At 39.7% G+C, this 72,089-nt stretch overlaps 2 protein-coding genes across 2 annotated transcripts; both read right to left on the bottom strand.

The window, feature by feature from the left end:
• Positions 1 to 19,940: 19,940 nt before the first annotated feature.
• On the bottom strand, positions 19,941 to 40,980 carry LOC122048463 (ethylene-responsive transcription factor ERF112-like). Its single transcript, XM_042610028.1, has 5 exons — positions 40,382 to 40,980; positions 39,897 to 40,038; positions 20,979 to 21,267; positions 20,768 to 20,886; positions 19,941 to 20,622 (listed from the first exon to the last, which is right to left on the bottom strand). Exon 5 carries the CDS (start codon positions 20,568 to 20,570, stop codon positions 19,941 to 19,943), a length of 630 nt encoding a protein of 209 aa, XP_042465962.1. The 5' UTR covers positions 20,571 to 20,622; positions 20,768 to 20,886; positions 20,979 to 21,267; positions 39,897 to 40,038; positions 40,382 to 40,980.
• Positions 40,981 to 44,110: 3,130 nt separating this feature from the next.
• On the bottom strand, positions 44,111 to 45,445 carry LOC122048462 (ethylene-responsive transcription factor ERF112-like). The gene is made up of 2 exons (XM_042610027.1): positions 45,430 to 45,445; positions 44,111 to 44,706 (listed from the first exon to the last, which is right to left on the bottom strand). The coding sequence occupies exons 1-2, from the start codon at positions 45,443 to 45,445 to the stop codon at positions 44,111 to 44,113; spliced, it is 612 nt and encodes a 203-aa protein (XP_042465961.1).
• Positions 45,446 to 72,089: the final 26,644 nt, after the last annotated feature.

The raw sequence follows: 72,089 nt of genomic DNA, 5'->3' as shown, positions 1-72,089 counted from the left end.
GAGAGCATGCTCACTTATAACCTGGTTGAATGACTCAGAAGTCTGGGATATATAGGCCTTAGAGCAACGCTCGCTTATAACCTAGCTGAATAACTCATGATTCTGGGGCATGAGGCAAGACCATGCTCGCTTATAACTCGGCTGAATGGCTTGAGAGTCTAGGACATGGCTCAAGAGCATGCTCGCTTATAACTTGGCGGAACGGCTTGGGAGTTTTAGATATATAGGTGCGAGCGCAACACAGGCATGAGAGCAACGCTCGCTTATAATCTAGCTGAATGGCTCAGGAGTCTGGGACATAGAGCAAGAGCATGCTCACTTATAACCCGACCAACAGATTGGGAGTTTGGTATATATAGGCGCGAGAACAACCCTCACTTATAACTCGGCCAAACGACTTAGGAGCCTGGGACATGGCTCGAGAGCATTCTCGCTTATAATCATGTTGAATAGCTCGGGAGTCTAGGACATAGCGCGAGAGCATACTCTCTTATAACCGGTTGAACAACTTAGAAGTCTGGGACATAGCGCGAGAGCATGTTCGCTTATAATCCGACCGAATGACTCGAGAGTTTGGGACATAGACTTTCTGAGATAAAATCTCATGTATCTTCATTCTTTCAAGTCTTATAACGCTACAGATGATTGACACTCCATGACCGCTCTAAATTCTTTCTATCTATATCTTAGAGGTAATAGGAGTCTACGAGAGCTTTTGCATTAGTTTGTATGTTCTGCCCCACTATGGCTCCAACTTGTTGACATCCTCGACTGACTTAATCTGCTTTAGACCAATTCGCCTATTTGAAAATCTTGAAATAACCCTTCTATTATAGTTTTGCATCATCCTTTGGTAATATGTCATCAACCGAGTTGCTCATTGACAAGGAAGATTCTACTGACTAGATATTTCTGGTCGACCCTCCAGGAGGATGCCGCTTGAACAGTGGCTACCTGTCTGTCTTGCCAGAAATATTATAGCCTCTCGCACCGACTGACCGAGGGGATGAAGGCGTCCATAGTCTCTTGCCTGTTCGACTAATGGGGCATGGATATTGTGGGGTTATTCCCCATGGCGATGGGTCAGCGGAAGTTCTTGCTCGTCACAGTAGATTACTTCTCTAAATGGGTCGAAGCTGAGCCGCTAGCAAGAATAATGGAACATATGGTCATGAAGTTCGTCTGGTAGCATATCATCTGTCAGTTCGGCATCCCGTGCCAGCTCGTCTCCGATAACGGAAGGCAATTTGCCGATTAGAAACTCAAAGAATGGTGCAGAGGATATGGCATCCAGCAAGCCTTCACTTCAGTGGCCTACCCTCAGAGCAACGGGCAAGCGGAGGTCGCCAACCGCGAAATTCTTCTGATCCTGTGCGCTTGGCTCGACCACGTTGGAGGAAGTTGGGTGGATGAACTCCCCAACGTGCTGTGGGCGATCTGCACAACTCCCAAAGAAGGGACCGGGGCAACTCCTTTCCATCTGGTGTATGGTGGTGAAGCAGTCATCTCCGTCGAAGTCGAAGTTGAGTCTGATCGGATATAGCAATACAGCGAAGATAACGTCAAGCGGAGACTTCTAGAGCTTGACTTGGTAGATGAATCACACGCTAAAGTCATCGTTCGGCTGATGGTCTACCGCTAGAGGATGAAGCAGAACTACAATCGGAGGGTGATCCCAAGGTCGTTCCAGGTCGACAACCTAGTATGGAAGAAAGTGAAGTCAGTCGGCGACGTCACCAAGTTGGAAGTCCCGTGGGCCAAACCCTTCAAGGTCGTGGAGAAACTCTGCTTGGGCGCCTACTACATAGAGGACGAAGGCGGACGGTGACTAGAGCGGCCGTGGAGCGCAAACCATCTCCAGCCTTACCGAGCCGAGTGAGAGGTGCGCCGATGTAATAATCAATGTATCTTTATATCCATGCACTCCTTGAATGCAAAATAGAAATAAAAGACATGATTTTCCAATCTCTGTGCCGAGCGGCACAACAAATCGTCGAGCGGCGACGTTAAACTCAAGTCTCCACCGACGGTTGAGTGGCGATCTTAAACCCAAGTCTTCATCAAATCGTTGAGCGGTGACGTTAAACCCAAGTCTCCACCAACTGTCGAGCGGCGACCTTAAACCCAAGTCTTCGCCAAATCGTCGAGCGGAGACGTTAAACCCAAGTCTCCATTGACGATCGAGCGACGACCTTAAACCCAAGTCTTCGTCAAATCGTCGAGCGGCGACGTTAAACCCAAGTCTTCGTCAAATCATCGAGCGGCTACGTTAAACCCAAGTCTTCGTCAAATCATCGAGCGACGACGTTAAACCCAAGTCTCCATCGACGGTCGAGCGATGACCTTAAACCCAAGTCTTCGCTAAATCATCGAGTGGCGATGTTAAACCCAAGTCTCCATCGACAGTCGAGCGGTGACATTAAACCCAAGTCTTCGTCAAATTGTCAAGCGATAACGTTAAACTCGAGTCTTCCTCGATGGTCGCATGGCGACCTTAAACCCAGGAGAAGGTATAAACCTTGTTAAATTCGTCAATCGTCGTGCAGCGACGTTAAACCCAAGTCTCCATTGACGGTCGAGCGGCGACCTTAAACCCAAGTCTTCGTCAAATTGTCGAGCGGCGACATTTAATGCGAGTCTTTCTCGACGGTCGAGCGACAACCTTAAACCCAGGAGAAGGTATAAACCGTAAAGACAGACGATGATTATAGCCAAATGGAAGGATCGGGGCCAGACATGCAAACAAGCAAGAAAAATCATAAAGAGAAAGCCTGGCCGAGCGGGCGAACAATTCATTGCTCAAAAGGAAGTACTGCCGATCATGGGGCATACATTCAGACTTCAAAAATTTTTATAAGATGGACGCTCAGCCTCACTCTATATAATCGAAAACATCATCAGGCAGCGAGTCGTTCAACTTGCTACGGTTGATGACGTTGTTCGTCAGCATGGAGGGAAGGTGGCCATCCGTCTTGAGTTGCTAAAGTATCCCATCAATGACTAGCTCGAAGACTCAGATGATCCGTTGGACAACCTTATCAATGAACTGGTCCGAGTGAAGGTAAGCTTGTTTCAGTACTTCGAACCTGACCGGCTCGGTTTCTTGATAGGTCACTAGAGCCAAGCGGGAGGCTTCTAAGTCCTCCTCAGCATCTTTGAGCTTCCCCTTAAGAGAGGCCTCTCCGACCGAGCGACAGTCTCACTCGGTAATCAGGTAGTCCTCAGCTTCCTTAAGCTTCTGGGTGAGTTGCCGAGCCTCCTGGTTTTTCAGTTCCAGATCGGCGATGCTTCGTTTCTTCCTCGTTGTGGCCGGCTCGATCTTCTTGTCATAAGTCTTCACTTGCGTCTCGATCTAACCTAGCCTGACTCCTTGGTTAGCGGACTTCTTCCGCTCGGCCTCAAGGAGCGCATTGGTCTTCTCTAGGTCGGCCTTCAACTTGGCGACCGACGACCCTTAGGAGGAAGATGCGCCACCCGAGATCTTGAGCTTCTTTAGCTCATCCTCCACGAAAGTGATCCGTTGACACATGGCTACACTATCCACCCAGTACTTCAGGCGAACGAAAAAATGTTAGCACCGATCGGAGGTAAATTGTGAATCTGTATGTGAAATACGTACCCCGGTGGATATTTGCAGGTGGTTGTTGGTGAGTGCCCCCAGGGGCATCATCGTCGCTTGTGCCCTTGATTCCTCCCAAACGTCGGTGAGTGGCCCGCGGATCAGAATATTATGCTCGGAGGTCCGCGGTTGGGCGCTCTGCTCGAGATAATCCTCCATTGGCAAATTGAGGAGCGCAGTCACGAATCGTCGACAGCTCGGGGCCGACTGGGAAGAGGGCACCAGACCGGAAGCTTGGGTTGTGGATGCAGGGAGGATACAAGATCGCAAAACCCTCCGTCGGGTCGGGTCGGGGGCAGAAAGGCGACTGGTTGCGTAGCTATCGTCTCTAAAGGCAGCTCAACCAAAGAAAGTGTCTGATCAAATGATGTGGTCTCCGCCGTTTCAAGAGGGGCCACGGGAGATGAAGTGTCGACCTGCTCGGCGGCCCCCACAGCCAAGGTGGCAGAGCGGGATGGTTTGTCCGTTCGACGCCTCTTGCACCTAGAAAGGGGCATGCCATCACTGGAAGACTCGGAGCCTTCGGTCCGAGCGGCGGGTTGTGCCTCGGGGGTTGGGAGCGGGTCACCAGCTACTTCAATGTTGGTCGTCTGTGTTAGTTAGAGCCCTAGAGCCAATCATTTGATGATTGTATGGACTCATGTATATCATATTCATGTATATATATTAAGGCATTTGGTTTTTGGTTATTATGTTTATTTGTATTAGTGCCAGATAAAATAAGTATAGTAACGTCCTAGAGTAGAAAGGTTCTTACCTATATCAATCGATTGGTTGAATCGATAGTGAGATGATATAGGGAACACTACTCTAAATCATTCCTAGTCGAGTATTAACATTCAGGGACAATGTTAATACAATAAGACTAGCATGTAGGTCAGCTCGATGACTTGATCTCACAAGTCATGGATATAGAGATATCAAGCTGACACATGGGTATGCATTAGAGAATGTATACTGAATGACCCGCCATGAGAAAGTATCATGGATCGTTATATGAGTGTCATATACTTTCTCATGTGGCTATTAGTATGACTATTGGTCCTTTGACCTGAAGTCATCATGGATCCCTACATAAGGAGTTATGTACTTTGGTTTCGTCAAACGTCACCCGTAACAGGGTGGACTATAAAGGCGATTACTGGGTATGTAATAAATTATGCAGAGGGATGTGAGTGATGTAGATGGGATCTATCCCTCCCATATGACAGGAGCGACATCAATATTCTTGATAGAGTTAGACCACGAAGTGCATGGCCATGCCTAAATGAGTCAACATGAGATGTTGAGCTCATTTGATCGAGTGAGTCTACTTGGAGTTCAAGATTTAGATTGATTAGAGGATGACACGGTCTATGCCTCACATTGATCAATCTAGATGTCAAGGATAGAAGGACATTTGACATATTTTGTGAGGAGTCACAATTGGTAGTCACAAGGTGACGTCGGATCTCGACATTCTTGTAACTTGGGTAGTAATGATGTGTTGCTAGATATCGCTCATTACTTATGCTCCTAAATGGGTTTAGGGCATTGCCAACGTTACAAGAACCTATAGGGTCACACACTAAGGACAATTAGATGGAGATTTGGTTCATATGATGAACCAAGAGGATTAGATTCATTTGATGAATCATATTGGATTAAGAGTAATCCAAATTGGGCTAATTGAGTTGGACTCAAGTTGATTCATGTATTCAATGAGTCTAATTTAGATTATGACTCATTAAATCAACTTAATTTAATGAATTAGATTCATTATATTAAGTTGGCTTGAATCATATGGTTGGATTAGATCAACCATGAGAGATTTGATCAAATTTGACTTGATTTGAGAGGAAGAGAAAAAGTCATGTTTGACTTGACTTTTTGCCACATCACTAGTGAGTTGGCAAGATGTGGACCAATAGGATTGCTCCACATCATCAATGTGTGCCACCTCATGGAGGTTACAAGCCTCCATAGCATTTAATGTGGTCGGCCCACATTAAATGAGGAGGTTACACTTGTTGCCATGTCATTTAGTGAGGTGGCAAGATGTGGACCAATAGTGTTGATCCACATCATCCTAGAGTGCCACCTCATGGGGGTTACAACTCTTAATGGTCTCCACATTAATTGGAATTAATGTGGGGGTTACACCTCCTAAAGTGGCCGGCCACTTGATGGCTAAGGGGTTTTTTGAATTTCCTCTCATTGATTCATTCACTCTTCTTCTCCCTTGGGTGCTCTCTCTTCTCCTTCTCCCATTCCTTGGCCGAACACTCCATTGGTGCTAGCACACCTTGTGTTTTGGTCATCTCCTTCTAATTGTGTCCGTGTGGATACATATAGAGGTTGTCTACTTTGACAACTAGGGATCCGGCGACATCTTGGACAAGCGGGAACGCGAAGGGCTCGCTACAAGGGTAATGATCTTAACTTTAGTGTAGATCTAAAGTTTTTACAAACTCGTACAAGAAAAGGTTTTTCGATAATTTTGTTTACGAATCTTTGCACGAGATCCATTGCTTTGGGTGACTCGGGGTTTCCGCGAGGCGAAAAAGCGGTTTTCGCGGCCCGAAGAACCCAACAGTCTGGTCGACGGTGCCTTCGCCCACAGTGGGTGTCTCCCCGCTCTCGGCAAGCGTGCCCTCGTGGGAGCTGACCGGTGCTAGGCCGCAGCTCGCCAATTCCTTTGCAACAGCTGCCTCGACCTTGGCATCAGTAAGCTTGTTATAGCTGGTCACACATGATTGCATCATGACTTCGGTTGCAAAAGAAAAAGAGAAATCAGTTAGACTCAAAGGAAAGAATCCAAGAAGTTCCTTACCTAAGCCATGCAGGAGTCAGGTTCGGATCAGACTCAGGCCGAAGATGTACATGACACCTTCCAGCAGCAGCTTATGGATGTCATATTTCTAACCAGCCATCATGGTCGCTGCGTGAAGATAGTCCGGTCGGCTCTTATACTTCTTCAAATCGGGTTGTGGTGGCAAGCCGACCTGCCAGCGCGTTCGGAAGCTAGAATGTTCGGGGAGACACATGAAGAAGAAATATTCCTTCCAATGCTTGTTGGAAGTTGGCATCTTGTCAAAAAATACTAACCTGACCCGTGATTGAAAAAGAAAAGCTCCTAGCTCAGACTACTTGGGATAGTAGAAGTATGGAAGGCACGAGGGGTCAAAGGAATGTCGTGCGACTGAAACAGCATGATGACGCCGCACAACAAACGGAAAGAATTTGGTACGAGTTGCGGAAGGGGAACATGGAAATAGTTACAAACTTTGATGATGAAGGGGTGGATCGGGAATCGCAGACCGACCACAAACTGGTCACGGAACAAACATATGGTGTCGATCGGTGGGTCATTTGCCCGATCGGACGGGGAGGCCAGAATGATCTCGTGATCAGAAGAAATATCGAAGGTGTTCCTAAGGCTCTCAGCGTCACCCGTGTCGAACCTGGTCTTCATGGTAGTATACCAGAGGCCAGGGGCGGGGCCTGATGGTTGTGAAGAACTGGCCATTGCCGGAAAATGAAAAAAACAAGGAGTTCGATGAAGAGGAGTGAGCAGAAAACACATAGCGAGCACTGGGAAAGTGTGGGTAGCGAAAAGAACCGCAAAAGATCGAAATCGAGAAGGACCGGGAGAGCTTACAGAAGGAGAGAGTGGCCGCCGAGAAGAGCAAAAGGTCGTCGGAGCACTGATCACATAGGAATCGCTGGCAGCACTCAAGCAAAATGTGAAGGTGAGGGTGAAGGGGGCTCTGCGAGGTTATAAACCTTCGGCTCGGCCAAGCAAGGCCGTCGGATCTAGGGCGTAAAACCTGAGACGCAGATCCAGCTGTGGAATTCAAACCGTCAGATGTCACGTCAGAGCCTGTCACTTCGGGCATGCGGCGACTGTGGCGGCGACATGTGGCATTCCCTCACTGGTTCACATTTAATGGGCACCATTATTAGGCGTGGGCGCGTGCTCAGCCTTAATGAGGGCGATTTATACGAATTCCGAAGAGATTCTGGTGACCTCAGCGTTGACCGCACACGTCTGAGGACACTGAAGGAGAAAGCCCAAGTACAAATACTTGAAGCGCCGATCGGCTACAAGGATCAGTCTTAGGACCGATAGACACTCTTTGGCAGACCGATTGGAGTCTAACCAATATGATGGTCGATCGGCCAACCGATCTCCATACTTCTTTTTGTCCAATTAGTCGGACTTGCAGCTTCCTTCGACTAGACTCGAGGGGGAGGCATGTGATCCAGTGATAAGGAGGGGCCCACCCCGCAAAGCGTCACTGCTACGGTGGAGGTCAAAGTCAAGGCAGTCAACGTCCCTATATCATCGTCCGGTCGGGCAACCCACTTATCCGACCGGGATGAAGGAGAGCCAAGCCGATATGAATCCGACGTTATCACAGCTTAGTCACGTACCAAGCTTTCAACGCTCAGAGAACCATGTACAGGCGAAGCATGCTCCGAGCGGCCGGCCCGCTCGGACTTACATCGGACCTCAGAACTGGCAAAGCGGGATCATGACCGAGCAAACTACATTCGGACACAGCTCCTCCGCGCAGCACACCAGTGGAGCTCGGACAGTGGAATGTTGGCCGAGCGACCACTCCGCTCGACCCAAGGACAAGATCGTCCGGGTGGTTGATGGTTGGCCGAGCGGGCGAGGCTCGGCCTTATAATGGACAAAAGGAGGATCAGGCGATATCCATCTAGGAACTCGTGCCACCGACAGACGATATGTTTGCCGGCATGGTCAGGCAAAGGATCGTACGACGGAAGCTTCCACTGTCACATCAGAGATATGCTTGGGTTGTTAAGGTATGGTGTCAGGGACACTTTCCTGACATGTCTTTTCAGGAAAAACTTTGAGAAGTGTGCACACCTCGAGAAGTGTGCATACACGCTCCTAGAGCCCTATATAAGGAATCCTAAGCTTCAACGGAGGTATGCTAAGATTACTGTTGCTACTGTTACTTTGCTTCTTTTGCTCCGCTCCTTTGCCTCCCTGCTTCCACATCACTGGTGACTGACTTAAGCGTTGGAGGACCATCGTCGGGGAACCCCTCCCTGGCTCGGCACTGCGCTGATATGGTTACAGGTTCGCCTTATTCGGAGTCCACGCACGGTCAACAGGAGCGCCACTGTTGGTGCAACCTTAGGTCAAGGTTGACCTGGTTGACCCGACTCGAGGTGACTTGACTCGAGTTGTATTTTGATGTTTGACTTGGGAAGATTGTCGGTGCAACCTTAGGTCAAGGTTGACCTAGTTGAGTTGCATGTTGATGTTTGACACTCGTGATAGAGTTCTATTCTTGATGTGAGACAAGAATAGATGGTTGGGAGATTATTGGTGCAACCCTAGGTCAAGGTTGACCTGGTTGACCTGAAAAGTCCAAGTATGGAGACTTGGCATTGGAAAAGTCCAAGCAGGGAGCTTGGCACGCGAAAAGTCCAAGTATGGAGACTTGGCACTGGAAAAGTCCAAGCAGGGAGCTTGGCACGGGAAAAGTCCAAGCAGGGAGCTTGGCACGAGGGAAAGTCCTAACTGGGATGTTAGGCAGTTGGAAAGTCCTGGTGAGTGAAGCCAGGCAGTGGGAAAGTCCTAACTGGGATGTTAGGCAGTGTAAAAACCCTAGTGAGTGAAGCTAGGTGAAAGTCCTGGTGAGTGAAGCCGGGCAAGGGAAAATCCAGATGGATCAAGGGTAATCGGACATCTGGTGATGGGAAGTCCAAGTAGGTCATAGGAGTGACCGGATACTTGGCACGAAGAGGAAAGTCCAAGTGGGTCAAAGGGATTGACCGGACACTTGGTGGGGAGTCTTAGCAGGTCAAGGGAGTGACCGGATGCTAAGCATGATGTACCAATAGGTCAAGGTTGACCGGATATTGGTTTGGAAGGTTTGGGACTTGGTTTGGGCAAAAAGCTCGATCGTCCGCAGATCGATCCAGCCGATACGTTAGGTATCCGATCGATCCGTGACCGATCGATGACAAATGTAAGGTGATCATGGTTCAGGCTTACCGATCGGCCCGGGACCGATCAGATGCAGGATCGGTCCGGGGACCGATCAGATTCCACGCAGTAGCAACTCTGTGTGAAAGCTGATCGGTGCGGGGACCGATCAGCACAGGCCTGATCGGTCCCCACGACCAATCAGAGGTTCCCGATCGGTCCATGGACGATCGGGGACCAATGTAAGCGAGCTTTTTCCCGATCGGTCCACGCATCGATCAGGTTCTAGCCGCTGACGCAACGCCAGTTTCTTCACCGCCTTCTTCGCAGTATAAGGGGTCGAGGCTGCCGCTACACGTGACTTCTTCTCTTTCCTTGAACTGCTCTTCCGCTAAAGCTTCGCTCAACGAGCTTTGATTGAGCTTGCCTCAAGCTTCAGCGTGAGCTTCCGATCGTCGACCACCGCTGCTTGGGTTGTGAAGTTGTCGCTTCACCTCCAATGACAAGAAAGCAAGCAATTGGTAGAGTGCTATTGTATTCATATTGTATTGCTTTTCTTACTGTTCTTGTACTCTTTGTTTGCTGTTGCAAACGTTTGTGGCGAGGTTTCTCCACCCACAAGGAGTATATTGTATTAGCCGGTTCTCCGGGGACTCATCCACCGACGGATTGACTGGACTCGTCCACCCTACGGACACGCCGAGGAGTAGGAGCCCTAATCTCCGAACCTCGTTACATCCTTGTGTTAAGGTTTGGTTTTCTTCTCTTTCGTTTCTTTGTATTTTCCGCTGCGCTAACACGTTTTGTAGAAAGAAACGACGATTTGGGGTCGGCTATTCACACCCCCCCTCTCTAGCCGAGTACGAACGATCCTAACAAGTGATATCAGAGCGAGGTCGTTCTTCATCGGATCAACACCCGTGGGAGCAAAGCTAGAGAATGGATCTCTATGGAGAAGACATCACCATTCCACCCTTCTACGAATGCGGCGACTTCGCGTATTGGAAGGTAAGGATGAAGTACTTTCTTATGACTAACATAATGAATTGGTTTTGTGTACAAGAAGGTTTTACTCCTCCGGTGGATAAGGAAGGAAAACCACTTGAGAAGGAGTGGACAAGAGAACAAATTCACAAATCCGAAATCAACGAAGAGGTAACGAGAATAATTGAATTTTCATTGCCTACTAACATCTTGTGTAAGATAGGTTACAACAATGCCAAGGAATTATGGGATAACTTGGCCAAGTTCCATGAGGGAAGCTCAAATTCAAGCCATGAAGAGGTGCTAAGTGAGCCAAGTAGCTCACATCATGGAGGAGAAGATTTAGAAGTTGAGGGCCACTCAACATCTAAAGAAGAAGAGGAGGAGAGTTCCTCTTCAAGGTCGGAGCAAGAAGAAGAAGCTTCTACCTCCGGAAGGGATGAAGATGAGAGCGTTCATCCATCCTCAACCCTAGGTAACTCAAGCATTTTAATTTCTAGCAAATTACACATAATGTGCTTCGAGTGTAGGGAGTTTGGGCACTACAAGAGCAAATGTCCAAAGAGGGTTAGAAAGACTCCACCGGCACCAAAGGTCAAGGAAGCCGGCGTCCCAACACGCAAAGGCAAGAAGCACGAGGTGTGCTTTCAATGCAAGCAACGGGGACACTATAGGAGCCAATGTCCGAAGGGGAGGAAACCTCACAAGGACAAGGGATGCACATCGATAGGGGGAGCTAAGGCAAACCCTAAGGTATCTTTTAAGGCTCATTCGTGCAATTCTAGTAGGATACATGCTAGTAATTTTATTGCATTAGTCAATAACGATAAGCATGTTAACACTAGAAATCAATACATGTGCTTAGGTGCTAAACATGTCAACCTAGATAGGGATACTACTAGGAATGCTAACCCTAGGATTAACACTTCTAAGGTTAAGGAAAACCTAGGTAGAAACCCTAAATCAACTAGACACATGCCTAGGAACACCTCAAGAAAGAATGACAAATCAAAACTTGAGGTAATAGAAAAGGAGAATCAAGTCTTGAGGTCAAGGCTTGATACCCTAGAAAATGCCCTTAAAAATTTAGAGAAGTCAACTCTAGGGCCTAAGGGTCAAAAGTCCCAGGACAAGAAAGGTTTGGGTCACAAATCTAAATCCCAAGTGGTCAAGTCCACTTACCACAATGTTCCATTCGATTATGGAACAAAACCTAGGGCTAGGAAGACCACCACCAAGGTCACAAGGGGAGTCACCCCTAGAGTTGATCTTGATGAGTCCCAAATGACCAAGGCTTCAAAGCCTAAGAGGGTCATTAGGAGGGTTGCTAGGGAAGTTATCCCTAGTGAATATTTAATGAACCCAATGAGCTCAAATAGGTATTGGGTTCCTAGGAGCATCTTCTCTACCCCATAGATGGGTTAGAGAGTGTCAACTCCGATTAGAAGGGTAGTTAACCCAACTTTGAGGAAATTGACACTCAAGGAGCATTTTCAAGGTTTTGAGAACTTTTGAAAATGAAATGGAATTATCATTTACTCCTTTGAAGAGTTAAATGTGCCTAAAGATTGGAAATTTCATTTTTAATCTCAATTGGCACAATTTGGGAAAATCTAGAGAACTCTCGAGGAAAAATGAAACATGCCAAGTTTTGAGGATAAATTTGATCTTTAAGTGGCATGAATTAATCTAGAGTTCAAGAAGTGTCAAAATTAGGATTTTGGCATTTTAGGGCAATCAAGGGTTAAATTTTAGGTTAGCAAAGTGGTTAAGGATACTTAGATAGGTAATCTAGGTATATTTATTTATGCTAAATCTTGCCATGATTGTTTGCCCTCACATGTCATGACATCATGTTTAGTTTTATTATCATTTGAAATGTCATGATAATGCTTAGGCTAGTTTATATGTCATGCTTTATTTAAGTTTTCAAACTTTATGCCCATGACATCATGACATTGGCACATGTTTTTACTTATGATATCATTATATGCCATGTCATCATCTCTTGCATTATAATCAATGAAATTGATTTAAGGACAAACATATAATTTGATATTGAGATCAAATTGGTGTTTAGAAAATGCATGAGAACTTAGCCTAAGTTGACCTTAATCCATATCTCACATCAAATTGACTTGAATGTGTTTGATACACTTTAGATGTGTGTGAGATATTAGGATCATGAGTTAGGATCAAGGTGCATAGTTCTTGTACCTAGATGAGCCTAATTCAAGAAATGGAGGATTATAGGGAAAACTTGTGTACAAGTCATGTACATATAGTCCTAAGATTATGATCCTAAATTAAAGGGTTTAAAATCATTTTTGATTTGAAAAACCTTGATGAAGCTTTCCTAGTGATTGCATTCATCATTGAACATTGTGATACAAAGTTGAGTTAAACTTGAACTATTTCAAAGTTTTTGAACTTTGTATCAAGATTGAAAAATGGAAGTTATTTTCATAGAAAACTATTTTTCCATGATAGTGTATGATATGAGGAATGTATTCTCAAAGTTTCGTAATTTTTGGAATTTTCTTGAATTTATTAGGAGTTTCTGATTTTCCGGAAGGAGAAATCAGAAGTTCTGATTTCAGTGGCTGGATCGGTCCGGGGACCGATCCAGGGAAGATCTGATCGGTCTGCGGACCGATCCAGAGTATTGTGGATCGGTCTGCAGACCGATCCAGTGAGTTCTAGTAGCACGAGTGCGATCTGGTGAAGGGCTGATCGGTCTGGGGACCGATCAGGGCGTGTCGAATTTCTAATTTTTCAGCTGTTGTCTGAAATTTCAGTTATGGAAATGGTGTTTGTGGATTTCTAAAGGTTTGGAACTCACAAAGACATTGTTGGTGCAATGGTCAAGGGGAAGTTGACCTTTAGGGGGAGTTTTACCTAATTGTCAAGGGGGAGTTGACTTTTAGGGGGAGTTTTTACTCCTTAAGATTTTTGAGGATTAGTGATATGGGATTATCACTAAGTTGATTGTTGAGTTTAGTATCAAGGGGGAAATTAAGAGTTTCAATGAAAAGTATGGGACTTTCATTAGGAAGAAACTCTTGACCTTGATACCCTTCTTTTTCTTTTTGATGTATGTCAAAAAGGGGGGAGTGTTCATTGGAGAATTATTGGAGAACCCAAGTTAGGTTATCGGGTTAACCTAAACTAGGGGAAGAATGTCAAGGAATGTTCGAGGAAGAACATTGGAATTCTTTTTGATGTGTGTCAAAAAGGGGGAGAATTATTGGAAAACGCAAGTTAGGTTATCGGGTTAACCTAAGGGGAGAATGTCCAGAGAATGTTCAAGGAAAGAACATTGGACATTAGAAGATGGTTGGAAAACCTAAGTTAGGTTATCGGGTTAACCTAACTTGATTATGGGTTTTGTCAAACATCAAAAAGGGGGAGATTGTTGGTGCAACCTTAGGTCAAAGTTGACCTGGTTGACCCGACTCGAGGTGACTTGACTCGAGTTGTATTTTAATGTTTGACTTGGGAAGATTGTCGGTGCAACCTTAGGTCAAGGTTGACCTAGTTGAGTTGCATGTTGATGTTTGACACTCGTGAGAGAGTTCTATTCTTGATGTGAGACAAGAATAGATGGTTGGGAGATTATTGGTGCAACCCTAGGTCAAGGTTGACCTGGTTGACCTGAAAAGTCCAAGTATGGAGACTTGGCACTGGAAAAGTCCAAGCAGGGAGCTTGGCAAGCGAAAAGTCCAAGTATGGAGACTTGGCACTGGAAAAGTCCAAGCAGGGAGCTTGGCACGGGAAAAGTCCTAACTGGGATGTTAGGCAGTTGGAAAGTCCTGGTGAGTGAAGCCAGGCAGTGGGAAAGTCCTAACTGGGATGTTAGGCAGTTGGAAAGTCCTGGTGAGTGAAGCCAGGCAGTGGGAAAGTCCTAACTGGGATGTTAGGCAGTGTGAAAACCCTAGTGAGTGAAGCTAGGTGAAAGTCCTGGTGAGTGAAGCCGGGCAAGGGAAAATCCAGATGGATCAAGGGTAATCGGACATCTGGTGATGGGAAGTCCAAGTAGGTCATAGGAGTGACCGGATACTTGGCACGAAGAGGAAAGTCCAAGTGGGTCAAAGGGATTGACCGGACACTTGGTGGGGAGTCTTAGCAGGTCAAGGGAGTGACCGGATGCTAAGCATGATGTACCAATAGGTCAAGGTTGACCGGATATTGGTTTGGAAGGTTTGGGACTTGGTTTGGGCAAAAAAGCTCGATCGGTCTGGCATCGATCCAGTGATCGTTGTGTATCGATCGATCCGTGACCGATCGGATGACAAACAAGGTGATCATGGTTACGTGGGCTTACCGATCGGTCCGGGACCGATCGTTGAGCTCGATCGGTCCCCGGACCGATCAGACGCGTGGGATCGGTCCGGACCGATCAGATTGCCACGCAGAGTTGGGCAACTCTCGAAAGCTTCGATCGGCGGGGACCGATCAGGCCCGATCGGTCCCCACGATCGATCAGAGCTCGATCGGTCCATGGCCGATCAGGAGAAAGCGTCTTCCTGATCGGTCCACAAACCGATCAGGGTTCTAGCCGTTGCGACGCAACGGCTAGTTTCTTCGCTGTCTTCTTCGCAGGTATAAAGGGGTCGAGGGCTGCTGCTGCACAGGGACTTCTTCTCTTTTCCTTGAACTTCTGTTCTTCTGCTGCTAAAGCTTCTGCTTCAACTGAGCTTTGATTGAGCTCGCCTCCGAAGCTTCGCGTGAGCTTCTAGTCGTCGACCAGCTGCTGCGTTTAGGTTGTGAAGTTGCTGCTTCACCTCCAGTCGACAAGAAAGCAAGCAATTGGTAGAGTGCTATTGTATTCATATTGTATTGCTTTTCTTACTGTTCTTGTACTCTTTGTTTGCTGTTGCAAACGTTTGTGGCGAGGTTTCTCCACCCACAAGGAGTATATTGTATTAGCCGGTTCTCCGGGGACTCATCCACCGACAGATTGACTGGACTCGTCCACCCTACGGACACGCCGAGGAGTAGGAGCCCTAATCTCCGAACCTCGTTACATCCTTGTGTTAAGGTTTGGTTTTCTTCTCTTTCGTTTCTTTGTATTTTCCGCTGCGCTAACACGTTTTGTAGAAAGAAACGACGATTTGGGGTCGGCTATTCACACCCCCCCTCTCTAGCCGAGTACGAACGATCCTAACAGCCACGTCCCCAGCATCCATCGTCTCGACTTTCGGACATGATCACCTAGTGTGTAGGAATTGATGGGTCTAGAGGACCTGACACCAGGCTGAAGCCCAGTTAGGTCTCATAACCTGATAATTAACACAAAGTCCAGATAGGTCAAGGAGTGACCTGATATCTGGCAGGAAGTCCAGCTGGGTTTGAGAGATCTAACAATCGGCTGAAGTCCAGTTGGGTCTGCAGACCTAACAGCTAGCAGGAAGTCCTAGTAGGTCAAGGGACCTAACATTAAGGAAGTCTGCAATTGGTAAGTGAAGGTAAGCAACTAGAGGAGAGATCTAGTGAAGGTGCGTTCTTTATTGAGGGAATATTAGGCGTCGATCCGACCTAGAGTTTCAACGAAACTCAAAGTTAGGATTGGACAGTTCGGAGACTGTCAAATGCATTATTACTATTTTTTCATATTATTGCTTGTCGGCCTAACCTTATAATGTAGAAAAGCAAAAGAATGAAAAAGGGGTTCCAAGCGCCTGGACAGGTGGATAAGGCACTCGAGCGACGGGCTGAGGTGGCACTCACTAGTTGGCCATCACACATCACGTCTAGGTGTCTGGACCAGTCTGGGCGCTCAGAGGTGGATAAAGTTTACGGGATAAACTTTCGATGAGGTGCAGCCGCATCAACACACTCTAGGTGTCCGGGGGTGGTTCTAGGCGCCTAGAGATGTCTTACAAAAAGGCCTTCTAGCAGCAGCTTTAGAATATCAATTCAAACAACTTTCGCTCTTGCGTGCTGATCCAAGAAAACTTCTACGACAGCAAAAGGCTACTTCGAAAATCAGCAACCAAGCGTCTTCTCATTTGTTGTCAGTATTCTTTTATTATTTCTGCATTATACTTAACTGTTTGTAATCTTTTTGATATTATAGTGATTGCCCAATAAAAGCATTCAACGAGTACGGACCTTGGAGTAGAAGTCATCGAAGACTCCAAACCAAGTAAAACTACTTGTGCTAGCATTTTTTTTTGTTTCTCTTTTCTGCTGTGTATTCTCGTGATTTTTGAAAAAGCAACGAACTCTATTCACCCCCTCCCTCTAGCGTCTTTTCGATCCTATAACATATTGACAGAGTAATACATAAGTAGAGTACCCAATATGGTAGGGTCGTCTAGCCTATTAGCCGAGCGGCTATGTATTGTGTAATGTTGGAGCTTTGATATTGAAGCAATATGGAGCTAAGTCTCATAGGTCCGGTCGGTTCTTTGACCGACCGGTCATATACTAGAATACTTGCCTCTGAGGAATGGGGAATTAAATTCCAAAATATTCGATTGGCACTTTTAGTCGATCGTCGTCTATATGTTGGGAGGCTCATCCCTGAGATGATAACCTGAGATCTTGAAGCCCGATCGAGTCTATAATTGAATTGCCTTGTACATTTATCTTATGTGCATATAAGAGACGGGCGTACCGAGCTACATAAACCTACCGGTGTTGTTACCGACCGACTTCTTAGTGGGTCAATCATCCATTAAACTCGATCGTCTATTGGTTGATTAGATATATAATAGATGTCTTAGCATAGAAATGGAGCATTAGGTCCCTTAGATTTGATCGGCCTTTGAATCGGTCGTCCTCGTACTAAAGGCTTTAGCGCTAGACGAGGAGTAAAGTCCTGTTGAGAGTTCCCCGCTGGCTACTACCTCTCCTTGACTTTGACTGCACCTCACTTTAACTTGACTGCCACGTCATATGTGAGTCCTCTCATAATGTCCCGTATCAATAATTTATTTATAATTTTAAAAATTTAAAATAAATTTATATACATATTAATGAAATAATTAAATTTGGGTCAATTAATTAATTAATTAATTAAGAGTTTCAATTAAAACCTAAAGTTCATTGTGTAGTTGCTCTCCTCTCACCTGTGCACTTGTCGTTGCTACTCTCCTCACCTGTCATTGCTAGCCATTGGTCTTCTTCTCTTTCCTATTGCAAGATGTCGGAGGCTGTTCTTGTCGTGAGAAGCTAGCGATGCTCAAGTTTGTATGTTCTCCTCTACAAGCTACTAGTACCGTCTTCTTGTGCATGCTCACACGTCCCCTTTGCTTTCTTTGTTTGCCGAGGAGGATCCTCTCTACTATCGTTGTCCGCTGATGAGGATGTTGTTCGTGGTTCTGGCATGTATAGAATCGTTTGTAACGTAAAGTTTGATCTTACAAAGCGTGTACGATTCTAACAATTTTTTTCTAATTTCATTATATTGCAAAATCTGATCTCAATCGATCCCGATCGATTTACTGCCTTAGAATTGTAGGATCTCATGATCTTACAATTCATATATATCGATTTTGCAAACCATAATTATATCCTTATAATACAAAAGGCAAGATTTTTAATAATGAATAAAAAATTTATTTATAGATTAATATATAATTTAAAATAGTCTTGCAAAGTAAAGTAAGAGGGTGTGCCATAGATTTTTCTCCAACCTCGTATTGACGAGAGCTTGGCCTTTAACATATTAACTCTTCGTTCATTAATTATTAATTTGATAATACAAAATTAACTTAGTAATTTCTCATCTGCGAGACAATGATAGGAGTGGTTTCACACAGGAGCATGCAGTGCTTGTTCATAATTATTGTAAGTTATAAGGGCAAGAGGCCAACTTAGGATCCCTGCGAACATTTGTGCCTTGTTGATTCTTACCAGTTGCTAGTGTCTAGTGATCGAGTTGTATCATGCAACATTGTTCTGACTTTTGAGTTGGCAATGTGACAGTGAGCTTGGCGCACGTAGATTCTCTCTTTTTAATTATTTGCATTTAAGTTATTGTCCTTACTTACACTGCATTTATGTCCATTAATGGCTTGATGAACTGCCAATGATTTATCTTCTTTCCATATTTAGCTCAGTTTTTTTAGCTCGATGCAAAATCTCTTTCCATATTTTTAATAGAGTCAAAGGATCTTGACCAATTTATTCTGGACAGCTACAATATTTTTATAGAGAGGGAAGTTAAACTTATTCATCACCTCATTACCTCTGCATTTTTAGGGTTTAGCTTTTAAACCTTATCATGTTATTATATATTACCTAGCTATCTCTTGAAAAGCTTCTAAGATCATGGGACCTAGTTTAGGAGATAACAAGTATTTATCCTACTTTGAATTCTCTTATGTTATTGGATTCGATCTATATTATTATTTATATTTAAATAATTTTACCTTCTAAGTCTGATTTGTCATTTGTCTAGATAGACGTGACCCGTTGCACCCAAGGCTGCCAAGTAGGAAGATTGGGTAGGCAAGGAAGGTTGAGCTGCCGAACTGGCCAAATTGATGAGTGGCCCGAGTTGCCAAACTATTTAGCAAATTGAATTACCGGATTGTCCAGTTGGTAGAACTGTCGAGCAAGTCGTTACTGAGCTGACTGAGTTGTCGAGCAGGTTGAGTTGTCGTGTAGGTCTAGTTGTCGAGGTATGTGTTATAGTTAGATACAGTTTGTTTAAAATAGATTAGTCTCCTCTCTAACTGTGCTTAGAGGTTTGGTAAGATGTATATTTTGCAAGATACAATGATTCGACCACGTTTGCAAGTAAGCAGTGATGGAACATGATGAACTGAATAATACCTGAATATTATCACTAGGAAGAGTAGAGATTAAGGAGATTAGCAAGTGCGGAGTTGTTTGCTAAATGATTGATCGATTATTCAATATCTACTGCCTAAGGAAGAAATCTTCCTTTATATGTGCGCCAATCAAGCTCATATACAGGTCTAGTACAATTTGGATCTTGAATTTACACCCCTACGGAGTGAGTAAAATCTCAACTTTGGTGAGATTCGATCATTAAGATGTTCTCAGTCAAGTTCGAGTAATTGGTGACTAGGTCTAGTTGATTGAACGCCAAAGTCAACTAAGGAGTCATCTTAAGGTGATTAGTTAACAAATAAAATTTATCTATTGCGAGATTTGTATGCGTGGACAATTGTAGAATCTGAACTTAGGTGAGACTCAGTTTTTAGGATGATCATATTCGGATTCCAATGGCATAAAGTCACTCAATTGATGGTGCCTTCTGGCGGATACGAAGTCATCTCAATACGAAGTATAAGAAGAAGTCATAAAATACTAAAATAAACAAGGCCAAAAACAGAGCAGATGATGCCTTCTGGCGGTAGAGAGCGGAGAAGAACGAAGCGACAAACAACACCGTCGAACGGCGTCCATTTATTGCCCACTCGAGGAAGACGGCGGAGGAAACTCTATTGAGTTCGTCCAACTCTCCGAAGACTCCTCTGCCTCTCCTCCTCCTCCCCAGTTTATTATCTGCAGCTCAGCTGCTTCGCTCCGAGAGTAGAAAGGAGTACGAGTGGAAGACGAAACAGAGGAGACAGGAAACGAGCGCAAAGGCATGGAACTGCCGCCGGCCTGGATCGCCGGAGACGCGCGGGCGTCGTAGGCGCCAAGCTGATCTAGAAGGCCCTCCGGTGCGCCCAGCAGCAGCCGCGAGTAGGCCAAGTAGTCGCTCGCTGCGGCCGCACCCGGCATCGGGGGATCGGCTGCGGCGGCAGCGGAAGCGGAGGAGGAAGAAGGCGGACGGAGGCGGACGTCCTCGGGGAAGTTGAGCTTGGCCCTGCTGCCGCGGAAGGGGAGCGCGGCCTTGTCGTACGCGCGCGCCGCGTCCTCCGCCGTCGCGAAGGTGCCGAGCCACACGCGGGCCGCCTTGTGCGGGTCACGGATCTCCGCCACCCATTTGCCCCACGGCCGCCGCCTCACGCCCCGGTACTTCATCCGCGGCGCCGCCCGTTCTCCTTCTTCTACGGCGGCCGCGGAGGGAGCGGAGGAGGTACCTTCCATGGCAGCCAGAGCAAGCGATGGTATCACTATCGGCGGTGGTCAGAACCAGAATCTATCGTCAGATAGAAGTAGCAATCACCATGCAGATTGAAGTAATTAAATATATATATAATTAATTATTTATTTCTATATTACAAAATTTTAGATCAATAAAGACAAAGTTGAAATAATCCAAGTTTGTTTTGATGAAATCATACTGATCGTCTTCTCACAGATTCAATAGCATAATTTGTTTGTATCTTGATTTTTTTCCCCCCAATCAGTTTGTATTAGGTCATCAGCAATTACTCCCCCAAACAAGAATCTCGGCGTCACACTGAACAAGAAGACAAAGAACGCGAATAAGAATCCAACAAATTAATTAATTGCAAAAAAAAAAACAAATCTAAAGTTGAACAGAGGATCTACCTGAATAATTTTGATGACATTTAGTTGCGTAAGTTACTAGAAGAGCATGAGCGGATGTCGTGAGTCAACGTCGGCACCATTTCCGTAAACGCCTCCCAGCCGTTGTGTGAGCGAGTCCCTTTTTTTGGTGTCCTAGGACTCCGTGCACGAGCCCGGATCCTCTGGACCGCATGCAGCTTCGCCTGCGTGAAGTGAAGCCGTGCAGAAGCTTCTTGTTTGTTGGATCGTCTTCTATCTTTAATCCAGTCAAATGGCGTCTCCTTTCCAACTTAGCAAGGTCCATGCATCACTATTAATGATATTAATTAGTTAATTAATTATTTTGTTTGACTAGTTTAACAATTATTAATATGCAATTTAGGAGACGTCATACCTAACTTAGTAATTAAATGATGCATCATATTTTAATCTTTAATTAACCGTACACTTAGATGGATACTCATTTGACTAATTTGCTTTAATTACTCCATTACTGCCCAACTAACGTAACATTTGAGTGAACCTTGTAAAAAGTTTTGACCAAAAGAACAAAAGGCAACGTAAACAAACATGAATAAGAAAAAATAATTAATGATGTAAAAGTCTAATTTTTTTATCTATAAATAAAGCATTTAATTAAATTATTCCTTTAGAGGTGTATAATATATTAATATGTGTACATGATATCGTTTTCGAAAATATTTTCTAAATCACTTTCATTGTTTTTTAATTAGAGTTCGGCCAAGTATTTTTTTCACACAAAACTCTCGTGTTGAGACTTGAAAGTGATGAACTAGTTTGGCCGATTTCAGTATTTCACTTTTCCACTTCGAGTTAGGCGCCTCAATAAGTACCTTATAATCTCAATTTAAATTATAGGAAAATGACTGCCGAATTGAATTGACTAATATGTTTAGCCCATTCAAATTAATCGCGTCATTTGGATCGATCAGCTCATTTGGATTGATTGGCTAGCCCGAGCAAACTTGGTCATCCGAACAAATTAGATTGCTCAAATTGAATGGCTGAAACGAGTGACGAGACCGTTTACCCTACCAACTTCATCAACTTAACGACCTAATCCAATTAATATGATCAATCAACCCAACTAAATCGACTGAATTGACAAACCTGATGCCAAATCAATGACCCAAATAGAGGAGTTGCCCCTAGCTTAACCCAATCTAACCGACCCAATGTCCCCTGATTTGATCAAATTACTTTGCTACCCAACTTGAGAGATTGACTCGATCAAATCACATATAGCCCAATCAACCAACCCTATATCCAGCTTGGTCAGTCGACCTGGCCCATCCAACTCACTTGGATTGGCTCCCTAGACTGCTTGCAGCGTTTGTTCGCCGAGTTGGCCTAATGACTTGGCCTTCTCATTGTATTTGGGCAGGGCACCATTCTCAAAAGGATGAGTTTGCATTAAAAAGGGTAAAAACTTGAAGAAAAAAGAGCATTTAATTTCCTAAGCTAGCAATTAAAATGACTTACCTGTTGGCAATTTATACTAATGGTTTTATTTAATTTTTTATAAATGATAAGTTTATTAAAGTTATAGTCTAATTGCTTTATCAAATGTGTAAGAGTTGATAGATCTGGAGGACCTGACACCAGGTTAAACCTGATAGCGGATGTAAAGTCCAGATAGGTCAAAGAATGACCCAATATTAGGCGGGAAGTCCGGTTGGGTCCGAAGGACCTGACAACTAGTCAAAGTCCAACTGAGTCTGCGGACCTGATAACTGTCGAAAAGACCTAGTGGGTCAAAGGTAAAAGGTAAGTAATTGGGAGAAAGATCTAGTGAGAACACATTCCCCGGTTGAGAGAATAATAAAGGTCGGTCCAGCTTAGGTTTCCAGACACTCGAGTGGTCCGAACGTCCGAAGTTGGTTTAAAAGCCCGACCAAAAAATTTATCCAAAAACTGAGTTGGAGCATGTTGACTGACCAAACCAGAAAATTTTATCCAGAAAATTTAAACGCCTGAGCGCCCAAAGTTGGTCTAAATGCTCGTGGCTTTCACTTTTCATATTTGAAACGATCGAGTAAGATACAGCGGAACTTTAAATAAAATACAGAAGGACGTCAAGATTTACTTGGTTCGGAGCCTAGAACGACTCCTACTCTAAGGCTCACGCTCGTTGAGCGTTTATTTTGAGCAACTATAATCGCGAAATAGTACAAGAGATTATTACAAATTAGATGCACAAAAACTTATACCAACAACAAGAATTCGAAATTCGTAGCTCCGAGTCATCGGGATTGCGTTATGGCTCAGTTGGTCGAGACTGCCTTATAAAGGCTGTTGAGGGCGCCTTCAACCTCCCTGAGGGCACCTCCAATCCCCGAGTCAACTGCGCGTGAATAAGGCTGACTTCTTCGCCGCTTATCCTCTTGAAGGCGCCTCCATACACCTTAAGGGTACCTTCACGGCTGTCCAAGGCGCCTCAACACTCCTTGAGGGCACCTCCAGCTCCTCTGCGCACGCTTCTTCTGCCTTGCACCCGAGGCGCCTCCAAGCTCCATAGAGGACGCCTCGGGTACTGTTCATCCGAGGCAACACTTGTTCTTTCGTCCCTACAAGATACGTTAGCCCACAAAATAACAATATATCCTGCAAAACAAAATTAGCACATAATAATAACATACAAATAAATGTGTGACAGTCAATGGACTGTCTGGTTCTGACTTCGAATTTTCGACCGAAAACCCTAGGTCGAACCGACGCCTACTGTTCCCTCAGCGGGGAACACGTCCTCACCTACTCCACTCAGGAGAAGTTACCTTTTGTCAGTTCAGTCCTCCAGACCGACTGGACTTTTGCTCGGCGCTCGAGTCATCCGGTCTTCATGCTGGACCCCCGCTTCACGGCCTGTCCAGACTTCCACATGGTTCGCGACATCAGGATTCCCACCTAAGGTTACTGCCCCTAGGACTTTTGCCCGAAACTTCGACGCACCAAGACTTTCCGCCTAGAGTTATCATCCCCTAAGACCTAGGGTTACCATCCCCTAGAACATAGGATTACCGCCCCCTAGGGTTTTCCACTTGCCTAACCGTATCTAGGACTTTGCCTAAGAAACATTAGGACTTTTCCTGCAATCTCATTCAACCATATTAGATAACAACATAGCTTAACTTTGAACCCTTTGATATAATCAAAACACAGGTTCGATCGTTGGATGCTTCCCGCACCAATTCTCGTTGCCCGCTTCACATCCTATACTCCCATGGCAACGCTGCCGACCTCAGTAAGATTTTCGACCTCTTCGACGAGCTACGCACTCACATCAACATCATGAGGAAGCTAGGGCAAAGCTCATTCTGTTCCTCCTGCTCTGTAATCGGTCAAAAGATTGTTTCTTCCGGGAATTTTTCTATGAAAAAGGTCGAATTTTGATGCTGGAACCCCTAGGTTCTTCCATTCTCAAGCAAAAAATTATTTCTTCTAGCGAAATATTACTTGATTTGGCCATTGATCAAGAATTTCTTTCTACCAAATTGAGAAAAGATTGAACTTGGATGCTGCAAACCCACGGTTCCTTCTTAATTTTGCCTCCAAGATTGCATTTTTAAGCAAAAAAATTGTTTGTTTTAGGCAAATTCCATAAATTTTCTAAGAGATTGAATTGAAAAAGATTGAAGGAGGCACCCTTCAATATCCTGGCTCCGCCCGTACCATCGTCGACCTTTGTGCGGGCTTAGGCTGGCGCGGGGACATCATCGAGCTGAGTGTGGTCGTGGGCAAGGGATTTCTTATTGCCACCGGATCTAAAATCGGGTAAAGTTATGCTCTTGTTTCCATGTAAAAGTTCTGTTACTTTTTCAACTTTTCTCAAGATGCTAATTTTTTTACTTGAAAATAATCCTTTGGCTGCACATTTGTTTTTCATATAAAAGAGTTTCATTTTCTCTGATTGATTGTATTAGTATTTTTCCCTTTCACAATGCGCAATTTGATTGAAATAGAATGAAAAATTCACTTTGTCTTAGTATTTTTCATATGTTGTATTTCTCTATACTTGGATCTTTTTTATTTCAAAAAAAATCTGTTTTAGTGAATTTATATCAGTGAGAATTGACAAAACAACAAATTGTCCCATTAGACTATATGAGATTAATCGAGATTAATCGAGGAAGAGAGTCATCAAAGAAGGGAAAAAATACAATTCATTTAAATATAAATGAGGATATAATAAAGATCGAGCACAATCGCTTTGGAGGATTCATATAGTCGATCATACTTAATGAGATAAAAATTTGGTTGTTGATACTGATGTAAAACAGGGAAAAATGCTACCGACATTGAATTAATTTGAGTTGTATATGACACTACATATGGCTCAATGGGCTCATGAGATCCATCTAGCTGACTCAAATATCTATTGCACTATAGAAGTTGATGTTTGTTACTGAATATTTAGATATGATCATCGATGGCTTGATAAAATTAATATAGCAGACCCAAATATATGTCTTACACAAGTAGTTGATATTTGTTTCTTTCATACCTAGGTATAATAATCTAATCTCTGATAACTTTACATTTTGTTTGTTTCTTGGACATTTTTGGTTGACTCTTTAGCGTATTATCTATTTGTTTGTAGAATCCTGTACAAATTCTCTACTATACTACATTTTTGAATTAGTTGTTGGCAGATTTGTAATGTTTGTTAATGTCATTATCGGATTTAAATGGTCGTGACAGTTCCATTTGTTAGCTCATTCAACTATGATTATAAATATTAATATCGTTAAACTTATTGAAGAAATCGAAGGCAATTCTGTGAATCAACTGGAGTCAAAATAATGTCCATTCTGTCACAATCGGATGAAAGATGGGGTGACGAATAAAACTCTACTATCCATCAAATATGTTTTACGACATTACAGGCAGCATTTTTCAAGAGCTAAGATATATTATATCCTCCAACTTTTTTAAGAGTTACAGATATATTCAAAATCTATTTTAGACCTATAGTCATTTCTCGAAACTTTGCAAATGACTTTGTAACGGTCTCTTGAAGTATCTATTCAGCTTTATCTGGAGATATATCCTTGCTTGCTTCATCATCAGATGTCGATAGCTTCATTTGTTGAATCCTTGAAGCTATCTCTAAAGGATCTTCATAAGTCTTCTTCGGAGTCGGTATCCATCTCTTCATATGACAGTGATATGCATAATCATTTATCGCACCTCTTATCATTTCTTCCACAAATACATGTTTATGTTTGTATCTCGGTAAATCAAGGTACTCTATAATATCCCTATTCAAATAAATAAAAGAGAGATTAATAAATTTTAATAAAAAATAATTGATATATTAATAAAATTACTTATTTTTTATTTGCAGTGCTGAATTTATAGTCATATTCATCATCTGCATAGAATTAAATAAAATATTTATTGAATATATATCTAATAATTTTCTATATGAATTTGAGAAAATTGAAGATTATACCTAGATTCAATGAAGTCGAAATGGTTCTTGATGAAGTGTCAGGATTGCTGCTCACTTGTATGTAACAGCAATTTGTGATCTGGAGACGACCTTGTACTTGTATTTGTAATCGTATCAATCTTTGGAACTTCAAGCATAAAAGTTTTTGACCCAACAGTCGGATCAGATGAGTCAAAAGTACTAGTGTGACGAGCCTTTTTCATAACATCAAAAATTCTATCATAATAGTGGTGGATGGGAATTGCGACATCGGCCGGAATCGCTGGATAAACACCGGCTGGGATCGCTGGAAGGACACCGGCTAAGATCACTGCGAAGTTGGTGGTCAGAATCGCCGAGATCTGTAGCCCAAATTCAAGAATAATCCAGCTTAGCATGGTATGTTTCCTGCAATAGGAGCATAATTAAAATGTTTAGCATAATTAAAATGAGTTTCTATAGGTGACAGAAAATAAATTTTGCATATATAAACGATGACCTCTATAGAATTCTAAGAGAATATTTTCAACTATCATTCTTAGAAGTCCAAAATTCTAGTCCTAGAAATACTGTCATATCATAGTAATTTTAGAAATTAATTGTATACAACAAGGAGCAATGCACTATAGTATTATAACATACTGTGTCCGGGTTGATTCCAATTCCTAGCATCTTCTCTACCCATAAACTAGCATCTTCAAGAGTACCCCTTTTGACCAATGCACTTATTGATGCACAATACGCAAACACATCTATTGTATAGCCTTTCTCTATCATCCCATCAAATATCTGACATCCCTGTTCAAATTTTTCATGTCTAAAGCAGCATTTCATGCCTGTTGTATTCTATATCTTTCCTTCTTGATTTCTTTTAACACTAGCATCTAACCTTGTTCTTGATTGTGGGGTAGTTATGAAATGATTACGAAGTAAAGTAATACAACATGAATTCTCAACTCATCATTCTCACCTATCCCACTAAAATGCACTCCAATTCCTCTTACACCCAAAGGATCTACATGTTAGTTTAAGAATCTTGATTATCATTGCATGCAAACAGGTAATAAACAATCCATACATTGAAAACCAATTTGATATTAATTTAAATTAATTTAAAATATTAAGAACATTTTAAAATTTATTCAAAATGATTAGCAAACACACTAAGTATTACCTTCTCTAAAATATTTATCATTCTTTGATCTCTATCTCACAACTAGTGGTTTTCTAAAGGGTCTAGATGCATCGCTATATACCTTCAAATTCCATGGTTATCATATATCTTGGGTGGTAGGATCTAGATGGAAAATCTATACATATAACATATATGAGTATAGCATCCATGATAACACTGTGGAACTCTATCTCCATAGAGACCCTCTAATAATATAAAAAAAAAACTAAAGTAACAAGTAGCAACATGTAGAGAACTATCTAATTTCTGCTTCACATATTTTTTTAATATACTTCGATTCACAGTAAAAAAAAAAAGTCATTATGTCACTCTTAGCACCCTTTATGCCACCATACACATATTTCATTATCAGGTTAATAAATAATATTTATAAAATTCTAAATTTATTCAAAACTACAAAAAGTAAACTTAATTTATCAAGTAGTAAATACTACCTAGGCTAAAATCTTCATCTGATCAATGACTAAGTTAGTTGTCTTCCAAAGAATCTGGATGCATCTTTATGCACCCTAAATTTCATGCTTAGCATAGTATCTTGGGTGGTGAATTTAGGCTAGGAAGACTATGCACATGTGAGTTTGTCATTTGTGCTAACGCTATTAGACTCTATCTCTACAGAGCCTATAATAGCAAAAAAAAAAAAAACAAACAAACAAAGAGAGAACTAAGTTAATAAGAAGCAACTTGCAAAATATTATCCAATTGCACCTTCACATATTTCTGAATGGTATTCACATTTTTTTAAAACGACCTTTATCTCTCCTAGGATCCTATGCCACTCACCGTACACAAATCTTATTCTTCTCTTTTTATTTACATAAACAATCCTTAACAATTCCACTAAAGGCAAAAACAATTATAGTCTAAATCTACACTTGGCTAGAACCGTGTGTTCATCACAGTAACATTTGCTCTTTTACCTTTAATGCTTCTAGACCATTTGCATTGCACCTACTTATCCGAAGAAAATGTAATTCTTAACTTTTCCCTCACAGCCATAACAGTGAAAGCAAACAAGTTGCAAATCTTGTGATTCCAACTTACACAAAATCCTTTGGAGTGAAGTGGTGCATCATGCTTAAGTTTAATAGTGAATTGAATATGAAAACAGAAAAAGCTCTTGCCATTTCAACTGCCTTAATCTTTTTTTCTTACCAATTTTCTCAAACATCAAACTAATCGTGTGGACCACACAAAGGGACTAGAATGTGTGAGCATTCCTCTTTCATCAACCTCCCAACAGCTAAACTTGTAACATCTGTTGTCGCTATTTGTAGCATATTCTCTTTCCCAACCTCCTTAATACATTCATTAACATCTTCTCTGAGAATTCTCAAATGCATTAATGGATTTCAAAAAACTTATGTCTGAATGTGTGCGCAAGTTCATAATGCTTTTGTCATTATCTATGAATCGGTCATAATTGTGAAACTAGTTTTCTTCTAAGAATTCCTATGGGTTTGTTAATCTTTTTCGATCCTTACCACTTCTTATCTCTTAAGTAAAGGTTCACTAAACCCATACTTGGACCTTTGAAGTTTAAACCATATTAACCAATTGCATCTACCATAGTGTGGAAAGGCTTCAAGGAGGTTGCATGAAATGGAATACATGCCTCAAAATCATCTAGCAACATATTGGTCAACTCTATCCCTTTCTGCCTTTGCAAATTTATCTATAATACTACTTTCCCTCAATGAATTTTTTAGCCTTTTATTGCCCACTTTTTGAATTTCTTCATCCCATTCCCATAAATAGTAACCTCTTCAATTTCTTTTCCGAGTAACTCTTCCTTGTCATTCTTCTTTTTTGTTGATTCCGTGTATTCAAGGATCATTTGAAAGGGCCCGGTTTGATTTTGCCAACCTATATTGCTCCTTTGTATACGATGTAGAAGATATTGTGAAAGGGGTTGTAATTAGATAAAATTCAAAGCTTCAGTTGTGGAGTAAAACCTTTAGAATTGGATGCAATTTCATAGAAGAGACCAATGGAATAATTATTATAGATGGAAATGGAATTTCTGTAATAATTTACGATATTTTGGATCCATCATCCAATAAGAAAGAGGTATCAAGGAATAGGTGATCAAAATGGATAAAAGCTTTGGGAGTCTTATGTGATCATTGCATTCCCCTTAAGTAAGATTGTGTTTCTAAAATCTATAATTTATGGATTGAGTCTTGGGCTTTTAGGAAGCAAAATAGAAAGGATATCATGTAGTCGTGTGATCGTTGAAAAATTGTAGGTCAATCTGTCATACTTTATTAATTGAAATTTTTGGCTTTTAGGAAATATTTTCTAAAAATTAATAATGCAGAAACAATAATACTAAGATGAATGTATGAATTTACTAAAAATTATAAAATAACAAATACCAATATTTAAAGTAATTAGATATAACTTCAATCAATGGTCCAATGAGATAAAATAGGTTGAGATGGTATATATACGTAAGATGACCGAAGAGTCGAACGGATAAAGTGAGGCCAGAGAGAACATTAAATATTAGTTAATGTAATGAATTAACTAAATTACATTTGGATCATAATCTGATTCACCCAAGTCCTTAAGAATCTTCTTTAAGAAGTTCTGAATCTCTTTCAAGGGGAAAAAGAGACAAAACTGCATTTATAATACAAAACTGCATTGATGCGTCGATAGACATGAAAGACAAAAACAAAAAAGGGCCACTAATTTTAAGGATTTGACCTTCTTACCTTACCTTGGGATCTTCTTCTCCAGGCGATGGATATACGGAAGAGTTTTAAGTTTTCTGCTAAGAGGCAAAGTTTCATTAGAAGTTCCACGTGTACAGCCAAGAATAGATAACATAGGCAAAATTTCATTTTGCCATATAAAATTTTTTTTTTGAACTCCTGGACTTTCAAAATGACAAATTGTCCGCCAAAATTCATGGCAAAGAATTAAAAAAAAAACTCATAATTATGTGTCATTATTGGTGCAGTACCGATAATTAAATTTATATTTTGATATCCGCTAAAAAAATATAAAATAAAATTAGAAATTATGTATTTGACCTGAGTGGTAAGTATGTATGATACTTATTATTAGGGATGGTAATGACTCGGATTTAAACTCGACCTCGTATTAAATTCATTCCGTTCAATGTGGGTTTATATTTGGTCAAATAGGTTACGTGATGGGCCTAAATTCGTTGATCAGGTTTAGAAGTCGGTTCGGGATAGCTTACAGATTTCAATGAACCCGCCTCGAACCTGCCCCGTATAATAATAATAATAATAATAATAATAATAATAATATTTTTTTTATTCTTAGCGGGATGGCGAATCCAAATTGCTATGGACTTGCCAGGTTTTGAGCAGGATCAGGATGGAGCAGGTTGAAAAATTAGGTAGATTCAAGTTCGGGTTTATGTTTTTCTGGCGAGTTCTGGGATTGGCCAAACCGCATCGGAACTTGTTCTGTTGTCATCCCTACTTACCATGTAAAGTCCTAGTGGTGTTGGAAGATCGAACATTAGGCAACAAAATCTTAATGGATCAAGAAGACCAAACATCAAGTAGAGAAAAATCAGATGGATTTGGAAGAACGGACTTGATGAGTCAACTGGATTGGACATTAAGCAAGGAAAGTCTTGATGGGCCAATCGAATACTAAACAAAAGGAAGTTTAAATAGATCAACTAGACCGAATGTTTGATAGATAAGTGATGTTGTGGTTAAAGTAGGTGGGCCACTGACAGGATGGTCAGAGTAAAAAATGTGGTCAAAGTCAAAAGGTGAGTAACATAGGGGACCAAGGTTTGTCATTAGCTGGACCAAGAAATTAGCTGGATCAAAAAGTTTGCCCAACCAGATCCTCCAGTTGGTCGGGCCTTAAGAGCTGACCTTAGTTCACCCGACCAGACCCATCATATTAAATACCCCTTAGCCATCTATATTATCATATGTCATTTTACATTTTCTCCCACAAGAATGGAATATGGCAATATGAACTTTATTGTGCTCTATCGTGAGATATCTCTCAAATACTGAGGCATCGTATAAAGGTAAGCTTTGGCGTGATGCACCTTTCCTGTTTCAATTTATTGACGCTTGTCCTCAAAAATCCTAGAACATGAAATATTACAGACCTTCCCTTTTTGCGGTTGCTAACACTGCAAAAGGACAGAAACCAAGCTTCCAGTTTCATGTAACCAAGTGCAACAGAGATGAAGATTATCTTACAATCATGCGGAGGAAAAGGAAGTGAAAGATCAGCTGAAAGGGATATAGTATACAATTAAATTAGTGAAGGCATCAAAGAGAAAGATCGGTTTCCGCTTATGAGGAGAGCTGCACGACTTAATGAATGGCGAGGGTATGCCAGATTGTCTGCTGAACTGTAGGTAGCAAGCAATGGATATATAGCAAGCTGAAGGGAACTTGGCTCCAAAGCACTGCAACAAGCAGTTGGGTTAAACCGTATACTTTGTAAGAAACCTGGAGCAAGCATGATCAACCATGTGCATCATTGTATTAAGCAGTAAGAATGATCAGCCAATCATGGAGCAAAAAACTTCCTTCTCTCACACCTTCCTTGAAGCAAGCTAAAATCACCTAAAAGACGATGAATGGGTAAGAAGTATGTCTTTTAGGTGAATTTCTTGGTCCAGCTAATGATAAACCTTGCTCCCCCATGTTACCCACCTTTTGATTTTGACCACATTTTACTTTGACCACCCTGTCAGTGGCCCACCTACTTTAACCACAACATCACTTACCTATCAAACATTCGGTCTAGTTGACCTGTTTAAACTTCCTTTTGTTTAGTATTCGATCGACCCGTCAAGGCTTTCCTTGCTTAATGTCTAATCCACTTGACTCATCAAGTCCGTTCTTCCAAATCCATCTCTCTAATGTCTGATCTTCTTGATCCATTAAAATTTTGTTGAATAATGTTCGATCTTCCAACACCACTAGGACTTTACATGGTAAGTAGGGATGACAACAAAACAAGTTCCGATGCAGTTTGGCCAATCCCAGAACCCGCCAGAAAAAAATAAACCCGAACCTGAATCTGCCTAATATTTCAACCTGCACCGCCTTGACCCTGCTCAAAACCCGGCAAGTTCATAGCAAGTTGGACCCGCCATCCCGCTAAGAATAAAAAAATAAAAATATAATAATAATAATAATTATTATTATTATTATTATTATATACCGGGCAGGTTAGAGATGGGTTCATTGAAACTCATAATCCACCCCGAACCGGATTCTAAACCCGATCAACGAATTTAGGCCCATCACATAACCCATTTGACCAAATATAAACCCGCATTGAACAGAATGGATTTAATACGAGGTCGAGTTTAAACCCGACTCATTACCATCCCTAATAATAAGTATCATACATACTGTTAGAACTCCAAGATTGTTTTTGTGTGATCAACAAGTTAAGTTAGGCACTGACGGTGTTTAACCTTATGTCTAAGTGTGCAGGAGCATAGGAGCATAGGTAGTCGAGCGGAAGACGCAACTGGCAAGAAGGACGGCATGCAGTGCATCTGAGGGACGAGCAGTTACGGAAGAGTACACCGACGAACGAGAAAGAAGCATGCGATGATTCCGAGGGACGAGAAGCCGGAGCGGAAGATTGCTCCCGGAACAAGAGACGCAGCTAGCGAGAAAGTCGGCACGGGGTGCGCCTGAGGGACGAAGACTGCGGTTGAGTACGTTGGCGGACGAGAATGAAGCACACGATGATTCCGAGGGACGAGAAACCGGAGCATAAGCCCGCTCGAGAAAATCGGAAGTTGGGTTCGGGTCAGCCTTATTCCGGATGGCAGAGATCATCCAAGCGAGCTGAAGACTCGGATTGAGGCGAACTGAGCCGGAGCAGAAGACCCGGGCTGAAAAAATCAACGAGGTTGCGGAACTGTCCGGGGCGCCCGAAACTATCTGGGGCGCCCGGAACCCTTCCGGGCGCCCGGATTCAAAGTATATCTAGATCTCGGTCAACCCGAGATCTGTGCGTTGGAGATAAAGTTTTATCCCCCCAGGGTGCCCAAAACACTTCGGGGCGCCCCGACCAAGGATATAAATACAGCCTTAGTCCAAAAAATTCACATCAATACAAGCAATTCATTTCCAACACTTGTACGCTTTCATTTAGAGTTGAGCTTCTGTTTTTGCGCTTCATTGCTGTAAGAGGCTTCTCCGCCTGAAGGAGATACTAGAGTTATCTTCCTTGGATTAACAACCTCTTCAGTTGTAACCAAGTAAAAATCCTCTTGCCATTTCTTTCTGTTATGTTCAGTTATTTTATTTTTTATGCAAGTGTTATTCTGTTGAAAGTTCGAGAAGGGTTGTTTTTATTTTTTCAGGCTATTCAACCCCCCTTCTAGCCGGCTCCAGCGGTCCAACACTTACCACTCAGGTCAAGTACATAATTTTTAATTTTATTTTATTTTTTAGCAGATATCAAATTACAAATTTAATTATCGGTACTGCACCAACAACGACACATAATTATGAGTTTTTTTTTAATTCTTTGCCATGAATGTTGGAGGACAATTTATCATTTTTAAAGTCTAGAGGAGTTCAAAAAAAATTATATGGCAAAATGAAATTTTTCCTATGTTATCTATTCTTAGCGGTACACGTGGAACTACTAATAAAACTTTGCCTCTTAACAAAACACTTAAAACTCTTCCGTATACCTGCCGCCTGGAGAAGAAGATCCCAAGGTAAGGTAAGAAGGTCAAACCCTCAAAGTTAGTCGCCCTTTTTTGTTTTTGTCTTTCGTGTCTATCGACGCATCAATGTAGTTTTGTATTACAAATACAGTTGTCTCTTTTTCCCCTTGAAAGAGATTCGGAACTTCTTAAAGAAGATTCTTAAGGACTTGGGTGAATCAAATTATGATCCAAATGTAATTTAGTTAATTCATTACATTAACTAATATTTAATGTTCTCTTTGGCCTCAATTTATCCGTTCGACTCTTCGGTCATCTTACGTATATATATCATCTCAACCTATTTTATCTCATTGGATCATTGATTGAAGTTATATTTAATTGCTTTAAATATTAGTATTTGTTATTTTATACTTTTTAGTAAATTCATACATTCATCTTAGTAATATCGTTTCAGCATTATTAACTTTTAGAAAATATTTCCTAAAAGTCAAAAATTTCAATTAACAAAGTATAGCAGATTGACCTACAATTTTTCAACGATCACATGACTACATGATATCCTTTCTATTTTGCTTCCTAAAAGCCCAAGACTCAATGCATAAATTATAGATTATAGAAACACAATCTTACGTAAGGGGAATACAATGATCACATAAGACTCCAAAAGCTTCTATCCATTTTGACCACCTATTCCTTGATACCTCTTTCTTATTGGATGATGGATCCAAAATACCAAAAATTATTACAGAAATTCCATTTCCATCCATAATAACTATTACATTGGTCTCTTCTACAAAACTGCATCCAATTCTAAAGGTTTTACTCCACAACTGAAGCTTTGAATTTAATCAAATTACAACTCCTTTCACAATATCTTCTACATCGTATACAAAGGAGCAATCTAGGTAGGCAAAATCAAACCAGATCCTTTCAAATGATCCTTGAATACACGGAGGCAACAAAAAAGAAGAATGACAAGGAAGAGATACTCGGAAAAGAAACAGAAGAGGTTAATATTTATGGGAATGGGATGAAGAAATTCAAGAAGTGGGCAATAAAAGGCTAAAAAAATTCATTGAGGGAAAGTAGTATTAAAGATAAATTTGCAAAGGAAGAAAGGGATAGAGTTGACCAATATGTTGCTAGATGATTCTGAGGCATGTATTCCATTTCATGCAACCTCCTTGAAGCCTTTCCACACTATGGTAGATGCAATTGGCTAATATGGTTTAAACTATAAAGGTCCAACTATGAGTTTAGTGAACCTTTACTTAAGAGATAAGAAGTGGTAAAGATCGAAAACGATTAACAAGCTCATAGGAATTCTTAGAAGAGAACTAGTTTCTCAACTATGACCGATTCATAGATAATGACAGAAGCATTATGAATTTGCGCACACATTCAGGCATAAGTTTTTTGAAGTTCATTAATGCATTTGAGAACTCTCAGAGAATAAGTTGATGAATGTCTTAAGGAGGTTAGGAAAGAGAATATGCTACAAATAGCGACAAAAGATGTTACAAGTTTAGCTGTTGGGAGGTTGATGAAAGAGGAATGCCCACACATTCTAGTCCCTTTGTGTAGTCCACACGATTAGTTTGATACTTAAGAATATTGATAAGAAAAAAGATTAAGGACAGTTGAAAAGGCAAGAGCTTTCTCTGTTTTCATATTCAATACACAATTAGACTTAAACATGATGCACCACTTCACTCAAAAGGATTTTGTGTAAGCTGGAATCACAAGATTTGTAACTTGTTTGCTTTCACTGTTATGGCTGTTAGGGAAAAGTTAAGAATGACATTTTCTTCGGATAAGTGGTTGCAACGCAAATGGTCTAGAAACATTAAAGGTAAGAGAGCAAATGTTACTGTGATGAACACAGGGTTCTCGCCAAGTGTAAATTTTAGATTATAATTATTTTTGCTTTTAGTGAAATTGTTAAGGATTGTTTATGTAAATAAAAAGAGAAGAATAAGATTTGTGTACGGTGAGTGGCATAGGATCCTAAGAGAGATAATGGTCGTTTTTAAAAAATGTGAAATGTGAATACCATTAAGAAATATGTGAAGGTGCAATTAGATAATGTTCTGCAAGTTTCTTCTTATTAAATTAGTTCTCTCTTTGTTTGTTTTTTCTATTATAGGCTCTGTAGAGATAGAGTCTAATAGCGTTAGCACAAATGACAAACTCACATGTGCCTAGTCTTCCTAGCCTAAATTCACCACCCAAGATACTATGCTAAGCATGGAATTTAGAGTGCATAATGATGCATCCAAATTCTTCGGAAGACAACTAGCTTAGTCATTGATCAGATGAAGATTTTAACCTAGGTAATATTTACTACTTGATAAATTAAATTTGCTTTTTATAGTTTTGAATAAATTTAGAATTTTACAAATATTTTTTATTAACCTGACAATGAAATGTGTGATGGTGGCATAAAGGGTGCTAAGAGTGACATAATAACCTTTTTTTAAGTGTGAATTAAAGTATATTAAAAAATTATGTGAAGGGGAAATTAGATAGTTCTCTACATGTTGCAACTTATTATTTTAGTTTTTTTATATTATTAAAGGGTCTCTAAGGAGATAGAGTTCGACAGTGTTATCATGGATGTTATACTCATATATGTAATATGTATAGATTTTCAATCCAGATCCTACCACCCAAGATATATGATAACCATGGAATTTGAAGGCGTATAGATATGCATCTAGACTCTTTAGAACACCACTAGTTGTGAGATAGAGATCAAAGAATGATAAATATTTCAGCGAAGGTAATACTTAGTTTGTTTGCTAATCATTTTGAATAAATTTTAAAATGTTCTTAATATTATAAATTAATTTAAATTGATATCAAATTGGTTTTCAATGTATGGATTGTTTTTACTACCTGTTTGCATGCAATGATAATCAAGATTCTTAACCTAACATGTAGCTCCTTTGGGTGTAAGAGGAATTGGAGTGCATTTTAGAGGATAGGTGAGAATGATGAGTTGAGAATTCATGTTGTATTACTTTACTTCATAATCATTCCATAGCTACCCGCAATCAAGAACAAGGTTAGATGCTAGTATTAAAAGAAATCAAGAAGGAAAGATATAGAATACAACAGTCATGAAATGTTGCTTTAGACATGGAAAATTTGAACAGGGATGTCAGATATTTGATGGGATGATAGAGAAAGACTATACAATAGATGTGTTTGCGTATTGTGTATCAATAAGTGCATTAGTCAAAAGGGGTAATCTTGAATATGCTAGTTTGTGTAGAGAAGATGCTAAAAATTGGAATCAATCCGGACACAACATATTATAATATTATAGTGCATTCTCCTTGATGTATACAATTAATTTCTAAAATTACTATGATATGACAATATTTCTAGGACTAGAATTTTGGTCTTTTAAGAATGATAGTTGAAAATATTTTCTTAGAATTCTATAAAGGTCATCCTTTATATATACAAAATTTATTTTCTGCCACCTATAGAAACTCATTTTAATTATGCTAAACATTTTAATTATGCTCATATTGCACGAAACATATCATGCTAAGCCGGATTATTCTTGGATTTGGGCGATAGATCTCGGCGATTCCGGCCACCAACTGCATAGTGATCCCAGCCGGTGTCCTTCCAGCAATCCCAGCCGGTGATCATCCAGCGATCCCGGCCGATGTCGCAATTCTCATCCACTACTATTATGATAAAATTTCTTATGTTATGAAAAAGGCTCGTCACACTAGTACTTTTGACCCATCTGTTCCGACTGTAGGGTCAAAAACTCTTATGCTTGAAGTTCCAAAGACTATGATACAATTACAAATACAAGTACAAGGTCGTCACTGGATCACAAATTGTTGTTACATACAAGTGAGCAGCAGTCCTGGCACTTCATCAAGAACCATTTCGGCTTCATTGAATCTAGGTATAATCTTCAATTTTCTCAAATTCATATAGAAAGTTATTAGATATATATTTAATAAATATTTTATTTAATTCAATGCAGCTTGTCAATGGATGATGAATATGACTATAAATTCAGCACTGCAAATAAAAAAAAAGTAAATTTATTAATATATCAATTATTTTTTATTAAACTTTATTAATCTATCTTTTAATTATTTAAATAGGGATATTATAGAGTACCTCGATTTACCGAGACACGAACATAAATATGTATTTGTGGAAGAAATGATAAGAGGTGCGATAAAGGATTATGCATGTCACTGTCATATGAAGAGATGGATACCGATTCCGAAGAAGACTTATGAAGATCCTTCAGAGATAGCTTCAAGGATTCAAAAAATGAAGCTATCGGCATCTGATGATGAAGCAAGCAAGGATATATCTCCAGATAAAGTTGAACAGATACTTCAATAGACAGTGGCAAAGTCATTTGCAAAGTTTCGAGAAATGGCTAAAGGTCTAAAATAAATTTTGAATATATCTATAGCTCTTGAAAAAGTTGGAGGATATAATATATCTTAGCTCTTGAAAAACGCTGCCTGTAATGTCGTAAAACATATTTGATGGAAAGTAGAGTTTTATTCGTCACCCCATCTTTCATCCGATTGTGACAGAACAGGCATTATTTTGACTCCAGTTGATTCACAAAATCGCATTCGATTTCTTCAATAAGTTTAACGATATTAATATTTATAATCATAGTTGAATGAGCAAACAAATGAAACTGTCACGACCATTCAAATCCGATAAAGACATTAACAAACAATGCAAATCTGCCAACAACTAATTCAAAAATGCAGTATAGTAGAGAATTTGTACATGATTCTACAAACAAACAGATAATACGCTAAAGAGTCAACCAAAAATGTTTCAATAGTTCTAGGAAACAAACAAAATATAAAGTTACTAGAGATTAGATTATTGTACCTAGGTATGAAAGTAACAAATATCAACTACTTGTGTAAGACAGATATTTGGGTCTGCTATATGAATTTCATCAGGCCATCGATGATCATACCGAAATATTCAGTAATGAACATCAACTCCTATAGTGCAATGGATACTTGAGTCAGCTAGATGGATCTCAAGAGCCCATTGAGCCATATGTAGTGTCATATACAACTCAAATTAGTTCAATTTCGGTAGCATTTGCCCTGTTTTACATCAGCATCAACAACCAAATCTTTATCTCATTAAGTATGGTCGATTATATGAATCCTCCAAAGCGATTGGGCTCGATCTTTATTATATCCTCATCTATATTTAAATGAATTGTATTTTTTTCCCTTCTTTTGGTGACACTCTTCCTCGATTAATCTCATATAGCCTAATGGGGCAATTTGTTGTTTTGTCAATTGTCATTGATATAAATTCACTAAAACAGACTTCTTCTTTTTTTAAATAAAAAAGATCCAAGTATAGAGAAATACAACGTATGGAAAATACTAAGATAAAATGAATTTTCATTCTATTTCAATCAAATTGCGTATTGTGAAAGGGAAAAATACTAATACAACCAGAGAAAAAGAAACTCTTTTATATGAAAGACAAATGTGCTACCAAAGGATTATTTTCAAGCAAAAAAAATTAGCATCTTGAGAAAAGTTGAAAAAGTAGCAGAACTTCTACATGGAAACAAGAGTAGAACCTTACCTGATTCCAGATCCGATGGCAATCAGAAACCCTTGTCCATGACCACACTCAGCTCGATGATGTCCCCGCGCCAGCACAAGCCTGCACAAAGGTCGATGGTGGCACGGGCGGAGCTAGGATATTGAAGGGTGCCTCCTTCAACCTTTTTCAGTTCAATCTCTTAGAAAATTTATGGAATTTGCCTAAAAGAAACAATTTTTTTTGCTTAAAATACAATCTTGGAGGCAAAATAAAGAAGGAACCGAGGGTTTGCAGCATCTTAATTTCAATTTTTTCTCAATTTGGTAGAAAGAAATTCTTGATCAACGGCCAAATCAAGTAATATTTCGCTAGAAGAAACAATTTTTTTGCTTGAGAATGCAAGAACCTAGGGTTTGCAGCATCAAAATTCGACCTTTTTCATAGAAAAATTCCCGGAAGAAATAATCTTTTGACCGATTACAGAGCAGGAGGAGGAGGAACAGAACGGGCTTTGCCCTAGCTACCTCATGATGGATGTTGACGCGGATGTGGGTGCGTAGCTCATCAAAGAGGTCGAAAATCTGACCGAGGTCGGCGGCGTTGCCATGGGAGTAGAGGAGCGTCAAGCGGGCGGCGAGGGGGCACCAGAAGGTGGCCACCACCCGGTTCCTGACCTTGCACCTCCACGTTCTTCTCCGGTAACAACTCCGACAGGCGCAGCCTGCCCTCCCCGCCACCGCCGCCCCCCCCCCCCCTCCCGGAACACCTCGTAAATGGCTGGCTCCGGCTGAAAGAATGCGAACCGCACCGCCACCGACGACGTCGCGTTGCCCATCTCCCCCTAAACCGCACCTCCTCTCCTGACTTCTTCCTCCTAAAAATCCCACCTTTGGTCAAATTGAAGGCCAAAAATCCAACCACATTCTAAAACAAATGCAGAGAACTCGTCTCTCAAATTGCGGCGAGAAATTTGAACTCGCCGCGGGAGGAGGCGAAGGAGGGCGAGGTGTCATGGCGAGAAAGGCGGGCTTTTAACCTCGGGGACGCGGATCTGGAGGTAGTGGCCCGGGGATGCAGATCGGGAGCGTCGGAAACGAGAGGCGGCGACGGCGCAGTGAAGGAAGGCACTACCGCACTATGCCAAGCCTAGGGCACCTTATTATACTAGAGCCATCAAAATTTTTATATTTTATTATATTTATGGGGCGCCCTAGATCTGCTAACTGGGACACAGATCCAGCCCATATCTTTCAAATCTTGATAAGAGTGGGATTCTGCGACGAATTATATTAGTTATAGAATTCGTGATAAATTTATAACGAATTTAAAATTTATTATCAAATTTTATAACAAATTTAAAAATTTTGTAACGAATTCAAATTTTAAATTTGTTATAAATTTTGAGATAAACTCGTATTCATTGTCAAATTTAACCATGAACTCAAACTTTATAGTTAATTTTATAATGAATTCAAAATTGCATCGCTAATTTATGACGAATTTCATGATAATAAATTTTTCTCCCTAAATTTTATGACGAAAATTTTTTATTGTTAATGTTGTGATGAAGATTATTTTTTATTAATAATTTCATTACTGATTAGTAGCTATTTATTTTTTATTATTAATTTTATCATTAATTTATGATGAATTTTTTATCATTAAAATTCATCTGAAATCATTTTTTTTTAAAAGAATAACATTATTAGAACATTAATTGTTCAAAGAATATTATAGTAAGTAAAAATGACTAAAAAATAATATAATAATATAATGAAAACTACATGATCTGGTGATAAAGAAGGGTCTGTCATGCAGAAGGTCAAAGTTAAGGTGATCAATACTCTTATATTATCGTCCGATCGGGATAACCCACTTGCCCAATCGGAACAAGGAATATCTGATCCGGCATTATCATAGCTAGGTCACACATCGAGCTTCCGACGCTCAGAAAATCGAAGAATCAGCAAAGCGCATGCCGAGCGACTATTCCGCTCGGACTTATATCAGGTCACGTAACCAGCAAGGCAGATGCACGATCGAGTAGACGACATTCAAACACGGCTTCTCGCTCGGAATTACAACGGAGCCCGGATAGTGGAAGGTCGACCGAGCGGCCTTCCCGCTCGGCCAAAGGACAGAGCGACACTTGCATGGATAAAGGCTGGCCAAGCGACCCTCCCGCTCGACCCAGTAGCAGACAAAAGGAGAATCTATCGATATCTTTTTGGGAACCCGTGCCGCCGACAGACAGCATGGCCGACAGCATGGTCAGACAAAGGATCGTATGACGGAAGCTTCTACTATCTTGTCAGAGATATACTCGGATCGTTAAGGTATGGTGTCAGGGATACTTTACTGACATATCTTTTCAAAATAAGCTTTAAGAAGCGTACATGTGCGCGCTCCCAAAACCCTATATAAAGGGCCTCGAGTTTCAACGGAGGTATGCATATTCTACTATAGTCACTGTTATTCTACGGCTTTCGCTCCGCATCTTTGCTTCCATACCGTCGTGATTGACTTGAGCATTGAATGACCAACGTCGAGGAAACCCTCCTTGGCTCGGCATTGACGTTTTGTGACTGCAGGTTCACGTCATTTGGGGTCTCCACACGGTCAACGGGAGCGTCACGTCCTCAACATCCATCGCCTCGACTTTCGGACAGGATCACTACATGTTTTGGATTCGCCTAAAGAGATGCAGATCGAAGAAAACCGTGCTCCTACATGTTAGAAGTATGTTTTAACAATTGTTGTTGATGGTAGCCCCGTTAAAATGGGTAAATATTAAAGTCAGTCCTTTACACAAACACAGAACTTGTCTCCATTGTTTAGTGAGTAGTGGCCTTTAGATTTCCTCGATTTGATAATTTTTTTCATCGAACTTAATAAATTAAATCTTAACTTTTTTCTTTGTCAATAACTCTTAGAAATCCTCGTTTATCTAAAAATTCCCATCTAGAGATAGATACCTTCATATTAGAGGGTTTCTAGTTTGAAAATATCGCCTCTCAAATGTCCTTGTCTCCTCTCTTCACGTTCCCTCGGATGGGTCTAGTGGCTAGCGCATGAGGTGTTGCCACAATAAGATCTGGGGTTCGAATCTCGGTAAAGTCGAGGTAAATACCTCCCTTATGTGTTAGTCACTGTTCTAAAGGCTAGTAGCCGCATTTGATTTACCTCCTCCGTATTGGCCCTGGGACGGGTTGGCGGGAGCGCTGGGGGCGAGCGTATTCACCTTTTTTTGCCACAATTGTCTCCCCTCTTCGCCCTTCATGATAAGTTCATTGCTGAGAGTGTGAGATTGACCATCCCTATGTTAGTAGTTTTGATAGTTTAATTTGAACAATATGTTTAAAGGAATTTAGTTAAGCATAACCAAATAACTTGATCATGATTTATTAAGTTGTGAGTAAAGTACAAACAAAATAAGATTGATTTGAAGCTTAAAAGTGAGTGAAGAGTTTAAATAGGATCAGATACTTGATAGGTTGGTGGAAAAATCTAGTGGCATTGGGTAGTAAAAGTTACATCAATGCTAAACAATGGAAGTCGTAACGAGATTAGGTAATGAAAGATTTAATTGGGAATTAGACAATAAAAATTATAGTGAGGTTAGGCGATGAAAAACTTAATTGAAAATTAGGTCTAAGGTAACTCAACTGAAAATTGAGATTGAACTCTTAGAGAAGTGAACTCTAAACACCTGAACTTCATGTTTTACTTTGTTATTAACTCATTTATTTTTTACAGGAAATAACAGTTGGATGTATGATTTTAATAAAAGTTTAATATAAAAATTCATATAATACATATGAATAAAAAATGAATTTAAATTTAGACTTTCTATTATATTTGATTACTAAAGAACACTGAGAGATTTTAGAAAGTGAGAAGTGCCATAATTTTTAACACGCAAGGTATCTTTAGTATTTATTAATATCTAAGGATTTCTTTAATTTGTAGCCATTTTTAATACTCCTTTTTATATTAGTCCCCTATCTAACTGTGCTTAGAGGTATGTGTTAGTTAAACACAGTTTCTTGAAAACAGATTAGTCCCCTATCTAACTGTGCTTAGAGGTTTGGTAATGACAAGTCGTTTATTTCGCAAGATACAATGATTCAACCATGTTTACCTGCATTGATGGAACACGAGGAACTGAATAATACCTGAATGTTATCACTAGGAAGAGTAGAGAAAAAAGATTAGCAAGTGCGGAGTTGTTTGTTAAATGATTGATCCAATATTCAATTTAGCAAGTGCGGAGGAAACTCGATTGAGTCCGTCCAACTCTCCGCCGACTCCTCTGCCCCTCCTCCTCCTCCTCCTCCTCCTCTTCCCCAGTTTATTATCTGCAGCTCAGCTGCTTCGCTCGGAGCGTCGAAAGGAGTACGAGTGGAAGACGAAACAGAGGAGACCGGAAACGAGCGCAAAGGCAAGGAACTGCAGCCGCCCTGCATCGCCGGAGATGCGCGGGCGTCGTAGGCGACAAACTGATCTAGTAGGCCCTCCGGCGAGCCCAGCAGCAGCCGCGAGTAGGCCAAGTAGTCGCTCACTGCGGCCGCACCCGGCATCGGGGGATCAGCAGCGGCGGCAGCGGAAGCGGAGGAGGAAGAAGGCGGACGGAGGCGGACGTCCTCGGGGAAGTTGAGCTTGGCCCTGCTGCAGCGGAAGAGGAGCGCGGCCCTGTCGTATGCGCGCGTCGCGTCCTCCGCCGTCGCGAAGGTGCCGAGCCACACGCGGGCGGCCTTGTGCGGGTCGCGGATCTCCGCCACCCATTTGCCCCACGGCCGCCGCCTCACGCCCCGGTACTTCAACTGCGGCGCCGCCCGTTCGCCTTCTTCTGTTTTTATATAATTTTGTGCAAAACTATATGTACCACGAAAGATCCATGATTCAATATATGTCTTCCGCTGCGCTCCGAACCCAACAGTGGTATCAGAGCCAAGTTCGTGGTTGGATCATATAGTACGAAGCCGATTCTTCAAAATTTATTTGAGGAATCAGTGTTTCAAGAGATTTCAAAGAAATCTTAATTTCTTTATTGCAAGTTATATGCCGTAGCATTTCATGATAGAAATTAATTTTATCTAAAAACATGTGAAGTAATACATGTTGTAATTTAGATATAAATTCCTTGTGGCATAAATAGATTAACATGTTAAAAATCTCCGAGACCTATTTGTCTTAAAAGACTATAAGGATTAATGGAGATAAATCCCGTAATGAGATTGTGCAAATGCACAAGTAGTTAATTATGGTGAGACATTTTAACAATTACAAAAATCCCTTAAATATATTAAAGTCAAGATTTGTTAAATGCCCTCCACTAATAACTATGATGATAGTTAGAGTTTTTACATAAGTCGGTACAGCTCAGCTGTGGGCTTGTGTCAAAACATCTATAATTTATCATAATTATTAGTGGGTCGACTTAACTCAAATTCGTTGACTTGTTTAGCTCAGCTAAGGTTAACTGATTTGAGGGGCGAGAGTTGAGAATATAAGGCTCGACAAGAATATACCGAAAGTCACATAGATTTGTGATTGGCAAGTTAAGGCCTACTTGATGAATGTAGCATGTAGGTACAGCTCAGCTGTGTGCATTCTATATGATTCAGGGTTTCGGTCCTATTAGGAATTATTACCAACTAATTCCTGATTCTGACAGTGAGGGATGTTGGACTTGAATAAAATAATAGGAGTTATAAAAGACCTTTATTATATAATTCCACAAATACTAAAACTCTGCTTTAAATTTTAGATGGCAAACACAAGTACCTTATCGTTGCGAAGCATTCTCGAGAAAGAGAATATCCTCCTCGGTTCCAACTACCTAGATTGGTATAGGAAACTAAAAATCGTCTTAAGACATGAGAGAAAAATTTATGTGCTTGAAGACGAACCACTGAAAGAGCCTACACCCGATGCTTCAGAGGAAGATCAGTCATATTATTCTCAGTATATGGAAGATGCACTGGATGTGCAATGCATCATGCTGTCTTCTATGTCTCCCGAGTTACAGAGACAGCATGAGAACATGAGTGCTAGGGAGATTGATCAGCACTTGCGTGAGCTCTTCCAAGAGAGTGCGAGAGTAGAGAGGTATGAAACCTCTCGAGCACTGTTTCGTATCATGCTGGAGGAAGGAAACCAAGTTGGGCCTCATGTACTCAAGATGATCGGGTACATAGAGAGGCTCGAGAGCTTAGGTTCCAAGTTAGACCAGGACTTGGCTGTTGACCTAGTCTTATCGTCACTACCTCCATCATTTTCTCAGTTTGTGTTGAACTTCAACATGAACAGCATGGACAAGAGTTTGACTGATTTGATGATAATGTTGAAAACTGCTGAGAAGGATATGAAGGTAAATCCTTCACTGCATGCAATGATGGTCAGAAAGACCAACAAGCGTCCAAGCACCGGGAAGTTTAATCCTAAGGCTAATGCAGTGAAGAATCCTAAATATCAAGCTCAAAAGAAACTTAAGAAAGGGATGCAGGTACCCCAATCCGATGAGAAGGAGGCCATGTGCTTCCATTGTGGCAAGAAAGGTCACTGGAAGAAAAACTGCTATATTTTCATGAAGAAGAATGCCAGTAGAGCGGATGCTTCAGGTATCTTTATGATAGAGTGCAATCTTTCTGTTTCTTCATCATGGGTCATAGATTCTGGAAGTAGTTCTCACATTTGTGCGAACATGCAGGGTCTAAGTGACTTCAGACGGTTGTCCAAGGGCGAAATGGACCTACGAGTAGCTAATGGAGCGAGAGTTGCTGCGTTAGCTGTAGGAACATATTCAATAAATTTGCCTAGCGGACTTGTTTTGAACTTAGAAAATTGTTATTTTGTTCCTAGTTTCTCAAAGAATATCATTTCGGTGTCAAGTTTAGACACCAAAGGATTTGTATTTCAATTCAAGGACAAGTTATGTTCCTTTTATTTGAATAATATATTCTATGGGAATGGTTCATTGAATAATGGTCTTTATGTTCTTAACTTAGATGAACCGATCTATTGTATTGAAAGTAAGAAACAGAAATTACATGACTCAAACTTAACATACCTCTGGCACTGTAGACTTGGTCATATAACCCAGAAACGCATCGCTAGACTACTCAATAATGGGTATTTGGACTCTTTTGAATTAGAGCCCATAGATACATGCGAAGCGTGTTTACAAGGAAAAATGACCAAGAAGCCATTCACCAAGATAGGTGAACGGGCAAAGGAACTACTAGAACTCATACATAGTGATGTTTGTGGACCATTGCAAGTTCAAGCTAGAGGAGCGTATACCTACTTCGTGACTTTTACTGACGATTTAAGTAGATATGGATATGTCTACTTAATGAGACATAAGTCTGAAACTCTAGACAAGTTTAAGGAGTTCAAGAATGAGGTAGAAAAATAACTTGGTAAGAAGATTAAGGCCCTTCGGAGTGATCGAGGTGGCGAGTATCTAAGCCAAGAGTTCATTGATTACCTAAAGGAGTGTGGGATAATTTCTCAACTTACACCTCCTAGGACGCCAGAGTGGAATGGTGTTTCGGAAAGGAGGAATCGCACACTCATGGATATGGTTAGATCAATGATGAGTCATGCAAGTCTTCCAATGTCATTTTGGGGCTATGCCTTAGAAACAGCAGCATACACACTTAACCGAGTTCCAACTAAGACAGTAGATAAGACTCCTTATGAGTCATGGTTTGGAAAGAAACCAAATTTGTCTTATCTAAAGATATGGGGTTGTGATGCTTATGTGAAGAATGAAAATTCTAATAAGCTTGCAGCAAGATCCATAAAATGTATGTTTGTAGGTTATCCCAAAGCTACAATGGGATATTATTTTTATCTCCCAAGTGAGCACAAAGTTATTGTTGCTCGATATGCTACTTTCTTGGAAAAGGAATTTATTTCTAAAGAAAGTAGTGGGAGTAAAGTAAGTCTTGAAGAAATTATAGACTCTACAAACAGGTTAGAAGATGAACAGTTGAATAATGAGACAGTGTCACAAATACAAATGTCTCCTTCATCCGAAACTGCTCAAGAAACGCGAGATCAATGTAAGACTACAAGAATACACCGAGAGCCAAACAGATATGGTTGGCTGGTAACCCAAGATGAGGAAGTGTTACTCATCGAAGATGATGAACCGTCGACTTACGAAGAAGCAGTTGCTTCAAATGATTCTGAGAAATGGTTGGAAGCCATGAAATCTGAAATGGACTCCATGTACACCAACCAAGTTTGGGAGTTGGTTGATGTGCCAGTTGGGGTAAAACCCATAGGGTGCAAATGGATCTTCAAGAAAAAGATTGACATGGACGGAAACATCAGTACCTATAAAGTTAGGCTTGTGGCAAAGGGTTTCAATCAACGTCATGGAATTGACTATGATGAAACATTTTCGCCCGTTGCAATGCTTAAGCCCATTAGAATTTTGCTAGCTATAGCGGCTTACAAGGACTACGAGATTTGGCAAATGGATGTTAAAACTGCTTTCCTAAATGGAAGGTTACAGGAGGAAGTATATATGGTACAACCTCCTGGTTTTATAAAATCCGAGAACGCCAATAAAGTATGTAAGCTCAAGAAGTCCATTTATGGACTAAAGCAAGCATCTCGGAGTTGGAATCTGCGATTTGACGAAGCCATTAAAGATTTTTCTTTCGTCAAGAATCCAGAAGAACCTTGCGTTTACAAGAAGGTTAGTGGGAGCAAGATTACGTTCCTAGTGTTGTATGTTGATGATATACTTCTTATAGGCAATGACATCCCTAGCCTAGAATCTACCAAGACTTGGTTGGGAGAGTGTTTCTCAATGAAAGATCTTGGAGATGCAACCTATGTCTTAGGTATTAGAATATACCGAGATAGACAAAGCAGATTACTAGGGTTGAGTCAAGGTGTATACACTGATAAAATGCTGAATAGATTCGGTATGCAGGACTCCAAAAGAGGATATTTACCAGTGTCACATGGTGTGCATCTTTCCAAAGCTATGTGTCCAGGAACACAAGAGGAAAGAAGTAGAATGGACAAGATACCTTATGCTTCGGCTATAGGGTCCATAATGTATGCTATGATATGCACTCGACCAGATGTCTCGTATGCATTAAGTATGACGAGTAGATATCAGTCAGATCCTGGAGAGGGTCATTGGACTGCGGTAAAGACTATCCTCAAGTATCTTAGAAGAACAAAGAACATGTTCTTAGTTTTTGGAGGAGACGAGGAATTAGTCGTCAGAGGATATACTGACGCAAGTTTTCAGACAGATCGGGATGATCTGAAGTCGCAACAAGGATATGTGTTTTGTCTGAATGGTGCAGCTGTTTGCTGGAGGAGTTCCAAGCAAGAGACAATTGCAGATTCAACAGCTGAGTCCGAGTACATAGCAGCTTCAGAGGCAGCAAAGGAAGCTGTGTGGATCAAGAACTTCATAGCGGAGCTTGAAGTGGTTCCTAGCATTGTTGATCCAGTTGTGCTATACTGTGACAATAATGCGGCCATAGCACAGGCAAAGGAGCCAAGGTCTCACCAACGATCCAAGCATGTACTAAGGAAGTATCACCTCCTTAGAGAGATTGTTCAGAGAGGTGATGTGTTGGTTAGCAGAGTAGATACCAGCGAGAATATCGCAGACCCACTTACAAAGGCCTTACCTCTACAGAAACATGAGACCCATGTGAGGAGCCTAGGACTGAGAGTCCGTAGTGTTTGGCAATAGTGCAAGTGGGAGATTGTTAGTGTATGCACTTATGTGCCAAGACACTACTTATGTATTTTGTAGATAAATAATAATTATTTAATAAAGGCAAGAATTTATCATTAATTATTTACTTTTCTGTACGTATATGATTAATGATAAAGTCCCACAGATTAATAGGTATATTAATCTGAAAGCAGTCCACATATTAAGCATCATTGGTTATTCCTCTTATGAACGAGTGTAACTGATCTTTTGACTTGAGACCTTCATTTATTCTATGCGTGGAGTTATGTGCTTTGACGCCGTTAAAAGCAGTCTTTAATCGGATTGTGATTAATACGGTAGTTGGGTGTATGACAAAACGTAGAGAGAATAGTGTTGAGTCAATAGAGGATTCATCGCTCTCTTGGATTAGGAGTTAACATCCTGGCCGCTTGATAGAGATATTAGTGACTCAAAATCCATGGCCATGGGAGGAATGATTTATCATTCAAGAGGAGTCTATTATATCTTGGAAATCAAGTAAAACAATTAATTTGGTAATGATGCATAATGTATCGAATTAATTGGGATGTAGGCTTTAGATGAAGAGATTGACTTACACAGTAATCGGTTCATAGTGGTTTACAGTTTATGACTGATATTAATTTTATCGCGTTGGGTGGCTAAAAACTATTGCTGAGTCTGTATATGGATTTACACTGCCTTCGTGTATAAAACCTAGAGGGTCGCACGCATAGCACGTAGACATGAACAAGAGTATCGGAAGCGAGTCGAGATCAAGATCAAATATGGATTTATTTGATACAAAGAAGAGAGAATTCGAATAGCCATAATCATGATGATTAATGGAAAATTCGAAAAGTCATCATAATGATAATTAATGAAGAATTTGAAGAGTTATCATAATGAAGGTCATAAATGAAGAATTTATGGAGCCTATAACTCTTCATCTTCCTTATTAATGAAGATCATAAATGATGAATTAATTGAAGGCTTAACTCTTCGTATTCCTTGGAAACTATAAATAGCCATCCTCGGAAAGATTCAAGGTAAAGGATTTCATTCTCTCCATTTCTCCTTCGTCAACTTCGTCTTCCACCGAAAAAGATCGGTAGTGCTTCCAAGACTTTGTCGATCCAAGTGGCTAGCACCTAACAGATCGTATCAAGTTCGTGATCTAGTGCGCGTGGATACCGCTAGAGGAGTCACACGTGGGGCTCTTATCTGTTTATCTGTCTGTGATATCATTCACACCTATCGAGGACTCGAGGTATGTTTTTATATAATTTTGTGCAAAACTATATGTACCACGAAAGATCCATGATTCAATATATGTCTTCCGCTGCGCTCCGAACCCAACATCTTCTACAGCGGGTGCGGAGGGAGGGGAGGAGGTACCTTCCATGGCAGCCGGAGCAAGCGATGGTATCACTATCGGCGGTGGTCTGAACCAGAATCTATCGTCAGATACAAGTAGCAATCACCATGTAGATTGAAGTATATATATATATATATATATATATAATTATTTATTTATATATTACAAAATTTTAGATGAATAAATTAAAGACAAAGTTGAAATAATCCAAGTTTGTTTTGATGAAATCATCTTGATCGTCTTCTCACAGATTGAATAGCATAATTTGTTTGTATCTTGATTTTTTTTCCCCCAATCAGTTTGTATTAGGTCATCAGCAATTACTCCCCCAAACAATAATTTTGGCGTCACGCTGAACAAGAAGACAAAGAACGCGAATAAGAATCAAACAATTTAATTAATTGCAAAAAAAAAAAAAACAAATCTAAAGTTGAACAGAGGATCTACCTGAATAATTTTGATGACGTTTATTTGCGTAAGTTACTAGAAGAGCTTCAGCGGATGTCGTGAGTCAACGTCGGCAACGCCTCCCAGCCGTTGTGTGAGCGAGTCCCTTTTTGTAGTGTCCTAGGAGAGGGGGAGAATCTTCATCGGCACTCCGTGCACTTCCCGTCTCTCTGGATTATGGTCGCCTGCCCTTTTAGTCTGCTGGCCCGACTCGAGCCCATACTTGAGTCGGACCGGTTTGTCTTGAGCTCGGCCGTGAGTCGTCCTGCAGCTTCGCCTGCGTGAAGTGAAGCCGTGCAGAAGCTTCTTGTTTGTTGGATCGTCTTCTATCTTTAATCCAGTCAAATGGCGTCTCCTTTCCAACTTAGCAAGGTCCTTGCTATTAATGATATTAATCAGTTAATTAATTATTTTGTTTGCCTAGTTTAACAATTATTAATATGCAATTTAGGAGACGTCATACCTAACTTAGTACCTAAATGATGTATCATATTTTAATCTTTAATTAACCGTACACTTAGATCGATACTCATTTGACTAATTTGCTTTAATCACTCCATTACTGCCCAACTAACATTTGAGTGAACCTTGTAAAAAGTTTTGACTAAAAGAACAAAAGGCAACGTAAACAAACATGAATAAGAAAAAATAATTAATGATGTAAAAGTCTAATTTTTTTATCTATAAATTAAGCATTTAATTAAATTATTCCTTTAGAGGTGTATAATATATTAATATGTGTACATGATATCGTTTTCGAAAATATTTTCTAAATAACTTTCATTGTTTTTTTAATTAGAGTTCGGCCAAGTATTTTTTTTTTCACACAAAACTCTCATGTTGAGACTTGAAAGTGATGAACTAGTTTGGTCGATTTCAGTATTTCACTTTTCCACTTCGAGTTAGGCGCTTCAGTAAGTGCCTTCTAATCTCAATTTAAATTATAGGAAAATGCCTGTCGAATTGAATTGACTAATATGTTTAGCCCATTCAAATTAATCGGGTCATTTGGATCGATCAGCTCATTTGGATTGATTGGCTAGCCCGAGCAAACTTGGTCATCCGAACAAATTAGATTGCTCAAATTGAATGGCTGAAACGAGTGACGAGACCATTTAGCCTACCAACTTCATCAATTTAACGACCTAATCCAATTAATATGATCAATCAACCCAACTAAATCGACTGAATTGACAAACCTGATAGGTATGACTGGCTAGGCCAAATCAATGACCCAACTAGAGGAGTTGCCCCTAGCTTAACCCAATCTAACCGACCCAATGTCCCCTGATTTGATCGAATTACTTTGCTACCCAACTTGAGAGATTGACTCGATCAAATCACATATAGCCCAATCAACCAACCCTATATCCAGCTTGATCAGTCGACCTGGCCCATCCAACTCACTTGGATTGGCTCCCTAGACTGCTTGCATCGTTTGTTCGCCGAGTTGGCCAAATGACTTGGCCTTCTCATTGTATTTGGGCACGGCACCATTCTCAAAAGGATGAGTTTGCATTAAAAAGGGTAAAAACTTGAAGAAAAAAGAGCATTTAATTTCCTATGCTAGCAATTAAAATGACTTGCCTGTTGGCAATTTATACTAATGGTTTAATTTAATTTTTTATAAATGATAAGTTTATTAAAGTTATAGTCTAATTGCTTTATCAAATGTGTAAGAGTTGATAGATCTGGAGGACCTGACACCAGGTTAAACCTGATAACGGATGCGAAGTCCAGATAGGTCAAAGAGTGACCCAATATTAGGTGAGAAGTCCGGTTGAGTCTGAAGGACCTGACAACTAGTCAAAGTCCAATTGAGTCTGCGGACCTGACAACTGCCGGAAAGACCTACTGGGTCAAAGGCAAGTTAAGCGATTGCAGTTGATAAGTAAAAGGTAAGCAATTGGGAGAGAGATCTAGTGAGAACACATTCCCCGATTGAGAGAGTAGTAAAAGTCGGTCCAGCTTAGGTTTCCAGACACCCAGGTGGTTCGAGCGCTCGAAGTTGGTTTAAACGCCCGAACCAGAAAATTTATCCAAAAGCTGAGTTGGAGCACATTGACTGACCAAACCAGAAAATTTTATCCAAAATTTATCCAGAAAATTTAAACGCCTGAGCGCCCGAAGTTGGTCTAAACGCTCGTGGCTTTCACATTTCATATTCGAAACGATCGAGTAAAGATACAGCGGAACTTTAAATAAAATGCAGAAGGACGTCAAGATTTACTTGGTTCAAAACCTAGGGTGACTCCTATTCCAAGGCTCACGCTCGTTGAGCGTATATTTTGGGCAACAACTATAATCGTGAAATAGTACAAGAGATTATTACAAATTAGATGCACAAAAACTTATACCGACAACAAGCATTCGAAATTCGCAGCTCCGGGTCATCGGGGTTGTGTTTTGGCTCAGCCGGGCGAGACTACCTTATAAAGGCTGTTGAGGGCGCCTTCAACCTCCTTAAGGGCACCTCTAATCCCCGAGTCAACAGCGCGTGAATAAGGCTGACTTCTTCGCTGCTTATCCTCTTGAAGGCGCCTCCATACACTTTGAGGGCGCCTTCAAGGCTGTCCGAGGCGCCTCAACACTCCTTGAGGACACCTCCAGCTCCTCAGCGCACGCTCCTTCTGCCTTGCACCCGAGGCGCCTCCAAGCTCCATGAAGGGCGCCTCGGGTACTGTTCATCCGAGGCAACATTTGTTCATTCGTTCTTACAAGATATGTTAGTCCACAAAATAACAATATATCCTGCAAAACAAAGTTAGCATATAATAATAACATACAAATAAATGTGTGACGGTCAATGGACTATCCGGTGCTGATTTCGAATTTCCGACCGGAAACCCTAGGTTGAACCGACGCCTACTATTCCCTCAGCGGGGAACGCGTCCTCACTTACTCCACTCAGAAGAAGTTACCTTTTGCCAGTTCGGTCCTCCATACCGACTGGACTTTTGCTCGGCACTCGAGTCATCCGGTCTTCATGCTGGACGCTCGCTCCACGACCTGTCCAGACTTCCACCTGGTTCGCGACACCAGGATTTCCACCTAGGGTTACTGCCCCTAGGACTTTTGCCCGAAACTTCGACTCGCCAAGACTTTCCGCCTAGGGTTACCATCCCCTAGGACATAGGATTACCACCCCCTAGAGTTTTCCACCTGCCTAACTGCAGATAGGACTTTGCCTAAGAAATCTTAGGACTTTTCCTGCAATCTCATTCAACCATATTAGATAACAACATAGTTTAACTTTGAACCCTTTGATATAATCAAAACACATGTTCGATCGTCGGATGCTTCCCGCACCAATACTCGTCGCCCGCTTCACATCCTATACTCCCATGGCAACGCCGCCGACCTCGGTCAAATTTTCAACCTCTTCGACGAGCTACGCACCCGCATCCACATCATTGACATCAACATCATGAGGAAGCTAAGGCAAAGCCCGTTCTGTTCCTCCTCTCCTCCTCTTGCTTTGTAATCGGTCAAAAGATTGTTTCTTCCGAGAATTTTTCTATGAAAAAGGTCGAATTTTGATGCTGCAAACCCTAGGTTCTTCCATTCTCAAGCAAAAAATTGTTTCTTCTAGCGAAATATTACTTGATTTGGCCATTGATCAGGAATTTCTTTCTACCAAATTGAGAAAAGATTGAACTTGGATGCTGCAAACCCTCGGTTCCTTCTTTATTTTGCCTCCAAGATTGCATTTTTAAGCAAAAAAAATTGTTTCTTTTAGGCAAATTCCATAAATTTTCTAAGAGATTGAACTGAAACAGGTTGAAGGAGGCACCCTTCAATATCCTGGCTCCGCCCGTGCCACCGTCGACCTTTGTGCGGGCTTGGGCTAGCGCGGGGATGTCATCGAGCTGAGTGTCGTCATGGGCAAGGGATTTCGGATTGCCACCGGATCTGGAATCAGGTAAGGTTCTGCTCTTGTTTCCATGTAGAAGTTCTGCTACTTTTTCAACGTTTCTCAAGATGCTAATTTTTTTGCTTGAAAATAATCCTTTGGCTGCACATTTGTCTTTCATATAAAAGAGTTTCTTTTTCTCTGATTGTATTAGTATTTTTCCCTTTCACAATGCGCAATTTGATTGAAATAGAATGAAAAATTCACTTTGTCTAGTATTTTCCATACGTTGTATTTCTCTATACTTGGATCTTTTTTATTTCAAACAAAAATCTGTTTTAGTGAATTTATATCAGTGACAATTGACAAAACAATAAATTGCCCCATTAGACTATATGAGATTAATCAAGGAAGAGAGTAACCAAAGAAGAGAAAAAAATATAATTCATTTAAATATAAATGAGGATATAATAAAGATCGAGCATAATCGCTTTGGAGGATTCATATAGCGACCATACTTAATGAGATAAAGATTTGGTTGTTGATGCTGATGTAAAACAGGGGCAAATGAACTAATTTGAGTTGTATATGACACTACATATGGCTCAATGGGCTCATGAGATCCATCTAGCTGACTCAAATATCTATTGCACTATAGGAGTTTATGTTCATTGTTGAATACTTAGGTATGATCATCGATTGCCTGATGAAATTCATATAGCAGACCCAAATATCTGTCTTACACAAGTAGTTGATATTTGTTACTTTCATACCTAGGTACAATAATCTAATATCTGACAACTTTATATTTTGTTTGTTTCCTGGAACTATTGGAATATTTTTGATTGACTCTTTAGCGCATTATCTGTTTGTTTGTAGAATCTTGTACAAATTCTCTACTATACTACATTTTTGAACTAGTTGTTGGTAGATTTGCATTGTTTGTTAATGTCTTTATCGGATTTGAATGGTCGTGACAGTTCCATTTGTTAGCTCATTCAACAATGATTATAAATATTAATATCGTTAAACTTATTAAAGAAATTGAATGCGATTCTATGAATCAACTGAAGTCAAAATAATGCATGTTCTGTCACAATCGGATGAAAGATGGGGTGACGAATAAAACTCTACTTTCCATCAAATATGTTTTACGACATTACAGACAGCGTTTTTCAAGAGCTAAGATATACTATATCCTCCAACTTTTTCAAGAGCTACAGATATATTCAAAATCTATTTTAAACCTTTAGCCATTTCTCGAAACTTTGCAAATGACTTTGCAACTATCTCTTGAACTATCTGTTCAGCTTTCTCTAGAGATATGTCCTTGCTTGCTTCATTATTAGATGTCGATAGCTTCATTTTTTGAATCCTTGAAGCTATCTCTGAAGGATCTTCATAAATCTTCTTCGGAGTCGGTATCCATCTCTTCATATGACAGTGACATGCATAATCCTTTATCGCACCTCTTATCATTTTTCCACAAATACATGTTTATGTTCGTGTCCCGATAAATCGAGATACTCTATAATATCCTTATTAAATAAATAAAAGATATATTAATAAATTTTAATAAAAAATAACTGATATATTAATAAATTTTAATAAAAAATATATGATATATTAATAAATTTACTTACCTGTTTTTTATTTGCAGTGCTGAATTTATAGTCATATTCATCATCCATTGACAAGTTGCATTGAATTAAATAAAATATTTATTGAATATATATCTAATAACTTTCTATATGAATTTGAGAAAATTAAAGATTATATCTAGATTCAATGAAGCCGAATTGATTCTTGATGAAATGCCAGGACTGCTGCTCACTTGTATATAATAGCAATCTATGATCCGATGACGACCTTGTACTTGTATTTGTAATTGTATACTAGTCTTTTGAACTTCAAGCATAAGAGTTTTTGACCCTACAGTTGGATCATATGGGTCAAAAGTACTAGTCTGACGAGTCTTTTTCATAACGTCAAAAATTCTATCATAATAATAGCGGATGAGAATTGTGACACCGGCCGGGATCACTGGATGAACATCGGCTGGGATCGCTGGATAGACACCGGCTGGGATAACTGCGCAGTTGGTGGCCAGCATCGCCGAGATCTGTCACCCAAATCCAATAATAATCCGGCTTAGAATGGTATGTTTCCTACAATATAAGCATAATTAAAATGAGTTTCTATAGGTGGCAGAAAATAAATTTTGCATATATAAACGATGACCTCTATAGAATTCTAAGAGAATATTTTCAACTATCATTCTTAAAAGTACAAAATTCTAGTCCTAGAAATACTGTCATATCACAGTAGTTTTAGAAATTGATTTTATACAACAAGGAGCAATGCACTATAGTATTATAACATGCTGTGTCCGGGTTGATTCCAATTCTTAGCATCTTCGAGATTTTCCGTTTTGACCAATGCACTTATTGACAATACGTAAACACATCTGTTGTATAGCGTTTCTATATCATCCCATCAAATATCTGAAATCCCTGTTCAAATTTTTCATGTCTAAAACAACATTTCATGACTGTTGTGTTCTATATCTTTCCTTCTTGATTCCTTTTAATGCTGGCATCTAACCTTGTTCTTGATTGCGGGGTAGCTATGGAATGATTATGAAGTAAAGTAATACAACATTAATTCTAGACTCATCATTCTCACCTATCCTCTAAAATGCACTCCAATTCCTCTTACACCCAAAGGAGCTACATGTTAGGTTAAGAATCTTGATTATCATTGCATGCAAATAGGTAGTAAACAATCCATACATTGAAAACCAATTTGATATCAATTTAAATTAATATATAATATTAAGAACATTTTAAAATTTATTCAAAATGATTAGCAAACAAACTAAGTATTACCTTCGCTAAAATATTTATCATTCTTTGATCTCTATCTCAGAACTAGTGGTGTTCTAAAAAGTCTAGATATATCTCTATACGCCTTCAAATTCCATGGTTATCATATATCTTGGATGGTAGGATCTGGATAGAAAATCTATACATATAACATATATGAGTATAACATCCATGATAACACTGTCGAACTCTATCTCCATAGAGACCCTCTAATAATATAAAAAAAAAACTAAAATAACAAGTAGCAACATGTAGAGAACTATCTAATTTCCCCTTCACATATTTTTTTAATATACTTCGATTCACAGTTAAAAAAGGTCACTATGTCGCTCTTGGCACCCTTTATGCCACCATACACATATTTCATTGTCAGGTTAATAAATAATATTTGTAAAATTCTAAATTTATTCAAAACAACAAAAAGCAAACTTAATTTATCAAGTAGTAAATATTACCTAAGCTAAGATCTTCATCTGATCAATGACTAAGCTAGTTGTCTTCCAAAGAATCTGGATGCATCTTTATGCACCCTAAATTTCATGCTTAGCATAGTATCTTGGGTGGCGAATTTAGGCTAGGAAGACTATGCACATGTGAGTTTGTCATTTGTGCTAACGCTATTAGACTCTATCTCTACAGAGCCTATAATAACAAAAGAAAAAAACAAAGAGAGAACTAAGTTAATAAGAAGCAACTTGCAGAACATTATCCAATTGCACCTTCACATATTTCTTAATGGTATTCACATTTCACATTTTTTAAAAACGACCATTATCTCTCTTAGGATCCTATGCCACTCACCGTACACAAATCTTATTCTTCTCTTTTTATTTACATAAACAATCCTTAACAATTTCACTAAAAGCAAAAAACAATTATAATATAAAATTTACACTTGGCTAGAACCCTGTGTTCATCACAGTAATATTTGCTCTCTTACCTTTAATGCTTCTAGACTATTTGCGTTGCACCCACTTATCCGAAGAAAATGTCATTCTTAACTTTTCCCTAACAACCATAACAGTGAAAGCAAACAAGTTGCAAATCTTGTGATTCCAGCTTACACAAAATCCTTTTGAGTGAAGTGGTGCATCATGTTTAAGTCTAATAGTGAATTGAATATGAAAATAGAGAAAACTCTTGCCTTTTCAACTGTCCTTAACCTTTTTTCTTACCAATTTTCTTAAGTATCAAACTAATCGTGTGGACCACACAAAGGGACTAGAATGTGTGGGCATTCCTCTTTCATCAACCTCCCAACAGCTAAACTTGTAACATCTTTTGTCGCTATTTGTAGCATATTCTCTCTTTCCCAACCTCCTCAATACATTCATCAACATCTTCTCTGATAGTTCTCAAATGCATTAATGGATTTCAAAAAACTTATGCCTGAATGTGTGCGCAAGTTCATAATGCTTCTGTCATTATCTATGAATCGATCATAGTTGTGAAACTAGTTCTCTTCTAAGAATTCCTATGAGTTTGTTATTCTTTTTCGAACCTTACCACTTCTTATCTCTTAAGTAAAGGTTCACTAAACTCATAGTTGGACTGTTATAGTTTAAACCATATTAACCAATTGCATCTACCATAGTATGGAAAGGCTTCAAGGAGGTTGCATGAAATGGAATACATGCCTCAGAATCATCTAGCAACATATTGGTCAACTCTATCCCTTTCTTCCTTTGCAAATTTATCTTTAATACTACTTTCCCTCAGTGAATTTTTTAGCCTTTTATTGCTCACTTCTTGAATTTCTTCATCCCATTCCCATAAATATTAACCTCTTCTGTTTCTTTTCCGAGTAACTCTTCCTTTTCATTCTTCTTTTTTGTTGACTCCGTGTATTCAAGGATCATTTGAAAGGATCCGGTTTGATTTTGCCTACCTAGATTGCTCCTTTGTATACGATGTAGAAGATATTGTGAAAGGAGTTGTAATTAGATTAAATTCAAAGCTTCAGTTGTGGAGTAAAACCTTTAGAATTGGATGCAGTTTTGTAGAAGAGACCAATGGAATAGTTATTATGGGTGGAAATGGAATTTCTATAATAATTTTTGGTATTTTGGATCCATCATCCAATAAGAAAGAGGTATCAAAGAACAGGTGGTCAAAATGGATAGAAGCTTTTGGAGTCTTATGTGATCATTGTATTCCCCTTACGTAAGATTTTGTTTCTATAATCTATAATTTATGCATTGAGTCTTGGGCTTTTAGGAAGCAAAATAGGAAGGATATCATGTAATCGTGTGATGGTTGAAAAATTGTAGGTCAGTCTGTTATACTTTATTAATTGAAATTTTTGACTTTTAGGAAATATTTTCTAAAAGTTAATATTGCAGAAACCATAATACTAAGATGAATGTATGAATTTACTAAAAAATATAAAATAACAAATACCAATATTCGAAGCAATTAGATATAACTTCAATCAATGGTCCAATGAGATAAAATAGGTTGAGATGGTATATATATATATATATGTAAGATGATCGAAGAGTTGAACGGATAAAGTAAGGCCAAAGAGAACATTAACTATTAGTTAATGTAATGAATTAACTAAATTACATTAGGATCATAATCTGATTCACCAAGTCCTTAAGAATTTTCTTTAAGAAGTTCCGAATCTCTTTCAAGGGGAAAAAGAGACAAAACTGCATTTATAATACGAAACTACATTGATGCGTTGATAGACACGAAAGACAAAAACAAAAAAGGGTGACTAACTTTGAGGGTTTGACCTTCTTACCTTACCTTGGGATCTTCTTCTCCAGCGGCGGGTATACGAAAGAGATAGGTTTTCTGCTAAGAGACAAAGTTTCATTAGAAGTTCCACATGTACAGCCAAGAATAGATAACATAGGCAAAATTTCATTTTGTCATATAATTTTTTTTTAACTCCTGGACTTTCAAAATGACAAATTGTCCTCCAAAATTCATGGCAAAGAATTAAAAAAAACTTATAATTATGTGTCATTGTTGGTGCAGTACCGATAATTAAATTTGTATTTTGATATATGCTAAAAAAATAAAATAAAATTAGAAATTATGTATTTGACCTGAGTGGTAAGTATGTATGATACTTATTTTTAGGGATGGTAATAAGTCGGATTTAAACTCAACCTCGTATTAAATTCATTCCGTTCAATGCGGGTTTATATTTGGTCAAATAGGTTACGTGATGGGCCTAAATTCGTTGATCGGGTTTAGAAGTCGGTTCGGGGTAGATTACGGATTTCAATGAACCCGCCTCGAACCTGCCATAATAATAATAATAATAATAATAATATTTATATTTTTTTTATTCTTAGCGGGATGGCAGGTCCAAATTGCTATGGACTTGCCGGGTTTTGAGCAGGGTCAGGGCGGAGCAAGTTGAAAAATTAGGCAGATTCAGGTTCGGGTTTATTTTTTTCTGGCGGGTTCTGGGATTGGCCAAACCGCATCGGAACTTGTTCTGTTGTCATCCCTACTTACCATGTAAAGTTCAGGGGTGGCAATTTTTTATCCGACACGAAAACACGACCCGAACCGAACACGAAAAAATCAAGTTAGGGTTGGATAGTTTCGGGTTTGGGTCAAAATCGAGTCGACCCATTTGACCCAATTACTAAACATGTCGGGTTCGGGTCAACATGAAATGACCCAATTACAACCCGCGAACCCGTTTATAAATAATTATAAATTTAAATTAAAATTACAAATTTTAAAAAGTTAAAAACCCTAAACATAGAGATATGCTATGCTATTGATTGTAATGTTGCTATGGCTTAACATTTATGATATAAATTTTCAATTTGTGTAGATAAATGTTATTTTTAATTTTTAATTTAATATACAAAATTTCTTTAATGAATTCAGGTCATATTCGGGTCAAACGGGTTACACGGGTCAAACGGGTTAAACGAATTAAACGGGTCATACGGGTTAAACGGGTCAAACGGGTCGGGTTCGGGTCAAATGCAAATAAACAGATCAGGTTCAGGTTGAATATTTTGACCCGAATTAATAATCAGGTCGGGTTCAAGTTGTCATTTGCCAACCCGCCAACCTGCCAACCCGAATCCGTCAACCCGAACCCGAACCGAATTGCCACCCCTACATTTTTTACTCTGACCATCCATCAGTGGCCCACCTACTTTAACCACAACATCACTTACCTATCAAACATTCGGTCTAGTTGATCTGTTTAAACTTCCTTTTGTTTAGTATTCGATTGACCCGTCAAGGTTTTCCTTGCTTAATGTCCAATCCAGTTGACTCATCAAGTCTGTTCTTCCAAATCCATCTGATTTTTTTCTACTTGATATCTGGTCTTCTTGATCCATTAAGATTTTGTTGCCTAATGTTCAATCTTCCAATACCACTAGGACTTTAGTAAAAATGTGGTCAAAGTCAAAAGATGGGTAACATGGGGGAGCAAGGTTTGTCATTAGCTGGATCAAGAAATTAGCTAGACCAAGAAGTTTGCCCAACCAGATCCTCCAGTTGGTTGGGCCTTAAGAGCTGACCTTAGTTCACCCGACCAGACCCATCATATTAAATACCCCTTAGCCATCTATATTATCATATATCATTTTACATTTTCTCCCACAAGAATGGAATATGGCAAAATGAACTTTGTTTTGCTCTAACGTGAGATATCTCTCAAATACTGAGGCATCGTATAAAGGTAAGCTTTGGCGTGATGCACCTTTCCTGTTTCAATTTATTGACGCTTGTACTCAAAAGTCCTAGAACATGAAATATTAGTGAAGGCACAAAGAGAAAGATCGGGTTTCCGCTTATGAGGAGAGCTGCACGACTTAATGAATGGCGAAGGTATTGCCAGATTGTCTGCTGTACTGTAGGTAGCAAGCAATGGATATATAGCAAGCTGAAGGGAACTTGGCTCCAGAGCACTGCAACAAGCAGTTGGGTTAAACCGTATACTTTGTAAAAAACCTGGAGCAAGCATGATCAGCCATGTGCATCATTGTATTAAGCAGTAAGAATGATCAGCCAATCATGGAGCAACAAACTTCCTTCTCTCATATCATACTTCTTACGCATTCATCGTCTTTTAGGTGAACTTCCTGGTCCAGCTAATTTCTTGGTCCAGCTAATGACAAACCTTGCTCCCCATGTTACCCACCTTTTGACTTTGACTACATTTTACTTTGACCACCCTGACAGTGGCCCACCTATTCTAACCACAACATCACTTACCTATCAAACATTCGGTCTAGTTGACCTATTTAAACTTCCTTTTGTTTAGTATTCGATCGACCCGTCAAGGCTTTCCTTGCTTAATGTCTAATCCACTTGACTCATCAAGTCTGTTCTTCCAAATCCATCTCTCTAATGTCTGATCTTCTTGATCCATTAAAATTTTGTTGAATAATATTCGATCTTCCAACACCACTAGGACTTTACATGGTAAGTAGGGATGACAACAGAACAAGTTCCGATGCAGTTTGGCCAATCCCAGAACCCGCCAAAAAAAAAATAAACCCGAACCTGAATCTACCTAATTTTTCAACCTGCACCGCCCTGACCCTGCTCAAAACCCGGCAAGTTCATAGCAAGTTGGACCCACCATCCCGCTAAGAATAAAAAAAATAAAAATATAATAATAATAATTATTATTATTATTATTATTATTATATACGGGGCAGGTTAGAGGTGGATTCATTGAAACTCGTAATCCACCCCGAATCGGATTCTAAACCCGATCAACAAATTTAGACCCATCACGTAACCCATTTGACCAAATATAAACCCGCATTGAACAGAATGGATTTAGTACGAGGTCGAATTTAAACCCGACTCATTACCATCCCTAATAATAAGTATCATATATAATGTTGAAACTCCAAGATTATTTTGGTGTGATCAACAAGTTAAGTTAGGCACTGTCGATATTCAACCTTGTGTCTAAATGTGCAGGAGCTTAGGAGCACAGGTAGTTGAGCGGAAGACGCAGCTTGTAAGAAGGATGGCACACGGTGCGTCCGAGAGACGAGCAACTACGGAAGAGTACACCGGCGGGCGAGAAAGATGCATGCGATGATTCCGAGGGACGAGAAGCCGGATCGGAAAATTGCTACGGGAGCAAGAGACGCAGATAGCGAGAAGGTCGGCACGGGGTGCGACCGAGGGACAAAGACTGCGGTTGAGTACGCTGGCGGATGAGAAGGAAGCACGCGACGATTCCGAGGGACGAGAAATCGGAGCGTAGGCCTGCTCGAGAAGACCAGAAGTTGGGTTCGGGTCAACCTTATTCCGGATGGCAAAAATCACCCAAGCGAGCGGAAGACTCGGACTAAGGCGAACTGAGCCGGAGCAGAAGACCCGGGCTGAAAAAGTCAACGAGGTTGACTTTCCCACCCAGGGTGCCTGGAACTGTCCGGGGCGCTTGGAAATGTCTGGGGCGCCCGGAACCCTTCCGAGCGCCCAGACCGAAAGTATATCTAAATCTTGGTCAACCCGAGATCTGTGCGTTGGGGATAAAGTTTTATCCCCCCATGGCGCTCGGAACATTTCAGGGCGCCCCGACCAAGGCTATAAATACAGTCTTGGTCCAAAATCTTCACATCAATACAAGCAATTCATTTTCAACACCTGTATGCTTTCATTTAGAGTTGAGCTTCTGTTTTTGCGCTTCATTGCTGTAAGAGGCTTCTCCGCCTGAAGGAGATACTAGAGTCATCTTCCTTGAATTAACAACCTCCCCGGTTGTAACCAAGTAAAAATCTTCTTGCCTTTTCTTTCTGTTCTGTTCAGTTAATTTATTTTTTATGCAAGTGTTATTCGGTTGAAATTTCGAGAAGGGTTGTTTTTATTTTTTCAGGCTATTTAACCCCCTTCTAGCCGGCCCCAGCGGTCCAACACTTACCACTCAGGCCAAATACATAATTTCTAATTTTATTTTATTTTTTAGCAGATATCAAAATATAAATTTAATTATCGGTAATGCACCAACAACGACACATAATTATGAGTTTTTTAAAATCTTTGCCATGAATTTTGGAGGACAATTTATCATTTTGAAAGTCTAGAGGAGTTCAAAAAAAATTATATGACAAAATGAAAATTTTCCTATGATATCTATTCTTAGCGGTACACATGGAACTTCTAATGAAACTTTGTCTCTTAGCAGAAAACTTAAAGCTCTTCCGTATACCCGCCGCCTAGAGAAGAAGATCCCAAGGTAAGGTAAGAAGGTCAAACCCTCAAAGTTAGTCGCCCTTTTTTGTTTTTGTCTTTCGTGTCTATCGACGCATCAATGTAGTTTTGTATTATAAATACAATTTTGTCTCTTTTTCCCCTTGAAAGAGATTCAGAACTTCTTAAAGAAGATTCTTAAGGACTTGGGTGAATCAGATTATATGATCCAAATGTAATTTAGTTAATTCATTACATTAACTAATATTTAATGTTCTCTTTGGCCTCAATTTATTCGTTCGACTCTTCGGTCATCTTTAAGTATATATACCATCTCAACCTATTTTATCTCATTGGACCATTGATTGAAGTTATATCTAATTGCTTTAAATATTAGTATTTGTTATTTTATACTTTTTAGTAAATTCATACATTCAACTTAGTAATATCGTTTCTGCATTATTAACTTTAAGAAAATATTTCCTAAAAGCCAAAAATTTCAATTAATAAAGTATGGCAGATTGACCTACAATTTTTCAACGATCACACGACTACATGATATCCTTTCTATTTTGCTTCCTAAAAGCCCAAGACTCAATGCATAAATTATAGATTATAGAAACACAATCTTACATAAGGGGAATGCAATGATCACATAAGACTCCAAAAGCTTCTATCCATTTTGACCACCTATTCCTTGATACCTCTTTCTTATTGGATGATGGATCCAAAATGCCAAAAATTATTATAGAAATTCCATTTCCAACCATAATAACTATTCCATTGGTCTCTTCTACAAAACTGCATCCAATTCTAAAGGTTTTACTCCACAACTGAAGCTTTGAATTTAATCTAATTACAACTTCTTTCACAATATCTTCTACATCGTATACAAAGGAGCAATCTAGGTAGGCAAAATCAAACCGGATTCTTTCAAATGATCCTTGAATACTCGGAGTCAACAAAAAAGAAGAATGAAAAGGAAGAGTTACTCGGAAAAGAAACAGAAGAGGTTAATATTTATGGGAATGGGATGAAGAAATTCAAGAAGTGGGCAATAAAAGGCTAAAAAATTCACTGAGGGAAAGTAGTATTAAAGATAAATTTGCAAAGGAAGAAAGGGATAGAGTTGACCAATATGTTGCTAGATGATTCTGAGGCATGTATTCCATTTCATGCAACCTCCTTGAAGCCTTTCCATACTATGGTAGATGCAATTGGTTAATATGGTTTAAACTATAACAGTCCAACTATGAGTTTAGTGAACCTTTACTTAAGAGATAAGAAGAAGTAAGGATCGAAAAAGATTAACAAACTCATAGGAATTCTTAGAAGAGAACTAGTTTCACAACTATGACCGATTCATAGATAATGACAGAAGCATTATGAACTTGTGCACACATTCAGGCATAAGTTTTTTGAAATCCATTAATGCATTTGAGAACTATCAGAGAAGATGTTGATGAATGTATTGAGGAGGTTGGGAAAGAGAGAATATGCTACAAATAGCGACAAAAGATGTTACAAGTTTAGCTGTTGGGAGGTTGATGAAAGAGGAATGCCCACACATTTTAGTCCCTTTGTGGGGTCCACACGATTAGTTTGATACTTAAGAAAATTGGTAAGAAAAAAGATTAAGGACAGTTGAAAAGGCAAGAGCTTTCTCTGTTTTCATATTCAATTCACTATTAGACTTAAACATGATGCACCACTTCACTCAAAAGGATTTTGTGTAAGCTGGAATCACAAGATTTGCAACTTGTTTGCTTTCACTGTTATGGCTGTTAGGGAAAAGTTAAGAATGACATTTTCTTCGGATAAGTGGGTGCAACGCAAATGGTCTAGAAGCATTAAAGGTAAGAGAGCAAATGTTACTGTGATGAACACAGGGTTCTTGCCAAGTGTAAATTTTAGATTATAATTGTTTTTGCTTTTAGTGAAATTGTTAAGGATTGTTTATGTAAATAAAAAGAGAAGAATAAGATTTGTGAACGGCGAGTGGCATAGGATCCTAAGAGAGATAATGGTCGTTTTTAAAAAATGTGAAATGTGAATACCATTAAGAAATATGTGAAGGTGCAATTAGATAATGTTCTGCAAGTTGCTTCTTATAAATTTAGGTTTCTCTTTGGTTTTTTTTTTTTTTTGCTATTATAGGCTCTGTAGAGATAGAGTCTAATATCATTAGCACAAATGACAAACTCACATGTGCATAGTCTTCCTAGCCTAAATTCACCGCCCAAGATACTATGCTAAGCATGGAATTTAGGGTGCATAATGATGCATCCAGATTCTTTGGAAGACAACTAGCTTAGTCATTGATCAGATGAAGATTTTAGCCTAGGTAATATTTACTACTTGATAAATTAAGTTTACTTTTTATAGTTTTGAATAAATTTAGAATTTTACAAATATTATTTATTAACCAGACAATGAAATGTGTGATGGTGGCATAAAGGGTGCTAAGAGCGACATAATGACCTTTTTTAAGTGTGAATCGAAGTATATTAAAAAATTATGTGAAGGGGAAATTAGATAGTTCTCTACATGTTGCAACTTATTATTTTAGTTTTTTTATATTATTAAAGGGTCTCTAAGGAGATAGAGTTTGACAATGTTATCATGGATGTTATACTCATATATGTAATAGATTTTCCATCCAGATCCTACCATCCAAGATATATGATAACCATGGAATTTGAAGCCGTATAGATATGCATCTAGACTCTTTAGAACACCACTAGTTGTGAGATAGAGATCAAAGAATGATAAATATTTTAGCGAAGGTAATACTTAGTTTGTTTGCTAATCATTTTGAATAAATTTTAAAATGTTCTTAATATTATAAATTAACAAATTGGTTTTCAATGTATGGATTGTTTACTACCTATTTGCATGCAATGATAATCAAGATTCTTAACCTAACATGTAGCTCCTTTGGGTGTAAGAGGAATTGGAGTGCATTTTAGAGGATAGGTGAGAATGATGAGTTGAGAATTAATGTTGTATTACTTTACTTCATAATCATTCCATAGCTACCCCGCAAATAAGAACAAGGTTAGATGCTAGTATTAAAACAAATCGAGAAGGAAAGATATAGAATACAATAGTCATGAAATGCTGCTTTAGACATGGAAAATTTGAACAGGGATGTCAGATATTTGATGGGATGATAGAGAAAGGCTATACAATAGATGTGTTTGCGTATTGTGCATCAATAAGTGCATTAGTCAAAAGGGGTAATCTTGAAGATGCTAGTTTGTGTAGAGAAGATGCTAAAAATTGGAATCAATCCGGACACAACATATTATAATATTATAGTGCATTCTCCTTGATGTATACAATTAATTTCTAAAATTACTGTGATATGACAATATTTCTAGGACTAGAATTTTGGTCTTTTCAGAATGATAGTTGAAAATATTCTCTTAGAATTCTATAGAGGTCATCGTTTATATATGCAAAATTTATTTTCTGTCACCTATAGAAACTCATTTTAATTATGCTTATATTGCACGAAACATACCATGCTAAGCCGGATTATTCTTGGATTTGGGCGACAGATCTCGGCGATTCCGGCCACCAACTGCGTAGTGATCCCAGCCGGTGTCCTTCCAGCGATCCCAGCCGGTGATCATCCAGCGATCCCGGCCGATGTCGCAATTCCCATCCACTACTATTATGATAAAATTTCTGATGTTATGAAAAATGTTCGTCACACTAGTACTTTTGACCCATCTGATCCGACTGTAGGGTTAAAAACTCTTATGCTTGAAGTTCCAAAACTATGATACAATTACAAATACAAGTATAAGGCCATCACCGGATCACAGATTGTGGTTACATACAAGTGAGTAGCAGTCCTGGCACTTCATCAAGAACCATTTCGACTTCATTGAATCTAGGTATAATCTTCAATTTTCTCAAATTCATATAGAAAGTTATTAGATATATATTCAATAAATATTTTATTTAATTCAATGCAGCTTGTCAATGGATGATGAATATGACTATAAATTCAGCTCTGCAAATAAAAAACAAGTAAATTTATTAATATATCAATTATTTTTTATTAAAATTTATTAATCTATCTTTTATTTATTTAAATAGGGATATTATAGAGTACCTCGATTTACCGAGACACGAACATAAACATGTATTTGTGGAAGAAATGATAAGAGGTGCGATAAAAGATTATGCATGTCACTGTCATATGAAGAGATGGATACCGACTCCGAAGAAGACTTATGAAGATCCTTCAGAGATAGCTTCAAGGATTCAAAAAATGAAGCTATCGGCATCTGATGATGAAGCAAGCAAGGATATATCTCCAGATAAAGTTGCACAGATACTTCAAGAGACAGTTGCAAAGTCATTTGCAAAGTTTCGAGAAATGGCTAAAGGTCTAAAATAAATTTTGAATATATCTATAGCTCTTGAAAAAGTTGGAGGATATAGTATATCTTAGCTCTTGAAAAACGCTGCCTATAATGTCGTAAAACATATTTGATGGAAAGTAGAGTTTTATTCGTCACCCCATCTTTCATCCGATTGTGACAGAACATGCATTATTTTGACTCCAGTTGATTCACAGAATCGCATTCGATTTCTTCAATAAGTTTAACGATATTAATATTTATAATCATAGTTGAATGAGCTAACAAATGGAACTGTCACGACCATTCAAATCCGATAAAGACATTAACAAATAATGCAAATCTGCCAACAACTAATTCAAAAATGTAGTATAGTGGAGAATTTGTACATGATTCTACAAACAAACAGATAATACGTTAAAGAGTCAACCAAAAATGTTCCAATAGTTCCAGGAAACAAACAAAATGTAAAGTTACTAGAGATTAGATTATTGTACCTAGGTATGAAAGTAACAAATATCAACTACTTGTGTAAGACAGATATTTGGGCCTGCTATATGAATTTCATCAGGCCATCGATGATCATACCGAAATATTCAGTAATGAACATCAACTCCTATAGTGCAATAGATATTTGAGTCAGCTAGATGGATCTCAAGAGCCCATTGAGCCATATGTAGTGTCATATACAACTCAAATTAGTTCAATTTCGGTAGCATTTGCCCTGTTTTACATCAGCATCAACAACCAAATCTTTATCTCATTAAGTATGGTCGATTATATGAATCCTCCAAAGCGATTGGGCTCGATCTTTATTATATCCTCATCTATATTTAAATGAATTGTATTTTTTTCCCTTCTTTGGTGACTCTCTTCCTCGATTAATCTCATATAGCCTAATGGGGCAATTTGTTGTTTTGTCAATTGTCATTGATATAAATTCACTAAAATAGATTTTTTTTTTGAAATAAAAAAGTTCCAAGTATAAAGAAATACAACGTATGGAAAATACTAAGACAAAGTGAATTTTTCATTCTATTCCAATCAAATTGCGCATTGTGAAAGGGAAAAATACTAATACAACCAGAGAAAAAGAAACTCTTTTATATGAAAGACAAATGTGCAACCAAAGGATTATTTTCAAGCAAAAAAAATTAGCATCTTGAGAAAAGTTGAAAAAGTAGCAGAACTTCTACATGGAAACAAGAGCAAAACCTTACCTGATTCCAGATCCGGTGGCAATCAGAAATCCCTTGCCCATGACCACACTCAGCTCGATGATGTCCCCGCGCCAGCCCAAGCCCGCACAAAGGTCGACGGTGGCACGGGCGGAGCTAGGATATTGAAGGGTGCCTCCTTCAACCTTTTTCTGTTCAATCTCTTAGAAAATTTATGAAATTTGCCTAAAAGAAATAATTTTTTTGCTTAAAATGCAATCTTGGAGGCAAAATAAAGAAGGAACCGAGGGTTTGCAGCATCTTAAGTTCAATTTTTTCTCAATTTGGTAGAAAGAAATTCCTGATCAATGGCCAAATCAAGTAATATTTCGCTAGAAGAAACAATTTTTTGCTTGAGAATGCAAGAACCTAGGGTTTGAAGCATCAAAATTCGACCTTTTTCATAGTAAAATACCCGAAAGAAACAATCTTTTGACCGATTACAGAGCAGGAGGAGGAGAGGAGGAACAGAACGGGCTTTGCCCTAGCTACCTCATGATGGATGTTGACGCGGATGTGGGTGCGAGGTCGAAAATCTGACCGAGGTCGGCGGCGTTGCCATGGGAGTAGAGGAACGTCAAGCGGGCGGCGAGGTGGCACCAGAAGGTGGCCACCACCCGGTTCCTGACCTTGCACCTCCACGTTCTTCTCCGGTAACAACTTCGACAGGCGCAGCCTGCCCTCATTATCACAGCTCGGCCACGCACCGAGCTTCCGATGCTCAGAAAACCGAAGAATCGACAAAGTGCACGTCGAGCGGCTATCCCGCTCAGACTTATATCAGGTTGCAGAACCAGCAAGGCGGATGCACGACCGAGCAGACGACATTCAAACACGACTTCCTCCTCAAAATTACAACGAAGCTCGGACAGTGGAAGGTCGGCCGAGCGGCCTTCTCACTCGACCCAAGGACAAAGCGACACCTGCATGGATAAAGGCTGGCCAAGCGGCCCTCCCGCTCGACCCAGTAGCAAACAAAAGGAGAATATGTCAATATTCTTTTGGGAACACGTGCCGCCGACAGACAGCATGGCCGACAGCATGGTCAGGCAGAGGATCGTACGACGAAAACTTCCACTATCTTGTCAAAGATATACTCAGATCGTTAAGATATGATGTCAAAGATATTTTACTAACATGTCTTTTTAGGGTAAACTTTGAGAAGCGTGCACACCTCGAGAAACATGTACGAGCACGCTCCCGGAG

This window comes from Zingiber officinale, chromosome 2B (assembly GCF_018446385.1).
Source record: "Zingiber officinale cultivar Zhangliang chromosome 2B, Zo_v1.1, whole genome shotgun sequence".
NCBI classification, from domain to species: Eukaryota; Viridiplantae; Streptophyta; class Magnoliopsida; order Zingiberales; family Zingiberaceae; genus Zingiber; species Zingiber officinale.
The sequence above is the reverse complement of the archived record's forward strand: the minus strand, read 5'-3'. Positions and strand labels throughout refer to the sequence as shown.

Coding starts and splice junctions, on each gene's coding strand:
- LOC122048463 (XM_042610028.1), bottom strand. CDS start 20,570: ATGGAAGGTACCTCCTCCGCTCCCTCCGCGGCCGCCGTAGAAGAAGGA.